The following is a 72089-nucleotide window of genomic DNA, read 5'->3' as shown; positions in this document are numbered from 1 at the left end:
AACCACGAATATCTGACAAATCTTGGACGGGCAAGAGGCGGTAGGTCGCCAAGCAAGTACATCTGAGCGGCCTCCCACTCGTCTATGTCTGTATCGAAGGGGATTGGATCACCCCCTACCCCGATGCCGGTGAGCATCGAGAAGTCGAAGGGAGTCATCGTCATGTCTCCCGTGGCGGAGAAGTGGAAGGAATCGGTGGTGTCCCACCACCTCTCCACCAGAGCAGCAAGGAGAGGCCTGCTCGCGGTAAGGCGCGAGACTCCCTTGCAGAAAGTGTCGAAGCCGGCCTGGTCGACGATGTGGCGAACTGCCTCAGGAAGCTCCCTGTACCACCCCCGGGCCATGACATTCCCATACCCCCGGAAGGCATGGGAATCCCCCTGTATTCAAAAGAAAATAGTTGCGAAGCAATGTTAAATATACAGTTTTGAAGAACATTCAGAATTGACAAAAATACAACGTGTGTGCACGTGTTCAGATTCAAGCAGATATCGAGTGCCGGTGTGCTCGCAGTGAACTACAGCATATGATATATCAGTGTGTGTTTCAGTGGTTCAGTGAAATACAACATGTGTGCATGTGTTCAGATTCAAGCAGATATCGGGTGCAGGTGTGCTCGCAGTGAACTACAGCATGTGATTTATCAGTGTGTCTGAGTGGTTCAATGAAAAATGCAACGTGTGTGCACGTGATCAGATTCAAACAGATATCAGGTGCAAGTGTGGTCACAGTAAACTACAACATGTGGTATATCGGTGCATCCGGGCTAAACAGTTAAAAGACAGAATCAACTATTGTAGTTATGTATTCTACTTTACATAAAATGAAATGGGGAAGAGTGTACCTCAGAAGCACCGTAAGACAGATGTGACTCTGACTCGCGCAGAAGAAGCTCTGGTGGCACGGCCCTACCAAAACTCCTGAACTGGCGAAGTCCGTCAGGAGGCAGCACGTGAATCGCCGGCCTGTAGGTCGCCGGGTCGAACGGTCGAACACTCAAAGGCAAGAGCTCAGCCTCCGGATCCATCTCCTGCTCTGGAGGAGTCCCGTCCTGCGGAATATCGTCTGCCATCTCAAGGGTAGCGTGAAAATGGCCGGAAGTGCGAAAATCGGGCAAAAATATGAAAAGTCAACTACAAAGTCAATCCCGAGACGGCAGAAAATGGCCGAAAAGGTCGGGGTGTGGAAAAGTCACAGAGATCAAGGAAAACTCGAGGGAAACAAACCCCGAGTGGCGGAAATTGAGAAAAAGACACCGAAACAAAGATTTGTTTGGTTCAAAATGTTCGAAACAGCAAGGGTTTCGCGAATCAAACATTGAAACGGTCCCGAAAACCAAGGAAAGATGGGGATAGAAGATTGGGAAATAACCTAGAAAGAGAGAGGGCTATTTTTCGACCAAGAGGAAAGTGAAAGTATAGGGATAGAAGCCTTATATTTAAAGACCCGTGCCGAATTGACCAAACTGCCCCGACACAGGCACTTTTGGCCGGTCGGCCACATTGTTGGCCGGTCGGCCAAATAGATGGCCGATGGACTTTTTTTGTGGCCAATGGATGGCCAGTGACCTCCCCGGATGGCCGGTGAGTCTCCTACACCTTTGTTTGGGTCTTTTATGTTGTTTGGGGCCTCCATTGCTCAACACAGTGCAAGAAAATGCATTTCCGAAGCTTAACCGGTCTCTATGCCGTGTTTTCTATGCGTAGCACTCGAATATGTGCAAGGTGTATTCTTTTTGTATCCTTTTGTCTCTTGAGAGACTCGGAAATTGCTTTACATACGTTACGTTACAACGTTTTGTCGCGAACGCGTGTTGAGTTATACGTCATTTCACTTGCATTGTCATGCTTATCATACTTGCATTGTTATGCATTTTAATCCTTCGGTGTTTGTAATGGCCAAACGGCTTTTGGTAGGTTTTATCTTAGGTTGCATTGTCGTGCATCCCTCGACTTGCATTGTCATGCATATCACGCGTTGTCATACGCACCTTACATGCATTTTCCTTCTTTCGCATTATCATGCGCAGTTCATCTGCATTGTCATGCATTTAAATAGACGCGTGTTGTCGCGCATTTGTGTCTCATTTGCATTGTCATGCATTTCAAAAAAAAAAAAAAAAAAAAAAAAAACATGCATATCTCATTCCATTGTAAATATTGCATTTACATCCATTGTAAATAGTGCATTGTCATGCATTCATTATAAATAGTGCATCGCCATGCATCATTGTAAACAATCCATTGCATATTGTATATATTGCATTGTACCTTGCATGCATTTATTGCATCACCTCCATTTACGGGTTGTGCCTTTCCATGTTGAGCCTGGTCTGGTATGTGCCCGTACTCTTCGCGTTGACGCATGGTTATGATATTATGTGTACGCACCTAGTGTTGTGGGTGACGGCACCGTTTCCATGTTAAACGTGGTCTGTATGTGTCCATGCCTTTCCTAGGCAAGATACGTTTTGGCCGCAGGCCTTATCCATTCAATCCATTGCATATTGTATATATTACATTGTAGCTTGCATGCATTCGTTGCATCACCTCCATTTACGGCTTGCGCCTTTCCATGTTGAGCTTGGTCTGGTATGTGCCCATACTTTTCACGTTGAAGCACAGTTATGATATTATGTGTACGCACCTAGTGTTGTGGGCGACGGCACCGTTTCTGTGTTAAACGTGGCTTGTTTGTGTCCATGCCTTTCCTAGGCAAGATGTGTTTTGGCAGCGAGCCTTATCCATTTTATTCATTGGATTGTAGTGTAATGTTTTGCATCCAGCATTTAGGATCATGATCTCTCCTGAGCAGAGCATTCCCCACTTATATTATCCCACCCAATTACTTGTATCTTGTGTTCCGTCTACACACTTATAGTTCTGCATGTGTACGCGCCTATTCCACTGCTGGTATTGTGGTTTGTGGGTGTCGGCACCTTTTCTATGGTTGACGGACTTTGCATCTGCATCATCTTTATGATATTTGTGTGGTTTTGAACTGCTTATGGTTTGATCATGTTTCAATTGCATTGCATATCATTTGCATTGTTTATATATAGTTTTGTATATATTGCATTATCATTTTGCATCCATTCCGCATTGTTATGCGTTGTCACACATAGGTTGCATTGTCATGCACTCCTTCACTTGCATTGTTACGTAGCTTAGATTGCATTGTTATGCATGTTGCTAACGATATCGTACCTGTTAAGTTTTCTTTCTCTTTCAGGCACGATATTGTATGTACGGTTCATTTGAAGCTGGTGCAACCAGACGAGCCGCACAGGTATTGTATTCTCCGTGTGAGACGTATCGAGAATTGAATAATTCTCTTACATCCTTTCTGCATTGTAATGTAGCTTGGTACTTGCTTAAAACTGTTGCATGTTATGCTTCGTTACAGCTTTCTTTGCATGAACATGAGTTATGTTCGGCTTCTTGCATTGTCAATTGCATTTTTCCCCCGCCTTCGGGCGCATATCTTTATTGTCTTGCATGTTTGTCTGAGTCTTCGGCGTTGTCAAAAATGGATCATCTCTGGGCTTTGACACTCACTCCCGTCATTGTTATGACTTTCGAGTTCTGTCAAAGAGGGGCAACTGTAGACACCCCATTTTTGACCGTCCTCAAGACTTGGACGTCACCGTTTGAACACTCAGTGATCATCCATGTTCGTGTTCGTCTTGAGTTCTCGGAGGTCTCGGCCACGCGCCTTGCCTCAAGACCTCTCGACTTGCCTGTTTTGTGTTTGGTTTTGCACCAAACACTTGTGTTTTGCTTTTGAGGAGCAAGGAATGGCTTGTTCGCCATCCCCGCATCTCACCAGCCATGGCTTGAGGCCACCGGCCATTGTTTTGTTGCCATCGACCAAATGTTTAGACGGTTGGCACTCTGTTTGGTCAGTCGACCATTTATTTGGCATTTTTGGCTGGCCGACCACTGTGCATCTACTTTTGGCAGATATTTTGTGCCAGCTATGCTAGCTGGAACCCACTTTGCACCCCCTCCATACACGTGTATGGAGGGATTTCACTCTTGCTTAGCTTGTTTTGTAAGCTTTGCAAGAGTGATCCTCTATAAAGGGAGGCCTTCTCCTCCCTCCTCAAGGGTTACAAAAAAAGAGTTCCAGAGGTCTGAATTAGGGTTAGGTCTTGTGTATCTATCTATCTCTATATCTCCCCCTCTTTTCCTCTTTGTGTGTGTATTAAGGTGTTTTGTTCATAGTTTTGCGCACAAACACCTAGAGTTACACTTTCCTTTAGCTACTGAGGTACTAAGGAGTGATTTTCAGAGTTCTTGAGTTTATCTAAGCTTGGAGAAGGGGCTGGAGTAGTCCTTGTGAAGAAGGTCTTCAAGGGTAAGAGCTTTACCCCTTTATTCCCCATTTTTGCATAGGCTTTTAGCCATCCTTGCATCCGTTTTTAAGCTTAACTTATAACATATAAAAGTTCTGATTTTAAGTGCTTAAAATAGTTGTTTAAGGTTGTTTTGGTGTTTGGGGTTGTTTGACCCCTCGTAGGCCTTGTTTGGCCCCCATTTTGTGCTATTTTGCTGAGCCCCGGGACCACCTTGTTTGGGCCTTGTTTGGCCCCCATTCAGTGGTGGGGAGGGTGCTTTAAGGTCCTAAAAAGGAGAGGGCCATCCCCTCTCCTTGTTCCCTTCAATATTGGCCATTTTAGCCTCATGTGTAAGCACCTTTCTTAAGTTCATGTTGGCCATGTCTTACGTAGTATTTGTGCTTATTTTGTCATGATATAGCACTATTTTTAATTGGTTTAGAGACACCATGCTTGCTTTGCATACTTGTCTTGTAATGCCGTGAATTGCCTTAACATGCTTTGTGCTTTGAGCCTTGTTTCTAGCATGTTTTTGGCCTAGCTTTGTGAAGCTTTTATGCATGTCTTAGTATGCTTAAGGTCTGTTTGGAGTTGTTTTGGCTATCCATGACATGCTTTGCATAGCCACCTTGCATTTTGGCTTATTAGCCTTGGGTGTGTGAGTGTTGAGCATGCATTACTTGGCTTGTTTTAGTGGTTTGGCATCACTTATAACATCATTTCAGTCCTTGTGGTATTCTTGTATGCTTGCATTTGATGCTCCTTTAATGCTTCAAGAGGTTGGTGTCTTATGCTCCATGTTTGGACCCTTTTGCATGCCTTTAGACTTAGGCCATTTAGATGCCATCTAGGTGTGCCTTTGACCTTGTTTTGATCTGCCTTGGGGTGGTTTTGAGTCCCCAAGGCCCTTTGGGACTTGCTTCATATAGCTATGGTTTAAGCCCCTTGGCTTACCTTGAGTTTTGGACATAGTTGCATGCCTTGCTGGCATTGATAGGTTGATCTGGCATCATTCCTCATGTATTTTCAGAGCTTGCTATGCTTTCCATTAGTCCATGTTTATCCTCTTTTAAGTGTTCTTAAAAGTTGCTTCTTTATGCTTAAGAGTTGGGTCGTGTGTGCATGCATGTTTGTATGTGTTTTGGCCTTCATTTCCTTAGCATTTGGCTACTGTTTTGGACCTAGTAGAGAGCTGTCCATCTTGGTGTAAGTCCCTCCTTTGCATGTTGTTGCATGCTCGCCTTGTGTGTTGTTGCATACTTGGCCTATCGCATGTGTTGCATGCTTGAATCACATTGAATTTAGCATGTTTTCTTCCTTTTGTCTCGGTTGCTTAACATGTTACGTGTCTTGCATGTTTGCATGTTCGCATTGCATATTGCATGCTTGTTAGCTTGCACATGTTGTTACATGCCTTGCATGTTTGTTTGTTTAGGTTGTGTGCTTAGTACACATTACCTGCTTTCATGCTCATGATTGCATACTTAGCTCACATGTCTAGGTTGCATTGCATTGAGCATGCATGCCTTGTCTCTTGATCAAGTGATAGAGGTTGGGGCTTATGTGTTTATTTGGTTTGCATTTAATTTGACATCAAAATGCATAACTTGGTCTCTTTGGCCATCACGCATTGAAATGCGCGATTGGTGGCCCGAGGGTCAAGGACCATCCTCCTTTGAGTCATGAACATGATAAGGAGGGTGTTTGTGCAAACATTTGCTTGAAATGCATTGCCATGCCATGTTTGCCCTCTGCTGCTGTCAAAATAGGATTTTGCAGATAAATATGGCCGGTCGACTGCATAAAGTGCCAATCGACCAATGATTGATGGCCGAGAGCTGAATATTTGGTCGATGACCCTTCTACCATGGTCGGTGATGTTTCCCCTTGGTCGGTGATGCTCCACAGTGTTCAGAGAGTGTTCCTTGGGACTTGTGCAATTTTCAGAAGAACAAAGCGGGTTAAACAGAGGCAGCTTGTGCATGGTGATGGATTTCCAAGCAAACCCGAGCATATATGCATTGGACCCTCTTCCAACCCCCATTTTTTTCTCCCTTTTACTTACCTGCTTTGATGGTTAGTACTAGGGCATATTTAATTTAGCATACCTTATGCTATGCATGCGTGCCTTCATTCATCAGTATTGCATGCACTGGGCTCGGCGCATCATGCTAATTGCATAGTATTTCAAATCTAACTTGAATACATGTTACTTGTTGCATTTCACATGCCATCCTAGGAATAGCCGAGCCTATTCTAGATTGCATTTTGCCTGTGATGCATTAGCCATTTAACATGGACTTGGATCATAAGTTTGATTGCTAACATGTTCTTTGTTTTGGCTCGGAGTACGCTGTAAGTATTTATACTTTAGCATCTCGCATGAGTGTAAATGTTAACATGACAGCATGCTTACCATGTGACTATGTGCTTATATGATATTACTGCCTGAATGCCTATGGGTGAAGGTTGGATTGCTTGAGTTGGAACAACTCATTGAAATCCGTATTTTAGCCTATTTGCGAGTAGCAATTTTCAAACCATTTTTGAACAAACGGATAAGCAATGCTTTGTTCCAAATTAAGCGATCTAGTCTATACTTTTGTGTTGTGCGCATCACATAGTAAGATTAGCTAATTAATCGGAATAAGAACACATAAATGTTTTCAAAACTAGATATCATGGTTAGTAGAGGCCGATCTTCGGATCGGGTGAGCGGGGGTGCTCATAGCTGACCTTCTCCAATCGTACCCAAGTTCCCGAGCCGAGGCAACTTTGGTGATGACGGACACGTGGCCTTAGGCAAACGAGTCAGGGTTTCCTAAATTCCCCTATAAAAAATATTTAGGTGGCGGCTCTGTATCTGGCAAAGCAGTCCATGTTTGGCACTTCTATCTAAAAATCTGTTTTCAAAAACAATTTGCCGGATTTGGACTCTTTGGTTCAGATTTAGACCCGTGACAATTTGAGTCCTGAACTGTAGTAAACCCACAAACGAACAGAACGGGGCGGGGGGGGGGAGGGGGATTCATCCTCCCGGGGCGTTTGGGGGGACGTCTACAACGGACACATGGCCTTTGGCACGAGTCAGGGTTTCCTAAATTTTCCAAAAAAAAAATATTTAGGTGGCAACTCTGTAATCTAGCAAAGCAGTCCATGTTTGGCGCTTTTTGATTCAAAATCGATTTTCCAAAACCAATTGCCCGATTTGGACTCTTTGGTGTTTATCAGTCTCGCATTGCACTTTGTGAGATTAGATTCAGAATCGTGACAGGAGTCCGAATTGTAGGACCAATTCAAGCTCTTCCGAAAGGGGGGCGCGAAGAAAGTCGAGTCCACAGTTTCTGACAAATACAAAATAAACAGCTTGCCCGGCTCTGGCGGTGACAACACGGGTGGGTTCTATAGATACTGCTTGATCTGCTCAAAACCAACCAGGCATCGGTCATCCCATTGGAATTTCTTTCCTTTTTTCTAGAGACCAAATAGTGGTTCACAAGTCAAGGTTAATTTTGCACTAAACCGTCTTATGAATTGCACTTTACCCAGAAAGCCGCACACCGCCTTTCAATCCTTGGTGGTGGTATTTTTAATATGGCCTTGATTTTGGAAGGATCGACTTTGATGCCCCTCTGCGTGATCAAGAACCCCAGCATTTTCCCTGTTGTGACACCAAAAGTGCATTTTTGTGGATTCAACTTCAACCGATATTCCTTGATCCGTTGGAAAAATTTCTTCAAGGCGGTGTAGTGGCCCTCTCTTTCCTTGGACTTGACAATCATGTTGTCCACGTACACCTCAACCTCTTTGTGGATCATATCGTGCAAGATATTGGTTGCAACCCGTTGATAAGTAGCCCCAGCATTTTTCAAACCGAACGGCATCACCCTGTAGCAGTAGGTTCCCCACGGCGTGGTGAAGGCAATCTTCTCCCTATCCTCGGGTGCCATCAAGATCTGGTTGTACCCAGAAAACCCATCCATAAAGGAGAGCAACGCATGGCCTGCGGTAAAGTCCACCAACTCGTCGATGTGCGGTAGAGGAAAGTCGTCCTTCGGACTGGCTTTGTTCAAATCTCTAAAAGCCACACACACCCGAATTCTGCCATCTTTGTTCGGCACCAGAACAATGTTGGCCAACCAAGTAGGATACTCAGATACTAGCAAGAACCCTGCATCTATCTGTTTGTTGACCTCTTCCTTGATCTTCAAAGCCCAATCCGGGCGTATCCTCCGAAGCTTCTGCTTAACGGGTCGGGCCTCAAGGTCAAGAGGGATCCGGTGTTGTACAATCTTAGGATCGATTCCAGGCATATCTTTGTAGGACCACGCGAAAACCTCTTTGAAATCTTTTAATAAAGCGGCTAAGCCCTCGCGTTCCTCCGAAGACAACATGGACCCGATCGGGACCAGGTGCAGATCTTTCTCAGTACCCACATTAATTGAAATGATTTCATCAACCAGGGGTTTTACAAACCTCTCCTCCTCTCGATCAATCAAATGTTTTAAAACCACAGCAATTCCTTCCTCGTCGTTTTCATTAAAATTTTGAAAGTCAAGATCCACGCAATACACAAGTGGCACAGAAAAGTACTCTGAAATAGTAGTGGTACTATTCTCATTCACAACTTCCAGTTCGTCCAATATCTCGGTTACAACCGACTCAAAAGAAAAGGAAAAAGACGACTTGGACAAAACAACGGCATCTGGGTTATCAACCCCAGGAATACCGGACTCTGACTCAGAAGAATTGGAATCTGATTCCTACTCCACTGACTCTGCGGAATCAGATTCCGGTTCACTACATGATTCAAAACTGCTGGACAAGAAGCCCTCCTCGAATTGCCAAACGAGGGAAGGTGCGATAGATGCATCCAGAATGCCAGAAGAAGGGCCCACAGCCAATTGATCTCCAATCATGAAAACAGAGAAGTCACCCTCCAAGCTCTCTGGTTTGATCTGAGGATCCAAAAGGAGACAAGCCAGCGCAGCTCCTATCTCAAGTTCTACGCCATCAGACTCATCCTCTATACACTGTTTAGCCTTAGCTGGTAGGTCAGTCCGGTCTTCTGCAACTTCATCCCCTTGCAACTGTAGGTCGAAAAAGATCTCAAAGCCAGGCAAGCGCTGCTTCTCAGAATTCAGCCATGGCTCTAGAAAGCCGTAAAATGGAAATCCTCCCCCTCCCAAACAAAGCGGCCGTTCAGGGTTCCTTGAATGGGTCTATGCACCAGCTCGTAATGCTTCCCAGTTTGCTTAGCTTTGGCCCTTCCTTCCATTTCCTTTCCCTTTCTTAACCAATCCTCTTTGGTAGGCGTGTAACCTAGACCAAAGGTATAAGGGTTGTGTGGCACTTCGGCCAACACAGCGATGACCTTCCGGCCGCTCCTTCCCAATCCAATTCCGGGTACATGTTGTTGCTTATTCATAAGGTAGACAGATTGAGCACTAACGTACAACCCCTCGTCAATAGCCAGAATATCTTGCACTACCCGGGCCTCGGGCAAGGTGAACCCAGACAAAAAGACATCCTCCTCACCGTGCACAATTTCCTGTGCCAGCGTGGTAACTTCCGGCGGAGGATGTATGGAAGAATTCCCAAAAACAATAGCTACCCCCTTCCCATGGAGGTACTTCAGCATCTGATGTAGAGTGGAAGAGACAACTTTCACTTGGTGCAGCCATGGCCGTCCAAGGAGTAAATTAAAGGTGGCCGGAACATCCAAGACGTAGAACTCAATGTCCTGTTGTGCCGGGCCAACCTGAGTTCTGATCCGAACTGTCCCCATCACTTACTGACTTGTATTGTCATAAGCCCGAATCACCAGCGCCGTCGGTGTGAAATCTGCCGGCTTTAAGTCGATAACATAGGCCGTGTGCGACGGACACACATTAATTGTAGACCCGGTATCAACCAAGACAACTGGTATCCACTTCTCTTTACATTCCACAGAGATGTATAGTGGCTTGTTATGCTTGGAACCCTCAGGCGGCAATTCGTTATCTGTAAAAGTCAAAGTCAGTGATGAGCCACCCGGGAACACCAGTCTCACTAACTACTCGGGGGTTGTGTCGATAGAGAGCTTAGCCTTATCCATTGCTGATAGGACGGCTTGCCTATGCACCCGTGAGGCCATGAGCAATCCCCAAATGAAGATGTCTGCTTGAATCTTTTTTAGCTGCTTCAGTACAGCTTCTTGTTTTAGCAATTTATCCTTTTGTTTCTCAGCTTCCTTATCTTTCCTTGATGCTTTAGTTGGTCCAGATGTGGGGGCTTAAAATATCGCCCACTCTGAGTCATGTGATCGACTTCCTCGGCATACCATGTATCATCTGGCAGATTATGCCCCCAATCCTCATCCATGTGGGCAAGATGCAAATCATCATCTTCCCACCACATTCCTTCGACAACCGATAAGCAACTGTCCAGTTCCGTTGTAAGCACTCCTGTATTCGCAACACAGTCAATCCCCGCAGGGCCTTTCGCTTTTCTAGCCTTCTAATCATTCTCAATTCTTTCATGTTCGAACTGCTTCAGTGCGACCTCCTGTTCTGTATTAGTTGTACAAATACTACCCAATTCTTGAGCAAAATTCTTAGCACCGGTGCTCTCCGACAATTCTCTCTTGTCGTCGACCGTTCCGGCTGTTGTAGTAGTTCCCGTTTCCAACTGTCCCTGCCTTGGTTGAGACACCTCATCAACATCTGGCTCATCACTGAGCCACCTCATATTATCCATTGATCCGTTCATATCAAACCAGCCAATCTGTACATTCCCCATATCCTTTTCATCAAAGAACTGCAGATTACTGACGTCCTCCTCAAGCTTAGCTAAATCATCCAGTCCCTAGCTCGGCCTGTCCGCCCGGACTACATTAACCTCCATTCCCCTCGGCAATTCCACCCCTGGCTTGGCCTGATCAACCGACGCAATATAGCGGCAGGGATTGTATGCTTACTCAATTAAGCTCACAGGGCCCTCAAGCAAGCCTTCTTCTACAACAACCACCACCTTAGGTTCAGGTTGGGATATGGATGCGCTCATCATGCACAAGTCTGTGCTTTCTGGGATGAACAGCACCGGCTTAGGCAGGTGCGAGGGGGTGATGTATATGCTGGGATCGTATCTGGCTGGTGGGGGATGGTTATGTGGTGGGAGAGGATTTGTAGTGACATTAGGCTTCTCAAGAGGTGCTATCACTTTGTTGTTAATGAGATCCTGAATCTCATGACGGAGTCTAAAGCATAGGTCGGTGTCATGACCATGCTGTTGGTGGAAGGCGCAATACTTGTCCGAGTTGTGTGTAGAAGGGAGGGGATTAGGCAACGGGCGTGGCTCTAGGGGCTTTAGATGTCCCTTTCTGATCAGGACCCTCAAGGCCACTGATAGAGACATATAGAGTGGGGTGAAAACCCTCTGGCCCCGGGGTGGGTACTTTGCAGGTTGTGGAGTAGTTCCGGATGCACCGGTAAAAGGGGTGGTTGTTTTCGGTGTGGTGGTGACCATACCAACATCAGAGGTCCTTGCAGCTGCATTACTATGTGTAGCCGCATTTGAACCACGTGTAAAATCCCTCTTGGGCTGCCCTTTTTCATGGTCAATCCGACCCTGTTTCATCACATCCTTTATCTGTACCCCTATCTTATGAAGGTCAGCAAATGTAGGTAAAGGTAGGACTATCATCTTTTGTAGCGGCCTCGGTTGCAGATTACGGACGTCTATTCTTATCTGGTCCTTTTCAGCTGGTCGGGTTGTCATCATGGAGGCCTTGGCCCTCCACCGAGTGACAAAATCAGAGAAGCCCTCCTTCGGCTCTTGACGAGTTGCCTCGAGATCACGAGTTGTGACCTCGATTTGAGTGTTATAGGAATATTGGGCGATAAATGCCTCAGCCATCTCTTCCCAGCTCCTCTTCACAGAATCTTCCAGTTTAGCATAAAAGATGGCCGCGATTCTCGACAGGGTTCGACCGAAGAGGGATAATTTCTGCAGTCTGGTTAGGCCCATCGGCCCTAGAATATCTTAAAATAGCTGCAAGTGGACCATGGGATCACCCGAGCCATTGAAGCGGTCTATGTGTGGCATTTTAATTCTATCCGGCAATGTCACTGTTGAATCTGTATAGTCATCCTCTGTATCTAGGATCGAATTGACACCCTAAGCTCATTTGAAAAGCTTCTCAAGCTTGCTCACTTTCAGAGCGGTAGGGTCGACCTCAAACTCAAACGGCGCCTCCGTTGGGTAGACCGGTGCTTTGGAAGTTTGGGGTGGGACGAGCTCTGCCGGAATGTCCGCATTCTCCTGGACATTAGTTGTATCCCTAGGTATTGGAACCCTAACTGGGGGTGGGTGCGAAGCAGAAGCTACTACTTGTTGTGGTTGTTGTTGCTGTTGAAGCCTAGTGATGAGTTCAGCCTGCTGGACTGCAATTTCCGCTTGGCAGGTGGTGACTTCCGCTTGACGAGCAATGTCCAGCTACATGGCCTCGATGGTTTGTTGAAGTTGACGCAACATATCCTCCATGTTGACTAAGGGGTGCTGATCTATCAGAACCGGTGTGCAATCTCTTTTTGATGTGGAAGCAGAAAATTAGGTCCGATTGCACACAGGTGACGTAGATAATGACCGTCGAATTGTCGACTGCTGAACCGGTGATCTATGCCTGACCGTCCTCTATCTCATAACTAGGGGTAGCGAAGCAAACACTGGTTGTCCTCCAATAAGATCCTCAGATCGGTCTGACTCGAGTCCAGAGTGCTCGGGGTGTAGCTGCCTCGTCAAAAGCAATTGTGAAATACTACCTTGCAAAAAGAAAATAAAGCAAAAAAAAAACAACAATCAGCAAATGCACAGCACCTTGGCTTAAACAAGGACAACACATAATTGAAATCATAAGTTGGACAATCTGTACTCAAACACTGATTTCTATCCCAAATTTCTGCCTCAAAACTGATACCCTCAGTCTGATACCCTCAAACTGATACCAATACTTGCAACTGATACATACATTCTTACATTGTCACACTCTAAAAGCACATATCAAGCAACTGAGAGCCAAAAACACCCCAATGATAGGGTAGGGTTACCATGTCCTAATCTCGTCAGGAACTAGGGATTTGCTACGCAAGCAAATGGTTTCATACAATCCTGCATTCAGGTGAGCAACCTGTCCTAGTTTGGAACAGTCACTAAGGCTTCTGATATGCAACTAGGTCAATTGGTCAAAAAGGGTGCCTCAGCAAGACCACCTAATAGACCTCTCGCTCCTAACACTGAGAAGTGAAAGGAGGATCAAACAGTATAGTGGTGATCCAAATCCAAGGTTTGTGTTCCCATCATGGCAGAGCTCGTAACCGGTCAGCCTTATGGCACGCTTTTCCAAGCAAGCCTCTGACAAACCGTTCAGGAATAGCAGATGGCAAACACTGTGACTTAGGCGCACCAATGCAAATGTAATGCAAAGAAACACATAAATGTAGATAAAACAACATATCATGAATTCAAGTCAAGTTCTCTAAATCCCCAGCGGAGTCGCTAGAAACTGTAGCTCGACTTTTTCGGGTCCCCTTTCGGAGAGCTCGAATTGGTCCTATAGTTCGGACTCCTATCACGGTTCTGAATCTAGTCTCACAAGTGCAATGTGAAACTGATAAACACCAAAGAGTCCAATCCGGCAAAACATTTTTGGAAAATCGATTTTGAATCAAATAATGCTAAAACTAGACTGCTTTTCCCGATTACAAAGTCGCCACCTAAATATTTTGTTTTTGAAAAATTTAGGATACCCTGACTCATGCCAAAGGCCACGTGTCCGTCATCACCAAAGTTGCCTCGACTCTGGAACTTGGGTACAAGAGGGGAAGGTCCTGAAATGAGCATCCCCACTCGCCCAATCAAAGATCGGCCTCTACTATCATGATATGTTGTTTTATAAACCTCATGTGTTCTTGTTCTAATTATTAGCTAACAGTACTATGTGACGCGCACACAAGCAAGTATAGACTACATCGCAAGAATTGGAACATTTCAAGTCATATTTGTTTTGCGAAAATGGTTTGAATTTGCCACCCTCAAGTGGGCTTTAAAAATCGGATTTGCCACCTCAAGTGGGCTTAAAACATGATTTGTCACTTCGCAAAATGGGCTTAAAACATACATTCATTGAATTGTTCCAATTCAAACAACAAAGCCTTCATTCACAGGCATTCAAGCAATTTATCATATAAGCACATAGCCTCATGGAAAGCATGCGAAACATGGTATCATGGCAATCACACTCATGCAAGTATGCTAAAGCATAAAACTCACCGAGTACTCTAGGCCAAAACAAAAACTACTTAGAAAGAATGCGTGATCCTAACTATGTAAGATGTCTAATGCAACACATATAATAATGTGATTAATAGGCTCGGCTATCTAATCATGGTATTTGCAACACTTTGATAGCATGCTTTGAAACACATATTCAAGTAAGTATTGAAATGACTATGCAGTTTGAATGATGCGCCGAGCCTCGATGCATGCAATACAAATGAATGATACAAACATGCGAGCAAAAGGTATGCTAATTGAAAATGATCCTAAACTAACCATCGAAAGCGGTTAATTAAAAAGGAGAAAGACGCGGGGTTAGAAGGCATGCACACACGCACGCACACTTATTACAACATTATGCCCTCGCGAAGGAAGGTCCGAATGAATAAGCTAAGCTAATTATTACAAAACGAAACTAATTAACTAATCTAGTTAACTAATTATTACAACACAATTGAATAACTAGCTATGCTAAGCTAATTAAAATATTACAAAACGAATTAAGTTAATTAATTACAACACATGTATGAATGAATTAGCTAACTAAGGTGATTAAATGTCCTCGAGGGCGAGGGAGACATGCATGCTCGGTTGGCTTCCTCTCGAAAATCCACCGCCTTGCCATCGGCTGCCTCTATTTGCACTCATTGGATCACCGAAAATTGTACCAACTTCCAGATTACCTTTGCTCCAAGACAGGAACACATTTGTACAAAAATTTATTTGGTGGCCGGTCGGCCACAAAAAGTGGTTGTTGGCCACCTCAACTGGCCGATCGGCTAGTTTAAGTGGCCGGTCGGCCACCCCTTTTTCTGGACTTCTGCTTTTGCTGCAATAGAGAGCAAACAGAGGCAAAACAATGCCTTTTCAAGAAATGTGTGTACTGCTACCCTCCTTATCATCTCTCAAGCTCAAATGAGTGTAGTTCTTGGTTCTCAAGCCACCAATCAAGCATTTTCAATGCATGATGGCCAAAGAGCCAAGCTTGTACAAGGTCAATGAATGCACAAACAAGACCAAAACGACCACCACCCTATCATGCATGATCAAGGGTGTCGGTGACCAAGAAAAGTGGCACGTTTCATCACTTTGAGTATGAAACGTCCCATTTTCTTTGTGTTTGGATTAACGTCCAATCCAAACATATGCAATGCAACACAACATGCTTAACTTGCTCAAATTTTACTTGTCATGTTTTATTTACTCATTTTAATTACCGATCCATTCTTTAACCATTTAAGTCCAAAAGATTAGAGTCCTCCAATGGAAAGAGGACTTAAGCCACATGTACCTTGAGCGTTGAAGAGGCCTCATGCTATTGGTAATGAACTCCCGAAGGAATTAAACCATTAGGCATGAGGGTCTCAATTCCACACTCAAGCCAACATGAGGCTCAAAGCCACTTTCAAAACAAAGTAAAGAGTGAAGAATAAAGGGAGGTTACAGATATGTCAGTGCTAACATGGCATGTAAAATGACACTAAATCATGCAAGCAACACATGCAAGTGATGTTTAAGAGCCTAACTCATTAAGCTAGTGAAGACCATTACACTATAGCCATGCAACACAACCCTTAACTGACCAGACTAGCTCAGAACATAGTTAAAATATGCCAAAACAGTGGCTAAAACTTGCTGAGATTAAGGCACAAAAGGCTAGAAAAAATATGCTTACATGTTAGCTTGCAAACAAGACTTAAGACACAACTCTCAAAAGCAATGAAAGAGTGAAACAAATAAGCATGTGACAGAGCTATATACACTGAAATTACATGTAAAATGACACTTCAACGTGCAACCAACTCAAGCAAAACATGTTTAGAGGCCTAAAATGCCAAGCTAGCGAAGCCATTTGCACTATAACTATACAAAACTAGGCCCACATGACCAAAGCAACCCAAAACAGAGTTAAATAATGCCAAATCAGAGGCAAACACATGCTAGAAATAAGCTAAGGTAAGCCACAAAAACATGCTACCATGTGATGCTAACTAGGCATGGAAGTGAGACACAAGGAGGGGAGGCTACCCCCTCCATTTTTGGACTTCAAAACTTGCTTTTTACCACTGAAATAACTCTGAATTTCAATGGTTTAAAGGCCCAAAAAGTTTGGTTTTAACATGCTAGAAGATGGTGCAAAACATTTTGCAAATAAGCAACGAGAAGGGTAGACAACCCCTTAACAGAAAATGGCTTCAAACCAACGTGTTAAGGCCCAAAAATCAGAACTTTTTGTAGTTGAAAACTAGGCCCAAAATAGTATAAAGAGATGGCAAAACAAGTATGTACAAAGAGCTTAAATGAGGTAAGTCTTATACCTTTGAAGCACAGCACAAAACAACCACTCTCTTAGGCTCAAACAACCTTCCAACAGCCCAAAAAAGTTTCCAAGAGGCCTCAGCTCCAAGGTGGTCCAATTTAGTTAAGGGCTAGTGTGCAGAATTCTAACTATCAAGCATAAAAACAAGAGGAGAGAGAGAGAATTTGAGAGCGAGAGGAAGAAATTTGCTCAAAATTATCCAACCTCTTCAAATAGGGAAGAGACCCCCCTACATATAGAAAATCAAGCTAAAGGCTTGTATTCATCTCTCCATACACGTGTATGGAGATGGCCTTCACTGGACACCAGCTGGCTAAGAAATATCTGAAAGAAGGAGAAAAATGGCCGACCGGCCACCTCAATAGTAGACCGACCACTTCAAGTGGTCGACAAGAGGAAAAAGTGGCCGACAAGGCCCCTCCCCCTTCCAGGTAAGAGGCACCAAGGTTTGGCCCAAAAACAAGCACAAAACAAAAGGGGTTTAGAGGCTCAAAGACAAGGCGTTCCGTCGAGAACTTCGGCGCTCAAAACAAGCACAAACAAGCACAATCATCGAGTGCACAAACGATGACGTCTAAGTCCTAAGGTCGGTCAAAAATGGCATGTCTACAGCAGTTCTTGAGTTGGATGCTCTTCCTCAATTTCTAGCTCAACTTCATTAGGATTAGCATCATCCTCAACATCTTCAATAGGTGGCTGCACATCTGCCTCATTTTTATCATCAACTGAAGATGAAGGAGATGGATCCATGTCAATGAGATCACTAGTTTTTGGCTCCGGTTGATCACCTTTGCCAAAGTCTTCAATTGTTTAGTCTTCAAGAAACACAACCTCACGACTTCGAATGAATTTCTTGTCGACCAGATCCCACAATCTATACCCGAATTCCTCACGCCCATAGCCAAGAAAAATACATTGTCTTGACTTACTATCAAGCTTAGACCTCTCATCCTTTGGAATGTGAACAAAAGCTTGACTACCAAACACTCTCAAGTGCTCATAAGACACATCTTTGCCGGTCTAAACTCTTTCTGGAACATCACCATTCAAAGGATAGGAATGAGACAAATTGATCACGTCAACCGCTATCCTCATTGCCTCACCCCAAAAGGATCTTGGCAATTTAGCATGTGAAAGCAAACACATTGTTCTTTCCACAACGGTGTGATTCATCCTCTCAGCAATGCCATTTTGTTGAGGAGTCTTCTTAACTATCTTTTGGTGCCGAATACCTTGGCTACGACAATACTCATCAAATGGCCGTGTTTCTCTTTCAACCATGGTCTGAAAATACTAAAATACTTCTAGAACTTGATCTTTAGTTTTTAGTATAAAATCTCAAACTTTCCTTGAATAATCATCAATGAAAGTAACAAAATAAAGTGCACCACTATGTGTTCTAACTTTCAAAGGACCACAAACATCCGAATGAATCAACTCCAAAACATTTTCTTTTCTAGAAGCAACATTTTTATGAAAAGAAACTCTATGTTGTTTACCTGCCAAACAATGAACACAAGTTTTAAGATGTGTACCTTTCAAACTGGGTAGAAGCTCTTTCTTGAACAAAACTTATAGCCCCTTTTCACTCATATGGCCAAGCCGCTTGTGCCACAATTCGGTAGAAGTATCATCTTCAAGTGCATTGACAACGCCTTTACAAATTTTTCCTTGCATCGAATAAAGTGTATGAGTCTTCTTGCACTTAGCCACCACCAAAGAACCCTTTGTGAGCTTCCATATTCCATCACCAAATTTGTTGTTGAAGCCTTCATCATCTAGCTTCCCGGTAGAGATCAAATTGAGGCGAATGTTGGGAACATGCCTCACATCTTTAAGCAACAACTTGTAGCCCAAATTTGTTTCCAAGCAAACATCACCCATGCCAATAATCTTGGACAAACCTTCATTACCCATTCGAACAGAACCATAATCTCCCTTGGTGTAGGTAGTGAAGAAATCAACTCGAGAAGCCACATGAAAAGAAGCACCAGAATCAATCACCCAATTGCTCTTTTGGCCCACAAAATTAATACAATCATCTTCACAAACGACCATGAGATCACCATTGGTAGTAACCACCGTTGTGTCTTCTTGCTTCTTATCCACACTTTTGTCACGCCTTTTCTCCTTGTTCTTGAGCTTTCGGCATTCCGGCCTCATGTGCCCTTTCTCATGGCAATAATAACACTCAATGTCTTTCTTTGAAAAAGAATCATCTCTTGATTTGTCACGACTTCGATCACGACCATGAGGAGTCTTACTCCTCCCCTTTGTTTTGCTTCGGCCTCTCACAACAAACACTTATGAATAAGAGGAACCGGCTGATTTTCTTCTAGTTTCTTCATTAAATAAGCTACTAGTGACTAGGCCCATTGTGACAACTCCATCGAGCGTCGAATTACTAACTAACACAACCACAGTCTCCCAACTTTTGGGTAAAGAACTAAATAGCATCAAAGCCTGTAATTCATTGTAGACACCCCATTTTTGACCGTCCTCAAGACTTGGATGTCATTGTTTGTACACTCGATGATTATTCTTGTTTGTGTTTATTTTGAGCGCCCGAAGTCCTCGGCTGAACGCCTTGCCTTTGAGCCTCTAAACCTTTCTGTTTTGTGCTTGTTTTTGCACCAAGAGCTTGTTGCCTCTTGCCTGGAGAGGAGGGTGACCTATCGGCTAGCCCTAGACCCTGTCGGCCACTAGTGGTGGCCGACGGCCATTGGTCTCTTTTTTCAAATATTTGTTTGCCAGTTGTGCCAGCTGTTGCTTATTGAACTGCATCTTCACACACGTGTATGGTAGGATGAATTCAGGCTCAAACCTTGATTTTTTATATATAGGGGGTGCCCTCCCTGATTTTTGAGGGTTAGAGATTTTAGACCAAAATTCTCTCTCTCACTCTAGAATTCTCTCTTTCTCTCTTCTTATTTTGTGCCTTGTAGTTAGTTTTCTCTACACTTTTGCACATCAGCCCTTAACCAAATACTCTCACCTTTGAGCTGAGGTCTCTTGGACCTTTGTTTGAGCCTTGAAAGGGGATTTGAACTTGAGTTTGTGGCTGAATTGTACTTTGCTTTAAATGTGTAGAATTTACCACATTTAAGCTTATTGTGCATACTTGATTTGCCATCCTTTTCAAATGTTTTAAGGATTTTTTTGAGGTATAAAAAACTCTATTTTTGAGGTATAAAAATGGTGGTTTGACTCCTTGTGTGTTAGGGGGTTGTTTCCCCTTTTTGTTCCTTAGCTTGTGAAGCATTTTGTGCCATCTTTCATCCCCTTTAAATCAAACCTTTTGGGCCTTTTGACCACTAAAAATCAGAGCTATTTCAGTGACAAAAACCTTCTTTTGAAGTCCAAAATTTGGGGGGGTGGCCTCCCCTCCTTGTGTCTTGTTTGCACGCCTAGATAGCTTAACATGTGAGCATGTTTTTCTAGCATTTTGTAGCTTGATCTCAGCATGTTTTCGCCTCTGATTTGGGCCATTTGGGTTGTATGAGTAGTCTTTTGCATAGTTGTAGTGTAAAGGGCTTCACTAGTTTGTGCTTTAGGCCTTGAAACATGAATTGCTTGAGTTGCTTGCATGTTGTATTGCTATTTTGCATGTAATTTCAGCATCATAAGCTCTGTCACATACTCTTTGTTTCACTCTTTTATTTTCTTTTGAGGGTGGTCTTAGCTTAGGGTTGTGTTTAAGCCTGAGATTGAGGTTCGTGCTTAATGGTTTCAATCCTCTTTTGAGGGTTTCTACTAACCAAACCTCTCTCTTGCCTTAAATCATCCCTTACTTGACACCCCTTCCATTAGAGGACATTCATTTTTGGACTAATCAATCAAAGAAAGGATTGGTAAGCTAAAATGAGTAAACAAAAATGAATGAGTAAAAGAGGCAAGATAAAGCATCTTTGTGTTGCATTGCATGTATTCGGATCAGACGTTAATTCGAACACGAGAAAAATGGAATGTTTCATACTCAAAGTGATGAAACGTGCCTCTTTCCTTGGTCACCATCACCCTTGATCATGCATGATAGGGTAGTGGTTTTGTTGAGTCTTGTTTTGCACTCATTAAGCTTGTACAAGCTTGGTTCCTCAGCCATCATGCATGGAAAATGCTTGGTTCATGGTTTAAGAGCCAAGAGTTACACTCCTTTGAACTTGAGTAATGATAAGGAGGGTAATGGTACACACAAATCTTGACAATACACTGTTTTCCCTCTGTTTGCTCTCTGTTGCAGCAAAAAAAGAAGTTTGGGGCAGGGGTGGCCGACGGCCACCAGTATCAGCCGACCGGCCACCAATGGTATCTGACGGCCACCATTGGTAGCCGACCGGCCATCAATGAAGAAGGTTGCTCTGTGTGCCCCTGAAGGGGATCCGAAGTGTTCTGGGAGATGGCACAATTTTTGGTGATAAAAAATGTACAAACAGAGGCTGCAATGGCAAGGCGGTGGCATTTTCAGGTGGAGAAGCCGAGCATGCATGCATCTCTCACCCCTCGAGGCCATTTACTTGCTTTGTTTAATTAGTTAGTGGTAGCTAATTCATTCATACAAGTGTTGTAGCTATTTAGTTAATTAGTTTCGTTTTGTATTAATTAGCTTAGATAATTAATTTTTTAATCGTTTTAATTAGCTTGGAGAAAGTTAGTTAATTTGCCTCATTTTGTAATAATTAATTAGCTTAGCATAAGTTAGTTAATTTGTTTCAATTGTGTTGTAATAATTAGTTAATTACCGTAGCTAGTTAACTTATTCATTCGGACCCTCCTTCGCGAGGGCGTAATATTGTAATAAGCTTGCGTGCGTGTGTGTATGTCTTCTAACCCCACGTCTTTCTCCCTTTTATTTAATCGCTTTTGATGGTTAGATTAGGGACATTTTCAATTAGCATACCTTGCGCTTGCATGTTTGTATCCATTCATTTGTATTGCATGCACCGAGGCTCGACGCATCATTCAAACTGCATCGTCATTTCAATATCTTGTTTGAATAGGTGCTTAGACCGCATGTCTTGAATTACTTCACATGCCATGTTAGTAGTCGAGCCTATTAATTGCATTATTTGCATGTGTTGCATTAGATATCTCACATAGTTAGGATCATGCATTTTTCTAACTAGTTTCGGTTTTGGCTTGGAGTAATCGGTAAGTTTTTATGCTTTAGCATACTTGCACGAGTGTGATTGCCATATTGCCATGTTTCGCATGCTTGCCATGAGGCTATGTGCTTAAATGCTATACTACTTGAATGCCTGTGGATGAAGGCTTATTGTTTGAATTGGAACAATTCGATGAATGTATATTTTAAGCCCACTATGTTTGGTGGCAAAACCGCATCTTTAAGACCACTTGAGGGTGGCAAATTCAAACTATTTTTGCAAACAAACATGACTTGAAATGTTCCAATTCTTGCGATGAAGTCTATACTTGCTTGTGCACATCACATAGTAATGTTAGCCTAATAATCAGAACAAGAACACATAATATTTATAAAAAGTATATCATGATTAGTAGAGGCCGATCTTTGATCGGGAGAGTGGGGGTGCTCATTTCAGGACCTTCCCCTCTCGTACCCAAGTTCCCGAGCCGAAGCAACTTTGGTCATGACGGACACGTGGCCTTTGGCACAAGTCAAGGTTTCCTAAATTTCTCCAACAATAAAATATTTAGGTGGCGACTCTATAATCTAGCAAAGCAATCCATTTTTGGTATTGTTTGATTTAAAAATCAATTTTCCAAAAAGGTTTGTTGGATTTGGACTCTTTGGTGATTATCGGTTTCACTTTGCACTTTGTGAAATTAGATTCAGAACTGTGACAAGAGTCTGAACTGTAGGTGCTTCTTTCGAGCCTTCCGAAAGGGGTGTGAAAAAGTCGAGCTACAGTTTCTGGCGACTCTACTGGGGTTTAGGGAACTTGACTTGAAAATCATGATATGTTATTTTATCTACACTTATGTGTTTCTTTGCATTTGGATTTGCATCGGTGCACTTAAGTCACAGTGTTTGCCATTTGCTATTCCTAAGCAGTTTGCCAGAGGCTTGTTTGGAAAAGCTAGTCATAAGGCTGACCGGTTACGGGGTCTACCACGATGGGAACACAAACCTCGGATCTGGACTACCACTGTACCGCTTGATCCTCCTTTCACTTCTCGGTGTTAGGTGTGAGAGGTATATTAGGTGCTCTTGTTGAGGTACCCCTTTTGACTAATCGACCTAGTTGCACATCGGAAGCCATAGAGACAGTTCGAAACTAGGACATGATGCTTACTCGAATGTAGGATTGTGGTGAAACCACTTTGTTTGAATAATTTACCCTACTTCCTAATGAAACTAGGACAGGGTAACCCTAGTCCATCATAGGGGTGTTTTGGCTCTAACTTGCTTGATACGTGATTTTAAAGTGAAACTCTACAGGAATGTATGTATTAGTTGCAAGTCTGGGTATCAGTTTGAGGGTATCAGTTTTGAGGCAGAAATTAGTATTTGAGTACAGTTGTCCAACTTGTGATTACAACTGCGTGTTGTTTCTATCTGAGTCGAGGTGTTGTGCGATTTTTGATTTTTGTTTCTTTTTTTCTTTATTTTCTTTTCGTAAGGTAGTGTTTCACTATTGCTTCAGACGAGTCTATTACCCCCCAAGCACTCTGAACCCAAGTGAGAAGACTTTACTGATCTGGGGATCTAGTTAGGGGACAACCAGTGTTCGCTTCACTCCCACCGGTTACAAGACGGAGGAGGATCAGGCATAATTCACCAGTACAGCAGTCACCAGTTATTTCATCTGTGCCCAGTTAGGCCCAGTCTTCTACTTCTACTCCAGATAGAAGGTATTCGCCAGTTTCGGCGGTTCAAAATTCTCCAGTCGACATGGAAGATATGCTTCTACAACTCCAGCAAACTATTAAGGCTATGCAGCTAGATGCTGCTCGCCAAACGGAAGTCACTGCCCGCCAAGCAGAGATTGCAGCCCAGAAGATTGAGTTGATCGCTAGGCTACAGTAGCAGCAGCCACAACAAGCAGCAGCTTCTACTTCTAATCCACCCCCGGTCAGGGTTCCAATGCCCAGGGTTACAACTAATGTCTAGGAAAATGCGGACGTTCCAACAAAGCCAGTTCCGCCCCAGACTTCTAAAGCACCGGTTTACCCAACGGAGGCACCGTTTGAGTTTGAGGTTGACCCTACTGCACTGAAAGTGAGCAAGATGGAAAAGCCCTTTAAACGAGCTCAGGGTGTGAATTCGATTTCGGATATAGAGGATGGCTATATTGGCTCGACGGTGACATTGCCAGACAGATTCAAAATGCCACACATAGACCGCTTTGATGGCTCGGGTGATCCCATGGGCTATCTATGGATGTTCTCTGATATTCTACGACCCATGGGTCTAACTTGGCTACAAAAGTTGTTGCTCTTTGGTTGGACCATGTTTGGTATAGAAACCATCTGGTATGCTAAGTTTGAAGACTCTGTGAAGACAAACTAGGAGGAAATGGCTAAGGCCTTCATATTGCAGTACTCCTACAACACTCAAATCGAGGTCACTACTCGTGATCTCAAGGCAACTCATCAGGAATAAAAGGAAGGCTTCTCCGATTTTGTCACTCGGTGGATGGCCAAGGCCTCTATGATGACTGTCCGGCCAGCTGAAAAGGACCAAATCAGAATGGTGGTCCGTAATTTACAACCAAGACTGTTACAGAAGATGATAGTCTTACCTCTGTCTACGTTTGCTGACCTTCACGAAATAGGGGTGCAGATAGAGGATGCAATGAAGCAGGATCTGATAGACCACGAGAAAGAGCAGCCCAAGAAGGGTTTCACACGCAATTCCAATGCGACTACGAGTGGTAGTGCAGCTGTAAGGTCTTCCGATGTGGTTATGGTCACCACCACACCGAAAACTACCAGTCCTTTTGCTGGTATAGCCAATACAACCCCCCAAACTTCCAACCATCAGGCCCGAGGCTAGAGGGTTTTCACCCCACTCTACATGTCTTTATCTGTGGCCTTGAAGGTCCTGATTAGAAAAGGGAATTTAAAACCGTTAGAACAACACCCCTTGCCTAATCCTCTCCCTCCTAAACACGACCCGGCTAAGTATTGCACCTTCCATCAACAGCACGGTCATGATACTGACCAGTGATTTAGACTTCGTCATGAGATTCAAGGTCTTATAGATAATAAAGTGATAGCGCCTCCTCAGAAGCCAAATGTCACTACAAATCTCGTTCCACCACATAACCAGGTCCTTCCGCCTCAGCATATAAACCTCATACAAACATTGGCCGTCCCTTATGACCCTAGTATATATATCACACCTATCCACCTACCTAAACCGGCGTTGTTCATCCCGAAAAGCACAGATTTGTGCATGATGAGCGCGTCCACATCCCAACCCAAACTCGTGGTGGTGACCATGGTAGATGAAGACAAAATGTCCTTGGTGGGGGATGGGAATGTTGGTTCAGTACTTGAGGGCTCCGTGACCTTATCTGAGGAGGAGTACAACTCGTGTAGCTACAATGTGCTGAGCAATCAGGCCAAATCAGAGATGGAGTTGCCAACAGGGATCGAAGTTAGTGTAGTTCGAGAGGATGGACCAAGCCAGGGATTAGATGATCTACTCGATCTAGAGGAAGATATCAACAATCTACAGTTCTTCCATGAGCAAGATTCGGGGGATGTGCACATTGACTGGTTTAATTTGGATGAGTCTGCGGACAATTCGGGGTGGCTAAGTGATGAGCCAAATGTAGATGAGAAACTTGAACCAAAGTTGGAAAAGTGAGAGGCAAAAACTGCTACAAGGGTCGGGACGGCCGAGGACAAGGGTAAATTGCCGAAGAGCGCCAGTACTAAGAATTTCGCTCAGGGATTGGGCATCGTTAACACTGTTGATACAGATTAAAAGGCCGCACTGAGGTGGTTCGAACAGGAAAGGGATGGGAATATTCAGGAAGCTGGAAAAGTCAAGCACCCTGTGAGCAACGATTGTGCTGTGAGAGTAATTACGACAGAATCGGACAATTGTCTATCGGTGTAGACACTTGATTTTTGACCGCCCATAAGACTTGGGCGCTACTGATTGCTTACTTGGTGATGAAAGTTGTGCAGTGCAAGGGTTCGATTTCCTCGGCAATGAGAGAGTTAAATCCCAACCTTACACCCCATTTTTGGACTAAAACTATTTTGACCAAAGATTTTAGACCTTAAAACCCTCTCTTTCAAAATATTTTCAAAAAAAAAGTTTCTACGATGTTCCGAGGCTCACATTTCGTTAAATGTTGCGCTTTTTGGTAAACCGAGCAAGGACAAAGTAGAAATGAATGAAAGAGAGGTGAACTCTTTGAAAAAAATCTTTAAAACATCTTGTTTCGGGGTTTGGAGTTGAAAAAAATTGGAGGAAAGGGAAGAAACCTAGTTGGGAAAAAAGTTGGGTGTGAATCATTGAGAGAGAGTCCGAGCAGCCCTCGCTAAATCAGGCTTATCCATTTGTACAATTGGATTTCAGCTATGAGGCCACCACCATTGGAATATGGAATTTCAGTGCTTCATTTTACACTCAAGAATCTCCTAAAGCCGAGTCCGGATGAGGGAGATATGGTTGGTTGAAGTTAGGCATCAATCCAGTTGGACCGAAACTGAGTAGTCTTCACTAAAAGAGGGATATATCTTAGCACACTTGGAATTTTGATGTAAGGCTGCCACCAATGGAAACAATACTTCTAGGGCTTCAATGTAGGTACAAGAATGACCTGCCAAGGAGTCCAGATGAAGGAGATATGCGTAATTGAAGTCGGGGCCAGAAACCAATCTTTGCCTTCCAGCCACAAGTAAAGTATGTCGGCCATGTGTCGGCCACAAATGGCCTTTGTCAGCCATATTTCATCCAAAAGGGGTTCTTGTCGACCACAAAAAGTGGCCGGTCGGCCACAAATGTCCAGAAAGCTCAGAATTTGCAGATATTTACCTCCAGTTGTCTTCCACAGGCTCCAGCTGTCTCTAAATCAGATATTTTGACCAAGGCTTGTATTTTTTCTATATAGAGAAGGCCTTCTCTATTGTTTACAAGGTTGAAAGATTTTTTGGAGCCTCTCTCTCTACAATCCTCTCTCTCTCTCTCTCTCTCTCTCTCTCTCTTCCTATTTTGTGCTTGAAAGTGGGAATTCTCTACACATTTGCATACCCCTTAACCAAATTGGACCATCTTGGAGTTGAGGCATCTCGGGACCTATTTTGGGCTATTGAAGGGTTATTTGAACCAAGAAAGTGGTTGTTTAAGTGCTGTGCTTCAAAGGTATAAGTCTTACCTCTTGTAAGCTCTTTGTACATAGTTGTTTTTCCATCTTTCTATGACGTTTTGAGCTTAGTTTTCAACTACAAAAAGGTTTGATTTTTGGGCCTAAATTTGTTGGTTTGAAGCCATTTTGTGCTAAGGGGTTGTCCCTCCCTTTTTGTTGCATATTTGTATGTGCCTTTGCATCATCTTTTAGCATGTAAAAGTCAAACGTTTTGGGCCTTTAAACCACTGAAATTTAGAGTTATTTTAGTGGTAAAAAGTGTGTTTTGAAGTCCAAAAATGTAGGGGTTAGCCTCCCCTCCTTGTTTCTCTCTTCCATGCCAAGTTAGCATTACAAAGTAGCATGTTTTTGTGGCTTGTGTTAGCTTATTTCATGCATGTTTTAGGCTCTATTTTGGCATGTCTCAACTTTGTGTTAGGTTGGTTGGAGCACTTGTTGTTTGTTTTTTGCACTTGTATTCCAATTATGTTTACTAGTCTAGCATGCCTAATGAGTTGGCCTACTATTCTAGCTTGTGTTAGCTTGACTCCAGCACATTTTAGCTACTGTTTTGACATGCTTTAAATCTATTTTGGGTCGGTTAAGTCCTTGGAGCCTTGGTTTGCATGGCTATAGTGTAACGGTCTTCACTAGTCCATTGCTTTAAAGCCTTGAGCATGAAGTGTTAGAGTTATTTGCATGTTATAGCCTCATTATGCATGTAATTTCAGCACCATAACTTCTGTCATGTACGCATGTATTTCACTCTTTCATTACTTTTGAGAGTTGTGCCCTTGGCCTTGTTTGTGAGCTAACATCTGCGCATGTTTTTCTTGCCTTTTATGCTTTAATCTTAGCATGTTTAGGCCACTATTTTTGCTTGTTTAAGCTTTGTCCGGAGTTGGTTTGGTAATTTAAGCTTGATATTGCGTGCCTCTAGTGTGATGTTCTTCACTAGTTTAATGCTTTTGGCTTTTGAACATGTTGTGCATGTGTTGCTTGCATGATTTATTGTCATTTTGCATGCCATTCAGCACTAAAAAAAGTCTACAACCTCCCTCATTTCTTCATTTTTCCATTTGTTTTAAGGGATGGTTAACCTTATGATTGTGTTTAAGCTTGAGATAGAGCTTGTACTCAATGGCTTTAACTCTCTTTTGAGGGTTCTGTCTAGCCAAAGGCTTGAGCTCTCTCATGTCTTAAGCCATCCTTTGGTTGACCCCCCTCTCATTAGAGGACACCCACATTGGACTTAACCGGTTAAAGAATGACTCGGTAATATAAAATGTGTAAACAAAATTGAACATGTAAAACATGACCAAGATAAGCATGTTTGTATTGCATTGCATGTGTTTGGATCGGATGTTAATCCAAACACAAGAAATGTGAGACGTTTCATACTCAAAGTTATGAAATGTGTCACGTTTCTTGGTGGCCGTCACCCTTGATCATGCATGATAGGGTGGTGGCCCCTTTGAGTCTTATGTGTGCATTCACTAAGCTTGTACAAGCTTGGTTCTTTGGCCATCATGCATTGAGATGCTTGATTGGTGGCTTGAGAGCCAAGCGCCACACTCCTTTGAGCTTGAGAAATGATGAGGAGGGTGGCAGTACACACATTTCCTGCAAAATTCCTTGCTTTGCCTCTATTGTTCTCTATTGGAACAAAAACAACAGTTTGGAAGAGGGAGTGGCCGACCGGCCACTTGAGGTAGCCGACCGGCCACCTAAACTAGTCGACCGGCCAGTTAGGGTGGCCGACAGCCACCTTTTGTGGCCGATAGGCCACCAGTCCATTTTTGGTGCAATTATGTTCCTGTGTTGGAGCAAGGGCAGCCTGAAAGTTGGCACAATTTTCAGAAATCAAAGCAAATGCAAGCAGAGGCAGCCGAAGGCAAGGCAATAGATTTTCGGGAGGACGCTGTAGACGCGCCCGCGTGAGGCCTTCGTGCTACAGTTCAGACTCAATTTGTGTCACGGTCCTTAATCTGAACCAAAGAGTCCAAATCCGGCAAATCGTTTTGAGAAAACAGATTTTGAAAAAGAAGTGTCAAACATGGATTGCTTTGCCAGATACAGAGTCGCCACCTAAATATTTTATTTTGGGGGAATTTAGGAAACCCTGACTCGGTGCCAAAGGCCACGTGTCCGTCATCACCAAAGTCGCCTCGGCTCGGGAACTTGGGTACGATTGGGGAAGGTCAGCAATGAGCACCCCCTCTCACCCGATCCGAAGATCGGCCTCTACTAACCATGATATCCAATTTTGAAAACGTTATGCGTTCTTATTCCGGTTATTAGCCTAAAGTTACTATGTTATGCGCACAACAAACAAGTATAGACCAAATCGCCTAGGTTGGAACGAAACATTGCATATCCGTTTGTTCGGAAAACAATTTGAAATTTGCTACTCGTAAGTAGGCTAAAAAAGACACGAATTTCAATGAGTTGTTCCAACTCAAACAATCCAACCTTCACCCACAGGCATTCAAACAGTAATATCATGTAAACATATAGCCTCATGGCAAGCATACTGTCATGTTAACATTCACACTCACGCGAGATGCTAAAGCATAAATACTTATATCGTACTCCGTGCCAAAACAAAGAACTTGTTAGCTATCAATGCATGATCCAAGTCCATGTTTAAATGCCTAATGCAACTCATACGGAATGTCACTAGAGTAGGCTCGGCTAGTCTATGAATGACATGTGAAAATGCACAGGTAGCATGTATTCAAGTTAGATTTGAAATAGTAATGCTGTTAGCATGATGCGCCGAGCCCGGTACATGCAATACTGATGAATGATGCACGCATGCATAGCATAAGGTATGCTAAATTAAACATGACCTATTACTAACCATCAAAGCAGGTAAGTAAAAAGGAGAAAGAAGTGGGGGTCGGAAGACATGCACACACTCACCTACACTTATTACAAATTCACCCTCGCTCGGAGGGACCGAAAGAATAATACAAATTAACTAACTCGCAAGCTATTTAATTATTACAAATCACCTAATTAATTAACAAATTAACTAAGCTAAGAAAAGCAATAAAAAAAAGGGGCCTCGGGAAGAGGGTCTAATGCACGCATGCTCGGGTCTTGCTCGGAAGTCCAGTGCCATGCACAAGCCGCCTCTGTTTTCCCTGCTCTGCTTCTCTGAAGACTGCCAAAGTCTCAGGATGTGCTCACTAGATATTGGGGAATGCCACCGGCAGGAGGGAATCATCATCGGCTGTGATTTGGTGTCGATCGGCGAAAAATTAATCCATCGGCCACAGATGGATTACCGGTCGGCACTCTGTGCAGTCGATCGGCAAAAAGTTCCTGCAAAATCTGTTTGACAGCAGCAGAGGATAGAGCTTTGCATGGCAATGCAATTCAAGCAATGTATGCACCAACCATATCCCTTATCATGTTTATGACTCAAAGGGACATGGTCCTTGGTTCTCGGACCATCAATCACGCATTTCAATGCGTGATGGCCCAAGAGACCAAGTTATGCATGTTGATTTCAAATGCAATGCAAACCAACAAACAAAGGCCTAACTCCCATCACTAAATCAAGGAACAAGGCATGCATGCTAGATGGAGTGCAACCTAGGCATGTGAACTAGCATGCAACATGGGCATACAATGCATTTATGCAAGTATGCAAGCAAACATGCAAGAGGAGGATGCAAACAAGCAAGGAGACGGACTTAAACTAAATTAGGCCACTCTCAAACAAGCCTAAATCAGCGGCCAAAGTGCTCAAACATGAGGGCCAACACACATACACGCATGCACATGTTAAGACCTAAACACTTAAGCATCGAAGGATATCCTTTAAGCACACTTCAAGGGGAATAATCACGGACATATGTTATGCATTGGAAGCTTTAAAATCATGCTAAATATGATACCAAATCAATTAAACATGACAAGCCAAGGCATGCAACCAAGCCCAACGCCTAAGGCTCACCAAAGTGGCATTGGACTACACTTATCAAGACCAAACATGGCATGATTTAAGCAACTAAAATTAGGGTTTTAGCATGTCAAAATGAACCCCAAAAACCACTTAGATGACATCTAAATGACTTACACATGGAAGCATGCACAAATGCACTTTCAAGGAGCATGAAACACAAACTCTTGAAACATCAAAGAGCCATGAAACGCAAATATACAAGCATGCTAAGGGGACTGAAATGACATGGAAAATAGTCCCAACTCACTAAATCAAAGCAAGTAATGCATGCTATACACTCACATACTTGAAGCCTACAACCTAAAATGAAAAGAGGCTATGCAATGCATGCTAAAGTCGACCCAAACAACTAAGGACAGACCTTAAACATGGAGAAATAAACATGAAACCTTCACAAAGCCAAGCCTAAAGCATGCTAGAACAATGGTTTATAACCTAAGGCAACAAAATGACATTACAAGGCATGTATGCTAAGCAAGCATGGTGTACCAAAACCAACTTAAAAAAAATGCTATATCATGGCATAATAAGCATAAAAAATAGCCAAGGCATGGTCAACATGAGCCTAAGCTAGGTGCTCCCTCAAGAGGCAAAAAGTGCCATTTTCAAGGACCACAAGGAGAGGGGGTGGCCCTCTCCTTCTTAGGACCTCAAGGCACCATCCTCACCTCTGAAATCCCTCAAGATTTCAGTGGTGAGGAGGCCCAAACACTATGGTCCCGGAGCTCACACAAAATGGCACAAAATGGAGCCTTACAAGGCTTAAGAGGGGTCAAACAACCCCAAAGCTTGAAGCAACCTTAACAAACTATTTAGAGGCCTTAAAAATAGAACTTTTACGTATTATATGCAAAGCCAAAAAATAGTTGCAAAATAGGTAAAAGTAGTGTGCAAAAATGGGGGGATAAAAGGGAAAAGTGATTACCCTTGTAGACCTTCTTCAACAATGGAGCTCCAGCAGCTTCTTGAGGTTGAAATCAACTTCAAAACTCTAAAAACAACCCTCAAGGGCCTCAGCTCCAAGGAAAGGTGTGGTAGTGTGTGTTTGTGTACGAAACTAAGGCTTAAACACACACAATACAAGAGAATGAGAGATATAGATATAAGATAGATATAAAACCCTAAACCTAGAACCAGAGCTCCTCTAACAATTTTTTCTAACCCTAATGCCAAGAGAGGAAACCTCTTCTTATAGGCAACTCCCTCTTGTAAGGCTTCCAAAACAAGCCATCCAAGAGGGAAATCCCTCCATACACGTGTATGGAGGGGAACAGAGTGGGTGCCAGCTATCACAGTTGGCAGAAAATATCTACTAAAAGTAGATGAACAGTGATCAGCCATCCAAAATTGCCACTTTGACAAAATAAATGGCCGATCGGCAACAAAGAATGCCAACAGGCAATATATATTTCTGATGGCATAAAATCACTGGCCGGTGGCCTCGAGCCATGGCCGGTGATGTGTGGGGATGCCTCACAAGGCATTCCCTGCCCCTTCAAGGCAAAACACAAGTGTTTGGTGCAAAACCAGACACAAAACAGTCGAGTCGAGAGGTCCTGAGGCAAGGCACGTAGCCGAGACCTCCAGGAACTCAAGACGAACACGAACATGGATGATCACCGAGTGTTCGAGTGGTGACGTCCAAGTCTTGAGGACGGTCAAAAATGGGGTGTCTACAGACGCCAACCGAGCATGCATATCTCCCTCGCCCGCGAGGCCATTTCATTGCTTATGATTAGTTTGCGTAACTAGTTAATCAATTCAAATTTGTAATATTTTAATTAGTTTAGCTTAGCATAGCTAGTTATTCAATTGTGTTGTAATAATTAGTTAACTAGAATAGTTAACTAGTTCGTTTTGTAATAGTTAGCTTAATTAGCGTAGCTAGTTAGCTTATTCATTCGGTCCCTCCTTCGCGAGGGCACAATGTTGTCATAATCGTGCGTATGTGTGTGCATGTCTTCCAACCCCACGTCTTTCTCCCTTTTATTTATCCACTTTCGGTGGTTAGTTTAGGGACATTTTCTATTAGCATACCTTATGCTCGTATGCATGTATTATTCATTTGTCTTGCATGCACCGGGCTCAGCGCATCATTCAAACTGCATTGCAATTTCAATACACTTACTTGAATACGTGTTTCACAGCTGTTTCACAGCATGTTATTAAAGTGTTGCAAATACCATGATTAGGTAGCCGAGCCTATTTAGTTACATTATTGCATGTGTTGCATTAGGCATCTTGTATAGTTAGGATCATGCATATTTCTAACTAGTTCTTTGTTTTGGATTGGAGTACACTGTAAGTTTTACGCTTTAGCATACTCGCATGAGTGTGAGTGTTGCCATGTTTCGCATGCTTACCATGAGGCTATTTGCTTATATGCTTAACTGCATGAATACCTGTGGATGAAGGCTTTGTTGCTTGAATTGGGACAATTCATCAAATGTGAGTTTTAAGCTAACTTTGCGAAGTGGCAAATCATCATGTTTTAAGCCCACTTGAGGGTGGCAAATCTGCACTTTAGCCCACTTGAGGGTAGTATTTTCAAGCCATTTTTGAAAACAAACATGAGTTGAATTGTTCCAAATCTTGCGACTTAGTGTATACTTGCTTGTGTGCGTCACATAGTAATGTTAGCTAATAATCAAAACAAGAACACATGAGGTTTACCAAACAACATATCATGTTTAGAAGAGGCCGATCTTTGATCGGGTGAGCAGGGGTGCTCATTTCAAAACCTTCCCCTCTCGTACCCAAGTTCCCATGTGCCGGGGCAACTTTGGTGATGACGGGCACGTGGCCTTTGGCACAATCAGGGTTTCCTAAATTTCTCAAAACAAAATATTTAGGTGGCGACTCTGTAATCTGGCAAAGTAGTCCAATTTTGGCATTATCTGATTTAAAATCGATTTTCCAAAATGATTTGTCGGATTGGACTCTTTAGTGTTTATCAGTCTCACATTGCACTTTGTGAGATTAGATTCAGAACCGTGACAGGAGTCCGAACTGTAGGACCGATTTCAGCTGTTCGAAAGGGGGGCACGAAGAAAGTCGAGTCCACAGTTTCTGGCGACTCTCTCTACTATGGAATTAGAGAACTTGACTCGAACATCATGATATGTTGTTTTGTTTACACTTATGTGTATCTTTGCATTGCATTTGCATTGGTTTGCCTAAGTCACAGTGTTTGCCATCTGCTATTCCTGAACAGTTTGTCAGAGGCTTGCTTGGAAAAGCGTGCCATAAGGCTGACCGGTTACAGGCTCTGCCACAATGGGAACACAAGCCTTGGATCTAGACTACCGTTGTACCGTTTGATCCTCCTTTCCCTTCTCAGTGTTAGAAGCGAGAGGTATATTTGGTGGTCTTGCTGAGGCACCCTTTTTGACCAATTGACCTAGTTGCATATCGGAAGCCTTAGAGACTGTTCCAAACTAGGACAGGTTGCTCACCCGAATGCAGGATTGTTTGAAACCGCATGCGTGCATAGTGAACCCTTAGTTCCTGACGAAACTAGGATAGGGAAACCCTACCCCCTCATAGGGGCGGTTTGGCTCTGAATTAACTGGTATGTGCTTTATAGTGAAACTGTACAAGAATGTGCATATCAGTTGTGAGTTTGGTATCTGATTTTGGGACAGAATTCAGTAAAGAGTACAGTCATTCAGCTATGCTCATATCTGTTCAGGTAAAATCAGGTTGAGATGCTATCTGTTTTCCCTTTTGCAAGGTAGTCCTAGAACCACAGCTTCAGAAGGCTCCAATATCCCCCGGGTACACTGGACTTGTGTTGATAGACTTTGTCAGGATCAGAGGTTTAGTTCACGGGCAACCAGTGTTTTCTTCGCCAGTGGCAAAGCAAAGAAGGGCCAAACAGGGCTCACTGATTCCATTGTTCCGGCATTTACTAGCTAGATCACCTCTGTTCAAAGTACAAGCATCTACTTCTATCATGACGCAGCCTCTGACAAATCTAGAGGATTTACGGATCTGTTTTTAGCAATCAGTAGATTCGCTGCAGCAAGATTTGGCCAGGCAAGTAGAGATATTGCAGAAAATGATATTCAACTTCAAGGACCTCCATGACATTGGGGTTCAAATCAAGGATGCCATCCGACAAGGGCTCGTCGTGAAAGGTAATGAGCTTATGAGGGAGAATGATGTTTGCAAATCCGATGCTACCACTGATGGTAGCACAGCTGCGAAATGCCTAGAAGTAAACACGGTCACCACTCTCCTCAATGGCCGAAAACCAACCACTTCAACTCGGCCTCAAGCCTGAAATTTCCATCCTCTTTACATGAGTCTCTCTCAAGCTTTCAGAATGCTGCAAGAAGAAAGGTACCTAGAACTCCTAGAACCCCGACCCCTTCCAAAACCTCTTCCACCAAGATATGACCCAACTGAATACTGTGTCTATCATTAATAGCACGGTCATGATACGAACCGTTGCATCTGCCTCCATCATAAGATTCAGGATCTTATTGACGAAGAGACCATAGCTCCACCAAAAGGACCTCAAGCTAGTACTGACTCGTCACCTCTACATCTTAATCTAATCCACATGCTTCCATCCACATACAACCCCATCGTATACATCACCCCTGCCCATTTACCCAAGCCTGAGGTATTCATTCCAGTCAGCATGGACTTATGCATCATGAATGCACTTGAACCCTAATCATCTCAAACCCGTGAACCCATTACTTCTGAGCTAATGAAAATGATTGAAGATCTTCAGAGAACTGTGGCACATCTAGCCTTTGGGATACTGGCTCCGTCATTGCCCACATCACATGCCAGAAATTTCACACCAAAAGGCTCCCCAATCTTGGGACGGGTTGCATTGGAAGAAGGCCAATCCCTTGGCAAAGTAGAGGCAAATGGCAAGAACAAGGTAGAGGCAGGCATTGGCCCTTATGAACATCTTCAGTGGGCTATTGAGGCTTTGAAGGCTGAAGGACTGAACAAACAGCAAGTGCTCGCAGTTGTTGCAAAAACTGTGGATGACACTTTTGCTACAGTGAGAGCACTTTGAATCAAGAGGCAAGCCGGGAAAAGGGATGTCGTGCCAGAAACGCCCCTTTCAGCTCCAATCCTACACTCGGAAGAGATCAGCAAACCCAGTTAACATCTGCCAACCCTTTTGCCGGTATATTCAACTCGACCGCACAAACCTCGAAGTACCAACCCTGAGGCCAGAGGGTCATTGCTCCGCTCTACATGACTTTGTCCAAAGCTCTCCAAATCCTCATTAGACAAGGCCATCTCAAACCCCTTGAGACTTGGCCTCTCCCGGATCCCCTTCCAGCTAAGCATGATCCGGCCAAGTACTGTGCCTTCCATCAACAAGTCGGCCATGACACTAACATTTGTTTTCGTCTTCGCCACGAAATACAAGATTTGATTAACGACAAGGTCATCGTCGCACTAGGTCCTGCAAAGTCTATCGGTACAGGATCGATGAACTTGAGGGATAATGTGATTATGGGATCGGGGGGTGAACCACCTGCGGATGGCACTCAGTGTACTCCAGATATGGGAATGGCACACACTGTTTTAAGCAATATGCAAATGCTGGTTATTTTATTTTCTGACTTGGCTATTGAGTCAGTTCTGTTGTGTTGTATTGAGTCTGTCTTCTTGTATCGAGTCAGTCCTATTGTGTTAGAGTCAGGTGATTTCGGGGGTGTTACCTCGGACATCACTATCTTGTTTTGTGTTTTTCTTTTATACCCTTTCTTTTGCATCTATTTCTGCCTTTGAGCCAGTTGTGCCCGAAGATCTGAATGAAATGGCAGAGCTTTTCACCTACTTTTTTGTGCCTTGAAATCATTGCATTGACCTAAGTTTTTCAAAACTTTTCTAACACTGTGATAAAAACAAAGATGGAGGAATTCCTTGGAACTTGCAAAATTTGATCAAACTGAGAGAAAAAAAAGGCAGGCTAAGCCCCTAATAAATGAGATCATGTTTGTTAATGTGAGCACTGAGAAGGATCCTGGCTTGATCCAAATTGGTTCTACATTGTCTTCGGCGCGAGCGACTAGTCGCTTTCTTAAAACATTTCAAAAAATATTTTGCGTGGTCCTACGAAGAGCTGTGTGGAATCGCTCTTGAGATTGTGCAGCATAGGATCATTCTCAGCCTCGAGACTCATCCTCTTTTGCTTTCAAACCTTGAACCTTGACTCATGTTCAAGCAAACAATCACAATATAAGCTTGTATGGCCAGATCAGAAGCAACACTTGAACTAGGGGCAAGAAGGTCATATCAAAAAGGTCAGATGTCATCAAAGGAAGCTTGCAAAGCTAGATCAAAAGCATCCCTTGAACTAGGGGCAAAAATGTTACATGTGCTCAAAGATTCAAAAGATGGGTCATTTCGCAAACCAATGAAGACTGGCAAGAAAGCCAAATTCGAGAAACGGAGAGAAGAAAGTTTATTGCTGGAAGACAATCGAGTTCCTATCCACAACACTAGGGGCAAATTCAGACCCGATTGGATGGGCTCCTACATCATCAACGAACAACAGCCATTCTCCTAGATTTAGATGGCTTCTAGATCCTATGGCCAATCAACATGGTCAAGTTAAACTTTTCTATCCTTGAGAGGCTCGCTAAGCCGAAAACCCGGAAAGGCGACCCAGGCAAAAGTTAGAGCAAGAAAAAGAACAAAAAGAACAAAAATGAAAAAAAAATAGAGAAAAAGAAAAAAATGGAAATGGAGAAAAAAGATAAGAAAAAAGAAAAATAAAAATGAAAAGAAAAAGAAAAGAACAAAAATGGAAACAAAGCAAAAAAGAAATAAATAAAAAAAAAAAGAAAAATAGCTCGCAAGGTTGAAAACCCGGAAGGGCGGCCTTGGCAAAAGTTAGAGTACAAACGGAGAGTGTCAACACCTGAGTGAACCACACCCGGAACTACGTACGGCCTGATTCCCATGTTTGGGATACATAGGCAACTTCATCCTGAAGTTCGGCCCCAATCATTTTCAGCCTGCTTGGCTCACCCATGTTGATTGGTTTATCCTTGTTCAAACTCGGCCATCTTATCCATGTGCAAATTGGCTTGTATCCGTTCAAATTCGGGTGTCCTATTGCATTAGAAAGATTCAGCTGGAAGGCAAATCAAGTTCCGATCTAAGGTTGTGCATCTCAAGAGTAAATTCTATGTTGGTCGAGCAGTGGCCATTTGCAAAAATAGTTTTTGAGAATTTTTAATGAGGTTGACTAATTCTCTCGAAAATTATTGTATTTTTTTTCCAAAATTGGATCATTTCTTGGACCCAAAAAAGAAAAGTTTTCAGTGCTCACAACCTGACTTGCATGATTTCAAATCAGAAAATTAAACAAGTATGTTAATCCAACTCTTATATTGGTCAAAATTGTTTTAGTAGAAAGCCAAAACAAAAAAATTGGTCAAAATAATGAACTAGGGGCACAGTTGAGTCAGGTTTTCTGTCTTTTTCCTGTTATCAACATACTTGCTAGAAAAGACAACATACTTGCCGGAAAGGGCACCATATTCGCCAGAATGGGCACAATTGAAGCTAACAGCAAAGGGCTGAAAGTTTTCTCATCCTCCAAGTAGCGAGGTATCAAGCCAAGTGCGAAGCACGAACTGAAAATGAAGCTGGATGTTCGACCCCCTCATCTAAACGGGTTTGATCTCGCTCAAATTAGTATCTGACCCGGAATGGGGACGTAGAAAATGTAATGTATGAGGCCAATCAGTTGTATACCTAGCCGGTGAAACATGCTGTAACTCATCTCGGTCAAGCTAAGACAAGGGCATCATCAACTGATGTCAGCTGCAAATCTGCTGCACATCCAGTCGCATCACAACCCCTACGTGGGAGAGCTCACTAGTTGTGTGCGGAAGAATGAGAATCTAGTAGAATACTAGGGTCAAGAGCCCACAACCTCCTGTTTATCCATCAACCACCTAGGGGAGGGATAAAAATAAGAGAGATTCAAGAATAGAGAGATATGCGTTGATAGAAAAAAGTGAGAAAAGGGCTTTTTCAGAAAACTAGAGATTGAGTGCCATAGTGATGTGAGAATCACAAATGAGAAAGGATGGGAAACAATATCTGGAGAAACAGGCTCCTCGTGAATTGAAAGGTCTCCCACAAATGATAGCAGAGTATCTGATTGTTGAGTATGTGTTTTTGTTTATCTCGATTCTTGTTTTGAGTCGTTTTGAGTGTCAACAGATGTGTTCAAGTTGCTTTACCTTGTTTTCCCTTTGTTGAGTTGTTTTGACTATGGTCAGTCGTAGGCTCAATACCCGGTTAAGAACTTGTTTCTCAACTTCAATTTCAAAAATAAATCGTTTTGTGCTCAGAGTGCTGTGCTATTCTCCACATTTGTGCAAAACAGGATCCTTTCTTTCATGAACTGCAGGGTTCAACCTAGGTCATGTGTGAACAATGAAACCAGGACCTAACTGAAGCTACATAGGTTCCGGAGTACAAAACAAAAGAAAAGATGGAAAATTTGGAGCATCTTAGTGTGTTTCAACTTTAGCAAAGTTTGAGACTGCATTCCAGGTGCACCTTCTCAAGCCTCGGCTTTCTCTGGAGTATGAGTGTATCTCAACCCCAAGTGTACGCCTGCTTCAAGTCAGAATGGCAGTCTAAGCAGCACCCGTGGTTTTCACATGCAGATGTTACCTCTCACCAATATAAACAGGATGTATCCTTTTTGAGCTGAGCATGTTACAAAGTCCTCCGAGAGGTAAATCGGAGGCACCAAAGTACGTATTTGATGCCCTTCTATTGCATAGAATGTACACTTTCATATACGCTTATGTTGCACGTGTGCCTTGCATCGTTATGGTTCATGCATAGAATATGCTTTCAATGTTGCATAGAATATGCTTGTTTCATGCATAGAATATGCTTTCAAAGTCGCATAGAATATGCTCATGTTTTCAACTATTGCATAAAATATGCTCTTGTTATTTTGCATAGAACATGCTTTCATTCTCGCTTAGAATGTGCCATTGCCTTTATATCTCAGTTGTTTGTCTTGCATGGAATATGCACTCTTACTATATCATACTTGTTAAGTGTCTTTCTTTGCATACACGATATTGTATGTATGGTTCCTTCAGAGCAATTCCGGGTAAAACCATTCCGCTCTCTTGAACTCCTTGCTCTGGTTAGAAACATTCGAGTACGTCCGATGTTTATACCACCCCCTCTGGTTTGAAACATTCGGGTACGTCCGGTGTTTAGACCACCTTGCTCTGGTTAGAAACATTCGGGTACGCCAGGTGTTTATACCACCTTTGGTTAGAAACATTCGAGTACACCCGGTGTTTATACCACCTTGCTCTGGTTAGAAACATTCGGGTACGCCCGGTGTTTATACCACCTTGCTTTGGTTAGAAACATTCGGGTACACCCGGTGTTTATACCACCCCCTTTGGTTAGAAACATTCGGGTACGCCCGGTGTTTATACCACCTTGCTCTGGTTAGAAACATTCGGGTACGCCCGGTGTTTATACCACCTTGCTCTGGTTAGAAACATTTGGGTACGCCCGGTGTTTATACCACCCTCTTTGGTTAGAAACATTCGGGTACACCCGGTGTTTATACCACCCCCTTTGGTTAGAAACATTCGGGTACGCATGATGTTTATACCATCCCTTCGGTTAAAAACATTTGCATACGTCCTGGTGTTTACACTCGCACTTTCTTGTGCAATTTACACTCGCGCTTTCTTATGCATTTGTTCACTCTTTCTCCACTCGCGTGAGGCGCGTTTGGACGTATTCGCACTTTTTTGTGCATTCAATCGCACTGTCTTGTGCACCTGTATCGCACTGTCTTGTGCAACCTGCATTGCACTGTCTTGTGCACCTACATCGCACTGTTTTGTGCACCCTGCATCGCACTGTCTTGTGCATTCACTTTAGTTCGGACTGTTTTGTGCATTCATCCACCCTCGCTTGCATTGTCTTGTGAACTTTTTGGTTTAGGAGACCTTAAATCCTCTGAAGGTGCAATTCCTTTGGTGTTTGTCTTGCCCGAACGACTTCCGGTGGTTTAGTATAGCCATCTATCTGCGTTTGCGGTAAGTTCCTAGGAGATCAACTAAGACGGTGAAAACTAGAGTTCGAATGGATGATGCCTGGAACTCAAAGGTTCGGAATTTCCAAGACTAAAGTCTGGTTTAAATACCCAAGGGTGTATCCTCGGCTTGAAATCTGTATGGCAGCCCCATAAGTTGAGGTGGCGTGTATGCGCCTCAATTCTAGATATTGAACTAACCTAGTCTATCACCCTATTGAAGAATAGGGAAAACTGTGACCATAGCCAGGGAGAAAGTATTACCTATGGTTCAAAAACGCAAGATGCAGAAGAGGAAGATCCCCAGCAGCATTAGGTATGACATTGCCAATTGCCCCTGTAAGGTACCTTTTCTTCCTAGGAACTACATCATATATTACGTCTATTGCATTGGATATAGCATCTATTGCATGCATCTATTGCATTGTCCATTATGCCATGCATCCTTTCCATGTTAAGCTTAGTTCAGCATGTGCCCATACTTTCCTTCGTTGAAGCATCGTCTGTGATAATGTGTATGCGCCTATTCCACTAACAGAATTGTGGTCTAAGGGTTTCGGCACCTTTTCTGTGTTAGACGTGGTCTGTTTTGTGTTCATACCTTTTCTAGGTAAAATGTGGTTCGGCTTGCGCCTTATTCACTGCATCCATTGTATCCATTGCATCGTACTTTGTTTTGTTTCATTTAGCATGTAGGATCACGATCTTTCCTCAGCAGATCATTCCTCACTTATATCATACCACCCAATTCCTTGTATTCCTTCTACAAAACACACAGTTCTGCATGTGCACACGCCTATTCCACTAAGAGAATTGTGGTTTGAGGGTTCCGGCACCTTTTCTGTGTTAAACGTAGTTTGATTTTGCATCTCCATCCCTCTATGATATTTGTGTGATTTTGCACTGCTTGTGGTTTGATTATTTCATTCCATTGTATATCATGTGCATTATTTCATTACATTGTTTCGTTATATTGTGTATCATTTTGCATCATGCCCCTGAACTACGCTAGTTTGATTCCTTGTAAAGGGATACGTAGGCAACCCTCGGGTTCAACCAACTGCATTTGCATTTTGTTTGTTTGTCCAAGTCTTCGGCCTTGTCAAAAATGGGTCATCTCTGGGCTTTGACATTCACTCACGTCATTTCATGACTTTGAGCTTTATCAAAGAGGGGCAATTGTAGACACCCTATTTTTTACGAACCTTAAAACTTGGGCGCTACTGATTGCTTACTTGGTGATGATAGTTGTGCAAAGTAAAGGTTCGATTTCTTCGGCAATGAGAGAGTTAAATCCCAACCTTACACTCCATTTTTGGACTAAAACTATTTTGACCAACGATTTTAGACCTCAAAACCCTCTCTTTCAAAATATTTTCAGAAAAAAAGTTTCTACGATGTTCCGAGGCTCACATTTCGTTAAAGGTTGCACTTTCGGTAAACTGAGCAAGGACAAAGTAGAAATGAATGAAAGAGAGGGGAACTCTTTGAAAAAATCTTTAAAACATCTTCTTTAGGGGTTTGGTGTTGAAGAAAATTGGAGAGGGAAGAAACCTAGTTGGGGAAGAAATTGGGCATGAATCGTTGAGAGAGAGTCGAGCAGCCCTCGCTAAATCAGGCTTATCCGTTTGTACAATTGGATTTCAGCTACGAGGCCATGACCATTGGAAATTGGAATTCCAGGGCTTCATTTTGCACTCAATAATCTCCTAAAGCCGAGTCCGGATGAGGGAGATATGGCTGGTTGAAGTTAGGCATCAATCCGGTTGGACCAAAACTGAGCAGTCTTCACTAAAAGAGGGATATCTCTGAGCAGTCTTCACTTGGAATTTTGATGTCAGGCTTCCACCATTGGAAATAAGACTTCTGGGGCTTCAATTTAGGCACAAGAATGACCTGCAAAGGAGTCCATATGAAGGAGATATGCCGAATTGAAGTCGGGGCCAGAAAGCAGTCTTTGCCTTCCAACCACAAGTAAAGCTTGTCGGCCATGTGTCGACCACAAATGGCCTTTGTCGGCCATATGTTGTCCAAAAGGGGTTCTTGTCGACCACAAAAAGTGGCCGGTCAGCCACAAATGTCCAAAAAGCTCAAAATTTGCAGATATTTACCTCCGGTTGTCTTCTACAGGCTCCAACGGTCTCTAAATCAGATATTTCGACCAAGGCTTGTATATTTGCTATATAGAGAAGGCCTTCTCTATTGTTTGCAAGGTTGAAATATTTTTGGGAGCCTCTCTCTCTACAATCCTCTCTCTCTCTCTCTCTCTCTCTTCCTATTTTGTGCTTGAAAGTGGAAATTCTTTACACATTTGCATACAACCCCTTAACCAAATTGGACCATCTTGAAGTTGAGCCATCTTGGGACCTATTTTGGGTTGTTGAAGGGTTATTTGAGCCAAGAAAGTGGCTGTTTAAGTGTTGTGCTTCAAAGATATAAGTCTTACCTCTTGTAAACTCTTTGTATATAGTTGTTTTGCCATCTTTCTATGATGTTTTGTGCTTAGTTTTCAACTACAAAATGTTTTGATTTTGGGGCCTAAACATGTTGGTCTGAAGCCATTTTGTGCTAAGGGGTTGTCTCCCCCCTTTTTGTTGCACATTTGTATGTGCCATTGCATCATCTTTTAGCATTTAAAAGTCAAACTTTTTGGGCCTTTAAACTACTGAAATTCAGAGTTATTTCAGTGGTAAAAAGTATGTTTTGAAGTCCAAAAATGGAGGGGTTACCCTCCTTGTTTCTCTCTTCCATGCCAAGTTAGCATTACAAAGTAGCATGTTTTTGTGGCTTGTGTTAGCTTATTTCAAGCATGTTTTAGGCCCTATTTTGGCATGTCTCAACTTTGTTTTTGGTTGGTTGGAGCACTTGTTGTTTGTTTTTTGCACTTGTATTGCAGTTATGCTTACTAGTCTAGCATGCCTAATGAGTTGGCCTACTATTCTAGCTTGTGTTAGCTTGACTCCAGCACATTTTAGCTACTGTTTTGACATGCTTTAAATCTATTTTGGGTTGGTTAAGTCCTTCGAGCCTTGGTTTGCATGGCTATAGTGTAACGGTTTTCACTAGTCCATGCTTTGAAGCCTTGAGCATGAAGTGTTAGAGTTGTTTGCATGTTATAGCCTCATTATGCATGTAATTTCAGCACCATAACTTCTGTCATGTGTGCATGTATTTCACTCTTTCATTACTTTTGAGAGTTGTGCCCTTGGCCTTGTTTGTGAGCTAACATGTGCGCATGTTTTTCTTGCCTTTTATGCTTTAATCTTAGCATGTTTAGGCCACAATTTTCGCATGTTTAAGCTCTGTCCGGAGTTGGTTTGGTCATTTAAGCTTGATATTGCATGCCTCTAGTGTGATGCTCTTCACTAGTTTAATGCTTTTGGCTTTTGAACATGTTGTGCATGTGTTGCTTGCATGATTTATTGTCATTTTGCATGCCATTTCAACACTAAAAGAAGTCTGCAACCTCCCTCATTTCTTCATTTTTCCATTTGTTTTGAGGGATGGTTAACCTTATGATTGTGTTTAAGTTTGAGATAGAGCTTGTACTCAATGGCTTTAACTCTCTTTTGAGGGTTCCTTCTAGCCAAAGGCTTGAGCTCTCTCATGTCTTAAGCCATCCTTTAGTTAACCCCTCTCTCATTAGAGGACACCCACATTGGACTTAACCGGTTAAAGAATGACTTGGTAATATAAAATGTGTAAACAAAATTGAACAAGTAAAACATGACCAAGATAAGCATGTTTATATTGCATCGCATGTGTTTGGATCGGACGTTAATCCAAACACAAGAAATGTGAGACGTTTCATACTCAAAGTGATGAAACGTGTCACGTTTCTTGGTGGCCGTCACCCTTGATCATGCATGATAGGGTGGTGGCCCCTTTGAGTCTTATGTGTGCATTCACTAAGCTTGTACAAGCTTGGTTCTTTGGCCATCATGCATTGAGATGCTTGATTGGTGGCTTGAGAGCCAAGCGCCACACTCCTTTAAGCTTGAGAAATGATGAGGAGGGTGGCAGTACACACGTTTCCTGCAAAATTCCTTTCTTTGCCTCTGTTGTTCTCTATTGCAGCAAAAACAACAGTTTAGAAGAGGTAGTGGCCGACCGGCCACTTGAGGTAGCCGACCGTCCAGTTGGGGTGGTCGAAAGGCCACCAGTCCATTTTTGGTGCAATTATGTTCCTGTGTTGGAGCAAGGGCAGTCTAAAAGTTGGCCCAATTTTCAGAAATCAAAGCAAATGCAAACAGAGACAGCCGAAGGCAAGGCAATAGATTTTCGGGAGGATGCCAACCGAGCATGCATATCTCCCTCGCCTGCGAGGCCATTTCATTGCTTATGATTAGTTTGCGTAACTAGTTAATCAATTCAAATTTTAAATATTTTAATTAGCTTAGCTTAGCATAGCTAGTTATTCAATTGTGTTATAATAATTAGTTAACTAGAATAGTTAACTAGTTCATTTTGTAAAAATTAGTTTAATTAGCGTAGCTAGTTAACTTATTCATTCAGTCCCTCCTTCGCGAGGGCACAATGTTGTCATAATCGTGCGTGTGTGTGCATGTCTTCCAACCCCACGTCTTTCTACCTTTTATTTATCCACTTTCGGTGGTTAGTTTAGGGACATTTTCGATTAGCATACCTTATGCTCGTATGCATGTATTATTCATTTGTCTTGCATGCACCAGGCTCGGCGCATCATTCAAACTGCATTGCAATTTCAATACACTTACTTGAATACGTGTTTCACAGCATGATATCAAAGTGTTGCAAATACCATGAGTAGGTAGCCGAGCCTATTTAGTTGCCTTATTGCATGTGTTGCATTAGGCATCTTGTATAGTTAGGATCATGCATATTTCTAACTAGTTCTTTGTTTTGGCTTGGAGTACAGTGTAAGTTTTATGCTTTAGCATACTCGCATGAGTGTTGCCATGTTTCGCATGCTTACCATGAGGCTATTTGCTTATATGCTTAACTGCACGAATGTCTGTGGATGAAGGATTTGTTGCTTGAATTGGGTCAATTCATCAAATGTGAGTTTTGAGCCCACTTTGTGAAGTGGCAAATCATCATGTTTTAAGCCCACTTGAGGGTGGCATTTTCAAACCATTTTCGAAAACAAACATGAGTTGAATTGTTCCAAATCTTGCAACTTAGTCTATACTTGCCTATGTGTGTCACATAGTAATGTTAGCTAATAATCAGAACAAGAAGACATGAGGTTTATCAAACAACATATCATGTTTAGTAGAGGCCGATCTTTGATCGGGCGAGCGGGGGTGCTCATTTCAGGACCTTACCCTCTCGTACCCAAGTTCCCAAGCTGAGACAACTTTGGTGATGACAGACACGTGGCCTTTGGCACGAGTCAGGGTTTCCTAAATTTCCCAAAACAAAATATTTAGGTGGCGACTCTGTAATCTGGCAAAACAGTCCAATTTTGGCATTATCTGATTTAAAATCAATTTTCCAAAATGATTTGCCGAATTAGACTCTTTGGTGTTTACCAGTTTCACATTGCAGTTTGTGAGATTAGATTCAGAACCGTGATAGGAGTTCGAACTGTAGGACCGATTCGAGCTCTCTAAAAGGGGGGCATGAAGAAAGTCGAGTCCACAGTCAGTTGCCGAAGTATTCGGGTGGGAAGATGATAATCTGTATCTTGCCCACACTGACGAGGATTGGGGTCAAGACCTGCCAGACAACACTTGGTATTCTGAGGAAGTAGATCACATGACTGGAAGGGGGCGGTACTTCAAACCCCCACATTTAGACCAACCAGAACCATCCGGAAAGAATTAGGAGGCCGAAAAACAGAAGGATAAACAGTCAGAGGAGGAGACTGTACTGAAGCAGCTGTAGAAGATTCAAGCAGACATATGCACCTAGGGGTTGCTCATGGCTTCGCGGGTACACAGACAAGCTGTGCTATCAGCAATGGATAAAGCCAAGTTGTTTATTGATACAACTCCAGAGCAACTAGTGGGATTTGTCTTCCCAGGAGGTGCTTTCCCGACTTTGACCTTCTACAATAAAGAACTGCCGCCTGAGGGCTCTGCGCATAACAAACCTCTATATATCTCAGTTGAATGTAAAGATAAGTGGGTGCCTATTGTATTGGTTGATACTGGGTCTGCAATCAACGTTTGTCCGTCTCGCATGGCCTATGCTATTGGCTTGAAGCTAGTAGATTTTGTACCTACGTCCTAGGTGATCCGGGCATACGACAACACAGGCACAGAAGTGATAGGAATAGTACAAGTTGGTCTGGCTCAACAGGATATTGAGTTTCATATCCTGGACGTTCCAGCCACTTTCAACTTCTTGCTTGGGCGACCGTGGCTGCATCAAGTAAAAACTATTTCTTCCACTTTGCATCAGATGTTGAAGTACCCCCATGGGAAGGGATGTCTATTGTGTTCGGAAATTCATCTACACATCCTTTGCTTGAGGTCACTACACCGGTGCTGGAGATTGTACATGGCGATGAGGCTGTTTTTCTATCTGGATTTACCTTGACTGAGGCCCGGGTGGTGTAAGATATCTTGGTTGTTGATGAGGGGTTATATGTTATTGCTCATTCAGTCTACCTTATGAACGAGCTACAACATATACCCAGGATGGGATTTTGAAAGAGTGGCCGGAAGGACGTTGTTGTATTGGCCGATGTGCCACATAACCCTCATACCTTTAGTCTTGGCTACACACCTACCAAAGAGGACTGGGTGAGGAAAGGGAAGGAAATAGCAAGAAGAGCCAAAGCTAAACAAACTGGGAAGCACAATGAGCTTGTGCATAGGCCAATTCAGGGAACTCTAAATGGCCGCTTTGTCCGAGAGGGGGAAGACTTCCCATTTTGTGGTTTTCCTAAGCCATGGTTGAACTCTGAAAAGCGGCGTCTTCCCGGTTTTGAGATTTTCTTCGACTTACAGTTGCAAGAGGGTGAAGCCGCACATGAACAGACTGAATTAACTACTAGGGCTGAACAGAGCGCAAAAACTGAGTCCAGCAGCAGTGAACTTGAGCTAGAAACAGCGCTGGCATGTCTCCTTTTGGATCCTCAGATCAACCCGGAGAGCTTGAGGGATGACCTTATCGTTTCCATGATCGGAGGTCAATCAAGTGTGGACCCTTCCGGTGGTATTCTGGATGCATCTAAAGCACCTTCTCTCATTTGGCAGCTAGATGACGGTTTTATGTCTGGTAGTTCTGAGTCAGGTAATGAGCTGGAATCTGATTCCACAGAGTCTGTGGAGTTGGAATCAAATTCTAGTTCTTCTGAGTCGGAGTCTGGAATTCCTGGGGTTGATAATCCGGATGCCGTTGTTTTGTCCAGGTCGTCTTTCTCTTTTTCTTTTAAGTCGGTTGTAACCGAGGAATTAGATGAGCTGGATCTTTTGAATGAAAATGTTGAGGCAGATTCTGAGTACTTTTACGTGCCTCTTGTGTATTGCATTGATCATGACTTTAAAATTTTTGATAAAAACGATGAGGAAGGAATTCCTCTAGTTTTGGAACATTTGATTGATCGAGAGGAAGAGAGGTTTGTAAAACCCCTTGTTGATGAAATCACTATAATTAATGTGGGTACTGAGAAGGATCCGCGTCTGGTCCAGATCGAGTCCACGTTGTCTTCAGAAGAATGCGAGCACTTAGTCGCTTTATTAAAAGATTTCAAAGATGTTTTCGCATGGTCCTATGAAGACATGCTTGAAATCAATCCTGAGATTGTACAGCACCGGATCCCTCTCGACCCCGAGGCCTGACCTATCAAACAGAAGTTGCGGAGAATACGCCCAGATTGGGCTTTGAAGATTAAGGAAGAGGTCACCAAGAAGATCGATGCAAGGTTTTTGCTAGTATCTGAGTATCCAACTTGGTTGGCCAACATTGTTCCGGTGCCGAAGAAAGATGGCAGAATTCGGGTGTGTGTGGGCTTTAGAGATCTGAACAAAGCTAGTCTGAAGGACGACTTTCCTCTACCGCATATCGATGAATTGGTGGACTTCACTGCTGTAACAGCGCCCGCATGGGACCTCGTGCTACAGTTCGAACTCGATTTTGTGCTACGGTTCTAAATCTGAACCAAAGAGTCCAAATCTGGCAAATCGTTTGAGAAAACAGATTTTTTTTGAAAAGTAGTGCCAAACATGGACTGCTTTGCCAGATACAGAGTCGCCACCTAAATATTTTTAAAATGGGGAAATTTAGGAAACCCTGACTCGGTGCCGAAGGCCACATGTCCGTCATCACCGGAGTTGTCTCGGCTCGGGAGCTTGGGTACGATCGGGGAAGGTCAGCTATGAGCACCCCCTTTCGCCCGGTCCGAAGACCGGCCTCTACTAACCGTGATATCCGTTTTTGAAAACTTTGTGTGTTCTTATTCCATTTATTAGCCTAGAATTACTATGTTATGCGTGCAGCAAACAAGTATAGACTAGATTGCCTAATTTGGAAATAAACATTGCATATCCGTTCGGTTTGAAAATGCTTTGGAATTTGCTACTCGCAAGTAAGCTAAAATACGGATTTCAACGAGTTTTTCCAACTCAAGCAATCCAACCTTCACCCACAGGCATTCAAAACAGTTTTAACACATAAGCATCTAGCCACATGTTAAGCATGCTGTCATGGTAACATTCACACTCATGCGATATGCTAAAGCGGAAATACTTACATAGTACTCCATGCCAAAACAAAGAACTTGTTAACAAACATGCATGATCCAAGTCCATGTTAAGTGCCTAATGCATTGCATACAAAATGTCGCTAAGATAGGCTCGGCTAATCCTAGACATGTCATGTGAAAATGCACGATTAACACATATTCAATTTTTGAATTGAAGTACTGATGCAGTTAGCGTGATGTACCGAGCCTAATGCATGTAATACAAATGCACGGATGCACACATGCATAGCATAAGGTATGCTAAATTAAACGCGCCCTAATCTACCATCATAAGCAGGTAAATAAAAGGGAAGAAAGACGTGAGGTTGGAAGACATTCACACACCCATACACACTTATTACAGATTTGCCCTCGCTCGGAGGGACCGAATAAATATTACAAATTAACTAACTACGCAAGCTAATTAATATTACAAATTAACTAATTTAATTAACGAATTAAATTAAATTAATTAAAGCAGGAAAGCGTCTCGGGAAACGCGCCGCCATGCGCAAGCTGCCTCTGTTTTCCTTTCTTTCCTCCTCTGGAGGCTGTCAAAGCCTCAGGACTGCATCCTTGGACAGAGGGGATCATCACCGGCTGAATGAAACTTCCACCGGCAGTGTAGCATGGCCATCGGCACAAAATAAGGTCTGTCGGCAGAGAAAATTGTGCCGGTCGGCACATTACACTGCCGGTCGGCAGAGTATTCCTGCAGAACCTGCAACTCACAGCAACAAAGGGCAAAACAAGGCATGGCAGCATATTTCAAGGCATGTATGCATCAACCATGTCTCTTATCATTGTGATGACTCAAAGGGACATGTGCCTCGGTTCTCGGACCACCAATCACGCATTTCCATGCATGATGGCCCAAGGAACCAAGCATGCAACTTTGGTTTCAAATGCATGCAAACCAATCAAACAAACAAGGCCCAATTCCTATCACCAATTCAAGGAACAAAGCATGCATGCAAGATGCAATGCAACCTAGGCATGCAAGCTAGGAATGCAACATGACATGGCAATGCACTTATGCAAGCATACAAGCATACATATGGCAATGCAAATGGATGGCAAGATGGACTTATACATGGATTAGGCAGCTCTAACAAGGCCTAAAACAGTGGCCAAAAGTGCTAAAGAGTGAGAGCTAAATGGCATGCACACACACATGCACATAAGGACCAACACTTAAGCATGAATCAAACAACATTCAAGCACACTTGAAAGGAGGGATCATGGATTAATTAGCATGCAACATGAGCCCTAAAATTATGTTATAAAATGATGCCAAATCAAGTTATAAATTAAGCCAAAACATGCAAAGAGTAGTCCAAGTGTTCAAGGCAAATCAATAACGCATTGAACTACACTTATCATGACCAAACATGGCATGCATTAAACAACTAAAAACAGATTTTTAGCATGTTAAAACAAGGCCAAAGGACTCCTTAGATGGCATCTAAGTGGCCCAAATACAAAGGCATACACCATGGCCAAAACATGGAGCATTGCAACACATGCTTTCAAAGCATTAAAGAGGCATGCAAGGCAATCAAACAAGCATGGAAATAGGACTGAAATGGCATACAAGGTGACCCCAATTCATCAAATTCATGCAAAGATGTCATGCTACACATGCACATACTCAAGGCCAACAAGCCTAAATGCAAAGGAGCCATATAATGCATGCAAAGATCAACCCAAACGACTATGGACAGAGCTAAAGCATGGCAAAATAAGCACATAAACTTCACAAATGCAAGCCTAAAACATGCTCCAACTAAGGCTAACAACCTAGAACATGTTAAGGCACAAACATGGCATTACAAGGCAACTATGCTAAACATGCATAAGGTTCCAAAACCAACTTTAAATCATGTTATATCATGGATATATAAGCATGAAAAACAAACCAAACATGCTCAACACACACTCAAGCATAGGCTTCCTTAAGAGGCCAAAATGTGTCCTTTTCAAGGACAACAAGGAGAGGGGGTGGCCCCCTCCTTTTTGGGACTTCAAAGGATCATCTTCACCACTGAAATCCCTCAAGATTTCAGTGGTGAAGAGACCTCAACACCAAAATCCCGGAGCTAGCACAAAATGGCTCAAAATGAGGCCTTTTGAGGCCTAAGGGTGGTCAACACCCCTCAAACAACAAAACACTCTTAATAAACAATAAAGAGGGGTTAAAAACAGAACTTTTTTATGTTATACAATAATCACAAAAACAGCTCTAAGATAGGTATAAAATTGATGCAAGAATGGGGAATAAAGGTGTAAGTTTCTTACCCTTGTAGTCCTCTTCAACAAGGATGCTCCAATGGCCTCCTTTGGCTCCAAATCAGTCAAGAAACTCAAGAACAACCCCTTAGAACCCTAATCTCAAGAGGAAGGTGAAACACTAGGTGTTTGTGTGCAATAGTGAGACACAAAACACCTAGTGTGCAAAATGAGAGGGAAAGAGAGATAGGTGAGTGTATCTAACCCTAACCCTAGAAAAACCAGAGCTCTCCTCTGTCTTTTCTCTCTCAAAAATGTCTAAGCCTCTCCTCTTTTTTGCCTTAGAGAGAGCTCTCTCTATAAGCCTCTTGTAAAGCTTCTCAAACAAGCTTTGCAAGAGGGAGATCCCTCCATACACGTGTATGGAGGGGAGCAAAAGTTATACAGCTGTCCAAAAATATCTGCAAAAGCAGATGAACAGCAATCGGCCGGCAAAAAATGCCATCTTGGCCAAACAAAGTGCCGACCGGCACAAAAAAGTGCTGACCGGCAACAAAGAGTGCCGGCCGGCAAACTATATTGCCGGTGGCAGCAAAAACCAGCCGGTGGCATCTAGCCACTGCCGGTGATGGGTGGGGATGGTCTACAAGCCCCACCCTGCCTCTCAAAGGCAAGATGCAAGTGTTTGGTGCAAAACCAGACACTAAACGGTCGAGTTCGGGGATCCTGAGGCGGGGCGCGCGAGCCAAAACCTCCGGGAACTCCAAACGAACACAAACATGGATAATCACCGAGTGTTCAAACGGTGACGTCCAAGTCTTGAGGACGGTCAAAAATGGGGTGTCTACAGTTGCCCCTCTTTGACAGAACTCGAAAGTCATAACAATGACGGGAGTGAATGTCAAAGCCCAGAGACGACCCATTTTTGACAAGGCCGAAGACTCAGACAAACATGCAATACAAATAAGATATGCGCCCGGAGGCAGGGGCAAAATGCAAGACAATGCACGAAGCCGAGCATAACTTATGATCATGCAAATAAAGCTGTAATGAAGCAAACATGCGACAATTTTAAGCTAGCATACATCAAACTACACTACAATGCAGAAAGGATGTAAGAGAATTATGGAATTCTCGATACGTCTCACTCGGGAGATACAATACCTGTGCGGCTCGTCTGGTTGCACCAGCTTCAAATGAACCGTACATACAATATCGTGCCTGAAAAGAAAACAAACTTAACAGGTACAATATTGTTAGCAACATGCATGACAATGCAAATGTGGATGCAAAACGATATGCGATATATACAAAACAATGTATAAACAATGCAAATGCAGATGCAATGTAATTGAAACAATGCAAGCTACATGCAAAGCAATTGAATCGTGATCCAATCACGAGCGGTTCGAAACCACATCTATGTCAAATAGATTGATGGAGATAACAAGTCTGTCTACCATAGAACGGTCAACTGAACTATGAGTATTGTAGACAGACGCAAGAACAAGTATTGGGTGGAATTGACATAAGTGGGGAGACGACCCGCTGGAGAAAGGACAATGATCCTAATGCCGGATGCAAAAATTACACTACAATGTAATGGATAGATATGGCACGCAGGCCAAACCAAATCTTGCCTAGGAAAGGCATGCACACACACAAGCCATGTGTAACACAGAAAAGGTGCCGCAACCCTCAACCAACATACCAGCGTGGAATCGGCGCGATACACAAGAACTGCGTTTTAACATGAAAAGTAAGGGCACATACCAGACCAAGCTCAACCTGGAAAGGCGCAAGCCATAGGCGGAAGGTGATGCAATGAATGCATGCAATCTACAATGCAATATCTACAAATATGCAATGGAATGGATATGGATACAATGGATATGGCATGCAAGCGAAACCAAATCTTGCCTAGGAAAGGCATGTACACGTACGAGCCATGTGTAACACAGAAAAGGTGCCGCAACCCTCAACCAACATATCAGCGTGGAATCGGAGCGATACACATACAGAACTGTGTTTTAACATGAAAAGTAAGGGCACATACCAGACCAAGCTCAACCTGGAAAGGCGCAAGCCATAGGCGGAAGGTGATGCAATGAATGCATGCAATCTACAATGCAAATGCATGACAATGCACTATGATGCAATGACTATGATTGCAACTTTCCCTATCTTACCAACAGGGTGATATACTAGGTTGGTTCAGTATCCAGAACTGAGGCATAGACATGCCGCCCCAACCTATGGGGCTTCCATACAGATTTCAAGCCGAGGGTAAACCCCTGGGTATTTAAACCAGACTTTAGTCTCGGAACTCCCGAACCTTTGCGTTCTAGGCATAAGCCGTTCGAACTCTAGTTTCCACCGTCCCCGTTGGTCTTCTAGGAACTCATCGCAAGCACAGACAGGTGGCTTTACCAGACCACCGAAAAGTCGTTCGGGCACGACAAACACCGAAGGAATTGCACCTTTAGAGGATTTAAGGTCTCCTAGACTGGAATGCAAAATGTATGCATGACAATGCACGTTTTTTTGTTTTTGTTTTTGAAATGCAAATGATGCATGAAATGCATGTTGCATGGAATGCGCGACAACACGCGGCTCTCGAAGTGTACGACAATGCGAACACTAAAGGTCTTACACCTTCCAAGGATTTAAGGTCTCCTAGACCGTACGTGTTTAAGGTCTCGCCAGACCGTGCGTGTTTAAGGTCTCGCCAGACCGTGCGTGTTTAAGGTCTCGCCAGACCGGGGGTATTTACAAGACGCGTGACAATGCGCTGAAGGTTTCACACCTCCAAAGGATTTAAGGTCTCCTAGACCGTGCGTGTTTAAGGTCTCGCCAGACCGTGCGTGTTTAAGGTCTCGCCAGACCAGGGGTATTTACAAGACGCGTGACAATGCGCTGAAGGTTTCACACCTCCAAAGGATTTAAGGTCTCCTAGACCGTGCGTGTTTAAGGTCTCGCCAGACCGTGCGTGTTTAAGGTCTCGCCAGACCAGGGGTATTGCACGACGGCATGATGCGCAAAATAGCGCAATGCGTTAGGCAACGCGAGTGCACAGGACAGTGCGATGGAATGCATGCAAAATGCAATGAGATGCGCAAAATAGCGCGAAATTTGAAATGCACAAAACAGTGCAATGCGCAGAACAACGCGAGGTTTGAAATGCACAAAACAGTGCAGTGCGCAGAACAGCGCGAACAATTTTGAAATGCACAAAACAGTGCGATGCGCAGAACAGCGCGAACAATTTTGAAATGCACAAAACAGTGCGATGCGCAGAACAGCGCGAACAATTTTGAAATGCACAAAACAGTGCGATGCGCAGAACAGCGCGAACAATTTTGAAATGCACAAAACAGTGCGATGCGCAGAACAGCGCGAACAATTTTGAAATGCACAAAACAGTGCGATGACCAGTGTGACATGCATGCCACACGGAGTGTAAACGGGCTCAAATGCGCAACAACGCATGTATTCCAGAATGCATGACAATGCATGGAATGGAAATGCAATGATGATGCAAGAGAAATGTGCACGACAATGCAAAGGGGTGCGTGTTGCAACACATGTAACACGTGCATAACAATGCAAATGTGTGGCGCATGACAGCGCGATGTAATGCACCGAAGTAGTGCGACGAACGCGTGCAACGCACATGGGGCAACTTTTGAATTTAAAAGGATACAAAAAGGACACACCTTACACAAATTTGAGTGCCACGCACTGGAGACACGGCCCGAAGTCAAAACGGAGGCCGGTTGAATGTCGGAGATGCACTTTCTTGCACTTTCTTGAGCTATGAAGACCCAAAACAACTCAAGTGGCCTAAACAAGGCTGTGGGAACCCCACCGGCAGAAAGAGGAGGCCACCGGCTGGCCATCGGCACAGAAACAATTCCATCGGCACAAAAAAGTGCCGGTCGGCAATATTTTGTGCCGGCCGGCACAAAATATTGCCGACCGGCAAACAGTTGCTGGTGCGGGGCAGTTTTGTCTTTCCACCTCGAGTGTTATAAAATAGGGCTTGAAAACCCTATTCTTCACTTTTCCACCGCCGAAAACCTTCACTTTCTCTCTCTAGAGTGTTTCCTTCCCATTTTTCGCCCGTTTCTTCGCGTTCTACGCCCGTTTCGTCGTCGGATTCGCGATCCTCTTCGCGTTTCGGACATTTTCCACCGATCACATTCTCGTTTCGGTGCCTCGTTCGGCGTTCTCGCCTTTTCGGGGTTCATTCCCCTCACTTTCCTCTTCATTTCCGTGCCTCTTCACATTCCGGCCTTCCCGGCCATTTCCGACCCTCTCAGGAGTTGACTTTTCAGTTGACTCTTCGTATTCCGGCTCGGTTTTCCTTTTCCGGCCATTTTCACACCACTCTCTACATGGCGGACGACATTCCACGTGGCGGGACTCCCCCGGACCACGAGATGGACCCCGGGGTCGAGCTCTTACCACTGAGCGAGCGCCCGTTCGACCCGGCGACCTACCGGCCAGCGATTCACGTTCTGCCTCCAGACGGTCTGCGTCAGTTCCGGAGCTTTGAGAGGTACGCGGCCCCTGAGCTACTACTACGCGAGCCTACCTCCCACCTTTCATTCGGCACTCCCGAGGTAACTCTTCATCTTCTGCTTTACTTTCTGCAATGTAGGATACAAAACTGCCATAGTTAGCTGTATTCTTTAATTGCTGAAATCTGATATGCCGTAGACCGTAGTTGATTGTAAACAAACATACAACTGATATCTGCTTGAGACTGACACATGCACACACACTGCATTAATCCCGAATCACTCAAACACACGGCACACACTGTATTTCACTGCATACACTCTGGCACCCAGTATTTGTCTGAATCTGTTGGATTTGCACACATGCTACATCTGTCCTTTTCAAAACTGCATTTTGAATGTTGTCTTGCAATTGTTATTTTCTGTTTGCAGGAGGGTTCCCATACCATTCGCGGGTATGGAAATACTGGTGCACGGGAGTGGTATGATGAGCTCCCTGATGCGGTCCGACGCATCGTGGACCGGGCGGGCTTCGGCTCCTTCTGCCGAGGACTCTCCAGGCTCTCCACTTGCAGACCTCTTCTCGCCGCTTTGGCGGAGAGGTGGTGGGACACCACCGATTCTTTCCACTTCTCTGCTACAGGGGATATGACGATGACCCCTCATGACTTCTCGATGCTCACAGGCATCGGGGTAGGGGGTGATCCGATCCCCTTCGACATAGCGATGGATGAGTGGACCGCCGCTCAGGTTCATCTACTGGGGGAGGCCCCGCCGCTAGCTCGCCCAGGCTTCGTCCGCTATTCCTGGTTCGAGGCACAGTTCAGGGTCCTGCCCGCATTGGGGGAGGAGACTCAGATGACCGAGGAGGACGTGGAGAGGTATGCTCGGGGCTTCCTCATGTTCCTTTTCGGGACTACTATCTTCGCCGACCGGGCGAACACCGTGCCTCTCTTCCTTCTCAGCGCACTGGTGGACGTCCGAGATATTCTGCACTTCGATTGGGGCGGCGCTGCTCTGGCCACCCTGTACGGATATATGAGCTCGGCTTCTCGCGGCAGCGGCCAGCTGCTTGGAGGTTACTGGCGGGCTTGGGAGGTACATTTCTTCTCCACTTTTTCATTTCTGTTTCGTACTTTCTGTACTCTGTACACTGCACAGACTGCGGTCTGCTTTACTTGCTGTATACTGTACACACGGCACACACATACATTCTGTTTTACACTGACTGTACACTGCTCACACTGTACACTGCAAACAATACACTGCACAACACACGGCTCTGCCATTTCTGCTTTATTTTGCATTCTGCTTTATCTGATGGTCATACTGACATCTGTTTTGCAGTTGTGGGTTTACGCCTACTTTCCTAGGCTTGCACCCGTACCAGTTGCGGAGCCTCCTCCGGCTGTTCCCTTCTCGAGTCGCTTTGACGGGGGATGCACCCGGCGACCACGGGAGACGTTCGGCTTCTTCCGCCGATATTTCGACACCATCACCCCCGCGGAGGTATGCTTTTCTTTTAGTTCGTTTAAGCTTCGCTTTCCCACTGCATATTTCAATAACAGTAGATAACAAACTGCCTGCCATTTTCAGATCACTTGGCGGCCATGGGCTTCCTTGCCGTCGGCGATGCGGGGTCGGTTCCCTGGTGCTGAGGAGACCTCGCGTTTCCGGATTCTGCTAGAGGGCCCAGTCTGTCGGGCTTGGTACCTGGGGGAGCGTTTCCTACGCCAGACCCGCGGGTTACCTGAGCAGATAGTCCCGGTTCACCCTCCTGCAGAGATGAGGGAGACCGAGGGGCTGACCACTGAGCAGCTGGATGATTACTCCATCGGCTGGGAGGAGGCCGGCTTCAGAGGCACCGGCGACTATCAGGAGTACGTGCGGACGTACCTGATGCGACCTTTGAGCGGCCGTCAAGCAGAGGGGGCCAGGCCTGTAGCATCGGCGGCTGGGGCCGAAGCAGGAGCAGGGGCTGAATCTTCGAGGACGGCCCGGGTCCGTGGCAGGGGCGGAGTGCGGGGAGGACGAGGAGCGGGCTGGCCCGCCCTTCCTGCTGTGCTGACTTTCCAGGGGCAGGGTGGGGCGACCTATCAGATCCCCTTCGCCCCTCCACCAGCTGGTCATGAGTTCACTGACATCCCCGACCTTCCGCCGGTATGTATCATTGCACTTCGTACAGTTATTTCATTTCAGTTTACTTGATATTCCACAGAATACTAATGCATCTGATACCTTTGCAGGCTTCTTCTGAGTACACCCGTCAGTCGTTGGCGATGAATGCCTCGATGATGGGGATGCTCCAGCGGACATTTGACCTTCTGGCTGTCTACAGCATACCGGTATGTCCTTCTGACACTGGCCTCAAACCATTCATACACTGCTTCGCATAATCTGATTCACGGCACAACACCTGACACACTGATCTCACAGCATCTGAACACTGTATACACTGCATTCTGCACTGTTTAACTGCTCACGGCATTCATACACTGTATTCACATACTGCATTCTGCACTGTTAAACTGCTCACGGCATTCTCACACTGTACTCATACACTGCATTCTGCACTGATAAACTGTTCACAGTATGCATACACTATACTCACACACTGCATTCTGCACTGTTAAACTGTTCACAGTATACTGATGCATTTCACTTTTTGTGAACTTTTCAGCCTCCTTTTCAGATTCCCATAGCGGGAGGTGCTCCAGCTAGACCTGCTGTCCCTGCTCGGGGGAGAGATGAGAGGGGCAGGATATTTCCCCGCACTAGGGGTGGGCGTACTCACGTCGGGAGCAGCTCGCGAGCTCCAGTCCCGGACGATGATGACGACGAGGAGTCAGAGGCGGAGGCAGGGTCATCGGAGGAGGAGACCGGAGACGGCTCTAGCTCGGGCTCTGACGACGACGCTGTTGATGCTCCTGGACCCTCGTCCAGGAAGAGGATCAGGACGGACTGACAGCCCCCTGCGGAGTCGCTGGACATAGATGCAAATTTTTGCTATCTTTTCTTTCTTTCCTTGTACTTTTCTTTTTGTTGGTAGATAGATTACCTTGTACTGCCGCAGGCAGATTTTGTTTCCAAAGCTTGTACATTTGAAAAGATAGTGAAATGAAACGGACTTTTTATCTGAAAAAGTGTTTACATTTACACATTTCATGCATTGCATCGCATCTCATCATGTTACACCTCAATGTAAATGGAGCTGATTGGTTGTCTGAAAATTGAACACTTGCACTGTAATAATCAGATAACTTAAACAGCCAACAGCAAAATAACCCAAGCAACCCACTGCCTGATTCTTGACACACGGCCCTTACTCTGTTGGGGATTGGTCTGCATACAGCCCAAAACACAGCATTCGGTTCATTCTTCACACAGCAAACTTTGAACAAACGGCCCAATCTGACAAGACGGAGCTCAAAGACGGAACCGGTTGGAGTCAAAACACGCTCGGATGTAGAGAATGGCACAGCATTCTGAGCATAAATGATTTTTGGAAATCAAATGAGGGTTTTTCAAACCGGGATATCGAGCCTACCACTGAACACAGCAGGGAGGACTTACACGACCTAAACCCAACGAGACACGCTCGGGAGAGACTCAAAACAAAAGACGAGACCGTCAAATGAAAGAGACACGACACACAGACGCGTAAACGAAGATGGGAGACCTCGGACCACGAGGAGCCAATTCAATCTGGGTATTTTTTCCCACCCTTTCTCATTTGTGATTCTCACATCACTCGGCTCTCAAACTCGGATTTTCTCTCAAAACCCTTTTCCTCTCTTTTCTCTCAACTCACACCTCTCTATTCTTCATCCCTCCCCGGGGTGATTTGATGGATAAATGGAAAGGTGCGGGTTCATGCTCAAAACCGTTAGCTCACGGCTATTTCTTCCGGCGGGCAGAGTGCTCTTCAGGCAAGTACGTCGACGACGGGGGAAAGACAGAACGCCTGGCTCAACTGTGCCCCTAGTTCATCATTTTAACCATTTTTTCGTTTTTGCCTTCTACTAAAACGGTTTTGATCAAAATGAGAGTCGGATTAACGTACTTGTTCAATTTTTGATTTGAAAAGCACGCAGGTCAGGCAGCAAGCACTGAAAATTTTCCTTTTTGGATCCAAGACAATGGTCCGATTTTGGAAAATGGAATAGTTTTCGAGAAAATAGTCAACCTCAGTAAAAATTTTCAAAAACTATTTTTCAAGCAGTCAATGCTCAACAAGCATGGAACTTACCCTTCGAGATGCGCAACCTCGGGTCGGAGGCAATGGAAAATTGCCCCTGGTTTGAAGGAGGGTGGGAGGAGGCAACGGAAAGTTGCCCCTAGTTTGAATGGCGGCTCACGGCGGCTGGTGGCAACGGAAAGTTGCCCCTTGTTTGGATGGTGCCGCAGCAATCTGCAGACAGTCTTCATTGGTGGTGGTCGAACTTTCGGACACAGCGATGACGAAGACGGTCACAACAAATATATGGACACAGTCACCTTGAAGGGTGTTGGCCCTTGGACTTTGGAACGAAATCGAAACCATTGCATGGACTGAGACGCTTATGAAAGCGTTGGGGGCTGGACTTCATGATGAAGTTGCCTACGTATCCCATACATGGGAATCAAGCCTTACGTAGTTCCGGTTAAGGTCCACTCGGGTATTTTAACCTTCACTTTGTTTGGCTCTTACTTTTGCCAAGGCGCCCAATGCGGGTTTTCGACCTTGCGAGCTTCTTTTCATTTTCTATTCTTTTCATTTCTATTTCTTCTTTTCTTGCTTTTTCCTTTCTTTTCTTTTTTTTCTTTTTTCTTTTCTTTTTTTTTTTTTTTTTTTGTTCTTTTCTTTGCATTTTTTTTCTTTTTTGTATTTTTCTCTTGCTCTAACTTTTGCCTGGGTCGCCCTTCCGGGTTTTCGGCCCAGCGAGCCTCTCAAAGGGTAAAAGTGTAGCAAGTCCATGCCAAATGGTTTCTTGAAATTGAAGCCTCTCTGTGTCCAGGAGAACGGCCGTTGCACTGATTTGTGGAGAATCCATCAGGGTTACTCTACGAGCTTCTCCCGGCGAGATCTACTCCTTCTGATTCGGCCTTGATGCTTCTTGATAGAAGGCTACCTCAAAACTGGCCACACGGGCCTTTCATGGCGTTTGTCCGTTGAGCTTTCTGAACATTCTGAACGGGTTCAGACTCGGAAAACAAATAGGTTGAATCTTGAGGCTGAGAGCGATCCTAGGCTGCGCAATCTCAAGAGCGATTCCACACAGGTCTTCGCAGGGCCGCGTAAAATATTTGTTTTTGAAAGTTTTTAAGAAAGCGACGAATCGCTCGCGCCGAAGATAGTGTGGAACCAATCTGGATCAGGCCAGGGTCCTTCTCAGTGCTCACGCCGACAAGCAAGGCTTTATTCATAAAAAGGCTTAGCACGCCTCTCTTTCTCTCAAAATGATCAAAATTTTGCAAAACCCGAGGAATTCCTTCCTCTTCGTTTTCATCACCGCAGTGTTCAAAAGTTTTTTTTTTTTAAAAACTTAGGTTAATGCTATGAGTTTGGCACACAGGAGAGCAGGCGAGATGTACTGTCAGCCCAATCAAATTCTCTGGCACTTATGCTGAAAGCAAGCATGAAGTTTGAGATAGCAACAGCTGTTCCAATCGGCTTTGTTGGTGCAACTGGCCCCTCGGTAGAGACAGACTCAAAACAAAAACAGATAATTACAAAACAAAACGGTGTTCGAGGCAACAACCCCAGAATCACCTGGTATTATATACAACGGGGACTGACTCGATACAACAAGACAGACCCTTAAGCAAAAAAGACTGACTCAAGACAAAGAGACAGACTCAAAACAAAAGACTGACTCGACATCCAAGCCAAGATTTACAAAACTCGGTTTCACCGATGCTCAAAAATGCGTGCCAGACGCTTTATCTAAAATGTACCAAATGTTGCCCGCAGGCGGTTCACTTTACATACTCGCAGTATCTGAGCCCTCGAAATCCAGCAACTGGGTGGTAACGGGCTTGCCTGAGGTGGGTGGTAGGATAACCTTGTTATCAATCAAATCCTGCACTTCATGACGAAGGCGGGAACATCCATCGGTGCTGTGACCGGACTGCTGGTGGTACGCGCAGTACAAGGTAGCATCATGGGTGGCAGGGAGATTCTTCGGGAGCGGCCGGGGCTCCAAAGGCTTAAGATGCCCATTCTTCGCCAATATTAACAATGCCCTAGACAAAGGCATGTGGAGGTCGTGAAAGACTCTGCGCCCTCGGGGCAGGTACTTTGCAGTTTGAGGATTCTTGCCAGACGCGCTGGCGAAAGGATCAGCTGGCGCTGCCTTGGCTTTTTGAACCTTCCCCGGTGCAGGGTTGGGAACTACTGGAATTGTCTGGGCATGACGGGGCCCATCCCGGTTTTCTGCCTGGCTTGAACTGCCTTTGGTTGGAGCGGGGAAAGCATCATCTATAGCTTTGGTCACTATTGCAGACGTTTGTTGCTTGTTCATCCCTCTGGCCTTCAGAGCCTCGACTGCCCACAGCAGTTGTTCAATGGGGTCGGCATCTATCTTTGCCTTGTCCTTTCCTCTGGCCTCAGCCTGATCAAGGGTCTGGGTTGGTGCTAGCATGTCGTGGCTATAGCCGGAAGCCACCTCTGGCTGGCTGAGCTCTATCACAATCCGCCCCAGTAGCGGGGGCTCCTGTGGTACAAAATTCCCGGCGTACGGCGCCACTGGCGGTGAAGCCGACATTCCATAGGCGAGGTCTGCCATAGACCTTTGGAGATCGCCTATCATCCCCATCAATTCAAAGGTGGTGGGCTCACGAGCCTGGTATAACTGGGGAGCCCAAACCGGGTGCACAACGGGCGACCTGGGCGGGTATGACATACTGATATTGGCCTCACTCTGCGGAGCGGTCCCCTGCTCCGATACAGCTGCCATAACCACAATTTCTTCTGAACTCTGTGCCGCCATAAATCCTGCCTCAGCAAAGGGGGAGACACTGGCTATTCTGTATCAACTCTGCCACTCTGTGTACTGAAAGAAAAACAGACAGCATTTCAGCCCAAACTGATCGAACACGGGTGTAGTCAAACAACTGTTCCCTACTGCTGATTACTGTTCCCAGATTTCTGTTCCCAAAATACTGAATCTGATACCCGCGGATAACTGATTCCTACAACTGATACTGATACTGGTGTCCCCAGGTTAGATACTCTGACTTGCAAACTGACATGTGCGTTCCTGTAGAGCAACACTCTAAAAGCACATAGCAAGTAAAGAGAACAAAACACCCCTATATTGGGGTAGGGTTTCCCTGTCCTATTTTGCCAGGAGCTAGGGTTTCACTACGCACACAGCGGTTTCAAACAACCTATCGGGTAAGCAACCTGTCCTAGTTTGGAATGGTCACTATGGTTCCGAATATGCACTAGGTCGAATGGTCAAAAAGGGTGCCCCGGTAAAACCGGGGTTTGTGTTCCCATGCTGTCAGAGCCCATAGCCGGTCAGCCTTATGGACATGCCTTGACAAGACAAGCCTCCGGCAAACCGTTCAGGAATGGCAGATGGCAAACACTGTGTTCCTAGGCGCACCAATGCACATGCAATGCAAAGAAACACGTAAATGAAGTCAAAACAGGATATCACGAGTTCGAGTCAAACTCTCTAAAAATCCCCAGCGGAGTCGCCAGAAACTGTAACAGCGCCCGCGTGGGACCTCGTGCTACAGTTCGGACTCGATTTTGTGCTACGGTTCTAAATCTGAACCAAAGAGTCCAAATCTGGCAAATCGTTTGAGAAAACAGATTTTTTTTGAAAAGTAGTGCCAAACATGGACAGCTTTGCCAGATACAGAGTCGCCACCTAAATATTTTTAAAATGGGGAAATTTAGGAAACCCTGACTCGGTGCCGAAGGCCACATGTCCGTCATCACCGGAGTTGTCTCGGCTCGGGAGCTTGGGTACGATCGGGGAAGGTCAGCTATGAGCACCCCCTTTCGCCCGGTCCGAAGACCGGCCTCTACTAACCGTGATATCCGTTTTTGAAAACTTTGTGTGTTCTTATTCCATTTATTAGCCTAGAATTACTATGTTATGCGCGCAGCAAACAAGTATAGACTAGATTGCCTAATTTGGAAATAAACATTGCATATCCGTTCGGTTTGAAAATGCTTTGGAATTTGCTACTCGCAAGTAAGCTAAAATACGGATTTCAACGAGTTTTTCCAACTCAAGCAATCCAACCTTCACCCACAGGCATTCAAAACAGTTTTAACACATAAGCATCTAGCCACATGTTAAGCATGCTGTCATGGTAACATTCACACTCATGCGATATGCTAAAGCGGAAATACTTACATAGTACTCCATGCCAAAACAAAGAACTTGTTAACAAACATGCATGATCCAAGTCCATGTTAAGTGCCTAATGCATTGCATACAAAATGTCGCTAAGATAGGCTCGGCTAATCCTAGACATGTCATGTGAAAATGCACGATTAACACATATTCAATTTTTGAATTGAAGTACTGATGCAGTTAGCGTGATGTACCGAGCCTAATGCATGTAATACAAATGCACGGATGCACACATGCATAGCATAAGGTATGCTAAATTAAACGCGCCCTAATCTACCATCATAAGCAGGTAAATAAAAGGGAAGAAAGACGTGAGGTTGGAAGACATTCACACACCCACACACACTTATTACAGATTTGCCCTCGCTCGGAGGGACCGAATAAATATTACAAATTAACTAACTACGCAAGCTAATTAATATTACAAATTAACTAATTTAATTAACGAATTAAATTAAATTAATTAAAGCAGGAAAGCGTCTCGGGAAACGCGCCGCCATGCGCAAGCTGCCTCTGTTTTCCTTTCTTTCCTCCTCTGGAGGCTGTCAAAGCCTCAGGACTGCATCCTTGGACAGAGGGGATCATCACCGGCTGAATGAAACTTCCACCGGCAGTGTAGCATGGCCATCGGCACAAAATAAGGTCTGTCGGCAGAGAAAATTGTGCCGGTCGGCACATTACACTGCCGGTCGGCAGAGTATTCCTGCAGAACCTGCAACTCACAGCAACAAAGGGCAAAACAAGGCATGGCAGCATATTTCAAGGCATGTATGCATCAACCATGTCTCTTATCATTGTGATGACTCAAAGGGACATGTGCCTCGGTTCTCGGACCACCAATCACGCATTTCCATGCATGATGGCCCAAGGAACCAAGCATGCAACTTTGGTTTCAAATGCATGCAAACCAATCAAACAAACAAGGCCCAATTCCTATCACCAATTCAAGGAACAAAGCATGCATGCAAGATGCAATGCAACCTAGGCATGCAAGCTAGGAATGCAACATGACATGGCAATGCACTTATGCAAGCATACAAGCATACATATGGCAATGCAAATGGATGGCAAGATGGACTTATACATGGATTAGGCAGCTCTAACAAGGCCTAAAACAGTGGCCAAAAGTGCTAAAGAGTGAGAGCTAAATGGCATGCACACACACATGCACATAAGGACCAACACTTAAGCATGAATCAAACAACATTCAAGCACACTTGAAAGGAGGGATCATGGATTAATTAGCATGCAACATGAGCCCTAAAATTATGTTATAAAATGATGCCAAATCAAGTTATAAATTAAGCCAAAACATGCAAAGAGTAGTCCAAGTGTTCAAGGCAAATCAATAACGCATTGAACTACACTTATCATGACCAAACATGGCATGCATTAAACAACTAAAAACAGATTTTTAGCATGTTAAAACAAGGCCAAAGGACTCCTTAGATGGCATCTAAGTGGCCCAAATACAAAGGCATACACCATGGCCAAAACATGGAGCATTGCAACACATGCTTTCAAAGCATTAAAGAGGCATGCAAGGCAATCAAACAAGCATGGAAATAGGACTGAAATGGCATACAAGGTGACCCCAATTCATCAAATTCATGCAAAGATGTCATGCTACACATGCACATACTCAAGGCCAACAAGCCTAAATGCAAAGGAGCCATATAATGCATGCAAAGATCAACCCAAACGACTATGGACAGAGCTAAAGCATGGCAAAATAAGCACATAAACTTCACAAATGCAAGCCTAAAACATGCTCCAACTAAGGCTAACAACCTAGAACATGTTAAGGCACAAACATGGCATTACAAGGCAACTATGCTAAACATGCATAAGGTTCCAAAACCAACTTTAAATCATGTTATATCATGGATATATAAGCATGAAAAACAAACCAAACATGCTCAACACACACTCAAGCATAGGCTTCCTTAAGAGGCCAAAATGTGTCCTTTTCAAGGACAACAAGGAGAGGGGGTGGCCCTCTCCTTTTTGGGACTTCAAAGGATCATCTTCACCACTGAAATCCCTCAAGATTTCAGTGGTGAAGAGACCTCAACACCAAAATCCCGGAGCTAGCAAAAAATGGCTCAAAATGAGGCCTTTTGAGGCCTAAGGGTGGTCAACACCCCTCAAACAACAAAACACTCTTAATAAACAATAAAGAGGGGTTAAAAACAGAACTTTTTTATGTTATACAATAATCACAAAAACAGCTCTAAGATAGGTATAAAATTGATGCAAGAATGGGGAATAAAGGTGTAAGTTTCTTACCCTTGTAGTCCTCTTCAACAAGGATGCTCCAATGGCCTCCTTTGGCTCCAAATCAGTCAAGAAACTCAAGAACAACCCCTTAGAACCCTAATCTCAAGAGGAAGGTGAAACACTAGGTGTTTGTGTGCAATAGTGAGACACAAAACACCTAGTGTGCAAAATGAGAGGGAAAGAGAGATAGGTGAGTGTATCTAACCCTAACCCTAGAAAAACCAGAGCTCTCCTCTGTCTTTTCTCTCTCAAAAATGTCTAAGCCTCTCCTCTTTTTTGCCTTAGAGAGAGCTCTCTCTATAAGCCTCTTGTAAAGCTTCTCAAACAAGCTTTGCAAGAGGGAGATCCCTCCATACACGTGTATGGAGGGGAGCAAAAGTTATACAGCTGTCCAAAAATATCTGCAAAAGCAGATGAACAGCAATCGGCCGGCAAAAAATGCCATCTTGGCCAAACAAAGTGCCGACCGGCACAAAAAAGTGCTGACCGGCAACAAAGAGTGCCGGCCGGCAAACTATATTGCCGGTGGCAGCAAAAACCAGCCGGTGGCATCTAGCCACTGTCGGTGATGGGTGGGGATGGTCTACAAGCCCCACCCTGCCTCTCAAAGGCAAGATGCAAGTGTTTGGTGCAAAACCAGACACTAAACGGTCGAGTTCGGGGATCCTGAGGCGGGGCGCGCGAGCCAAAACCTCCGGGAACTCCAAACGAACACAAACATGGATAATCACCGAGTGTTCAAACGGTGACGTCCAAGTCTTGAGGACGGTCAAAAATGGGGTGTGTACAACTACAGGCCATGCACTACTCTCCTTTATGGATGGATTTTTCGGGTATAACCAGATTGTAATGGCACCCAAGGATAGAGAGAAGACTGCCTTCGCCACTCCGTGGGGAACCTACTACTATAGGGTGATGCCATTCGGTCTGAAAAATGCTGGGGCTACTTCTCAACGGGCTGCAACCACGATCTTACATGATATGATCCACAAAGAGGTTTAGGTGTATGTGGATGACATGATTGTCAAGTCCAAGGAAAGAGAGGGCCACTACACCGCCTTGAAGAAATTTTTCCAACAGATCAGAGAATATCGGTTGAGGCTGAATCCATAGAAATGCACTTTTGGTGTCAGAGCAGGGAAAATGCTGGGGTCCTTGATTACACAAAGGGGCATGGAGGTTGATCCTTCCAAAATCAAGGCCATCCTAGAAATGCCACAGCCAAGGACTGAAAATGAGGTGCGAGGCTTTCTGGGTAAAGTGCAATTCATAAGATGGTTTACTGCAAAATTAACCTTGACTTGTGAACCACTATTTGGTCTCCTAAAGAAAGGAAGGAAATTCCAATAGGATGGCCGATGCCAATTTGCCTTTGAGAAAATCAAGCAGTACCTCCAAAACTCGCCCGTGTTGTCGTCGCCAGAACTGAGAAAGCCATTGATTCTGTACCTGTCAGTTACCGACACGACTATGGGCTGTATGCTTGCGCAGGAATCTGAGGATAAAGTCGAGCAAGCCATTTATTACCTGAGCAAGAAGATGTTGGACTATGAAACCCGTTACACCCCTTTGGAGAAGGCTTGCTTAGCCTTGGTATGGGCCACCAGGAAGTTGAGGCACTACCTGTTAGCTCACTTCGTAATTCAAGTTTCAAGATTAGATCCCATCAAATATCTCTTCGAGAAACCAGCACTTACGGGTAGGCTAGCCCGTTGGTTGCTTCTTCTCTCCGAATTTGATTTGAAGTATGTGACTTGGAAGTCTGTCAAGGGGAGAGCAGTAGCAGAGTTCCTAGCAGATCACTCAGTGGAAGGGGATGAAGAGGTGGAATACCTATTCCTAGATGAGGCCATTCTGTAGGTTAAGGAAGAAACCTAGACGACGTACTTTGACGGAGCGTCTAACCAGCACGGTTATGGGATAGGGGTGTTGCTGATAGCACCCGACAATTCCCATATACCTTTAGCCTTCAAACTCCAGTTCAAGGTATCGAACAACGAAGCAGAATACGAGGTGTGTATCACTGGCTTGGTAGCCACCGTAGAACTGGCTTAGTAGCCACCCTAGAACTAGGGGCAAAAAGGTTGGATGTCAATGGGGACTCGAACCTGGTTGTTTCTCAAGCAAACGGTGACTGGAAAGTCAAAGAAGAAAGGAAGAAAGTCTATCACCAAACCCTGGATATTCTGATTCCTAGGTTTGAGAAGCTAACCTTCACTCATCTTCTAAGAGAGAACAACAGGTTTGCTGACGCTTTATCAACTCTATCATCAATGATAGACATCCCTCTAGGAATCTGGATACGTCCAATCATCATTGAATAGAGATATGCGCCGGCCTACGAGTTGATTGACGCAATAGATGAAGTACAGGATCAAAATCCCCGGTATTATGATATCTGGAACTTCTTGGAAAATGAGGCATATCCACTAGGGGCAAATGCCAAAGATAAGGGCAATACGGTAGATGGTCGTTCAGTTTATCATCTGCGGGGGTAAGTTGTACAAATGAGGTCATCTGGGAATGCACAAGTTGTGTGTCGATGCTGAAGAGTCAAAGCGCCTAATGGAGGCCATCCATGGAGGAGAGTGTGGATCACATATGAGTGGAGTAATGCTGGCCCGGAAGATTCTCTGGCAAGGTTATTATTGGTCTACCATGGAGGAGGATTGTATCGGTTTTATTCGGCGATGCCACAAATGCCAAATTCATGCAAATCGCATGAACATTCCGTCGTCGAAGCTATACAACATGACTTCTCCGTGGCCATTTTCAGTCTGGGGAATTGATGTTATTCGGGCAGTTACACCGAAAGGGTCAAATGGACATGAGTACATCCTAGTGGCAATTGACTATTTTACAAAGTGGGTGGAAGTCCAGTCATATACAGTGCTGACAGCGTCGCATGTAGCCAAGTTCATCAGAAACAACATCATTTGTCGCTATGGGGTCCCGAATGAGATCATTTCAGATAATGGTTCCCACTTCAAGAAAGAAGTGATCGACTACAGCGTGGCTTTTCCCAAGTCATCTACTTATTGGCCGCAAACCAACGGAGCTGTTGAGGCCGCCAACCAGAACATCAAGCACATTCTATAGAAAATGGTGGAAACCTACAGGGACTGGCTAGACAAATTGCTATTTGCACTCTGGGGTTACAGGACTTCAATTCAGACATTTACTGGGGCTACTCCGTATTCTCTTGTTTATAGGATGGAGGCTATTTTGCCGATCGAAATAGAGGTTCCGTCGTTGCGGGTTATGGTAGAATGTCAGATAGCAGAGGCAGACTAGGAGCAGAACAGGTTCGAGGAACTAATGTTGTTTGACGAGAGGAGGCTAGAAGCACTGTACCACATTCAAGGTTATCAACGCAGAATTGCCAGGGCTTTCAACAAGAAAGTTAAGTTCGGAAATTTGAAGGAATGGGATTTAATGCTCAAAGACAACCGAGCTCCCATCCATGACCCTAGGGGCAAGTTCAGACCCAATTGGACTGGCCCTTACATCATCAAGTTAATCTGGTCGGGTGGAGCTGTCATTCTTATGGACCTAGATGGCCTAGAATTCTCCCAACCAATCAACATGGATAAGTTGAAGAAATACTACCCTTGAAAGGCTCGCTAGGCCGAAAACCCGGAAGGGCAACATAGGCAAAAGTTAGAGCACAAAAAATTGAAAAACAAAAAAAAACTGAGCTCGCAAGGTTGAAAACCCAGAAAAGGGCAGCCTTGGCAAAAGTTAGAGCGTAAAAGGAGAGTGTTAATACACGAGTGAACCCGAACCGAACTACGTAACGCTTGATTCCCATCTTCGGGATACATAGGCAGCTTCATTTTGAAGTTCAGCCGTAAACACTTCCAATTCAACTGTCCTGTCCAATAGATTGAATGGGTCATCTTTGTCGTTTCTATATCCAAGAGTTCAGTTGTGATTTTCACTATGAGAGCTGGGTACAGTGCTGAGTAGCGCCATTCAGACAAGGTGGAATTTTCCATTGCGATGCAGTGGTATTCAAACAAGGGGCAATTTTCCATTGTTTTGGATTCGGGGTTGTACATCTCGAGGATAGACTCCATGTGTGTCAAGTTGTGATCCTTATTGAAAATGGTTTTGAAAAGTTTTAATAAAAGTTGATTTTGTTCAAATTAATCTTTTTACAACTTAGACCATTTTTGGACCAAAAGGAAAATTTTCAATGCCCATAACTTCAAATTCATTAATTTCAATGCAAAGTTCTCTAACCCTTGATGCAAATCGAAGTTGCTTTTTATTACATTCAAAAGGAAAACTTGAAAGTACAGATCAAAGCAATAAACTTGGGGCATGGACAAATCAGGTGTTCCTGCGTCCCTTCCCGGAGCTTGTGGAACCTTCAGATGCTAAAGTAGGCCCGGTTTGCGCCTCATCTTCAAACCAAGCTATGCATTCACCAGAAAGGGTGCAATTGAAATTAGGAGCAAGAGCCGGAAGCTCTCTTGTCCTCCATGCAGTAGGATATCGAGCTAGTTGTGAGCCTCGGATTAGAAATGAAGTCGGGTACTCTACCCCATCTTCAGGACAAGTTTGTTCGTGTCCAAACTGAGACCTGAATCTAAATGGGAAGTAGAATACACAGTGTGTCAAGCCAATCAGCTGAATGCCAGGTTGCTGAGCCATGGTGTAGCTCATCTCAGGCAGATCAAACCAGTGGCAACACCAAACAAT

The sequence above is a fragment of the Camellia sinensis genome, chromosome 10, assembly GCF_055761805.1.
Source record: "Camellia sinensis isolate YWXY chromosome 10, ASM5576180v1, whole genome shotgun sequence".
NCBI classification, from domain to species: domain Eukaryota; kingdom Viridiplantae; phylum Streptophyta; class Magnoliopsida; order Ericales; family Theaceae; genus Camellia; species Camellia sinensis.
This window is presented reverse-complemented; position numbering follows the sequence as displayed.